The sequence below is a fragment of the Gossypium raimondii genome, chromosome 4 (genome assembly GCF_025698545.1).
Source record: "Gossypium raimondii isolate GPD5lz chromosome 4, ASM2569854v1, whole genome shotgun sequence".
Taxonomy (NCBI): domain Eukaryota; kingdom Viridiplantae; phylum Streptophyta; class Magnoliopsida; order Malvales; family Malvaceae; genus Gossypium; species Gossypium raimondii.
In genome coordinates, this window is record NC_068568.1 from 42809825 (window position 1) to 42881913 (window position 72089).

At 32.8% G+C, this 72089-nt stretch overlaps 4 protein-coding genes and 1 pseudogene across 7 annotated transcripts; 3 read left to right on the top strand and 2 right to left on the bottom strand.

The window, feature by feature from the left end:
* The first annotated feature begins 13153 nt into the window (after window positions 1–13153).
* Window positions 13154–16044, top strand: LOC105778729 (uncharacterized). 3 transcript variants are annotated; one of them, XM_052629657.1, is made up of 4 exons: window positions 13154–13307; window positions 13558–14015; window positions 14617–15217; window positions 15456–16044. In XM_052629657.1, the coding sequence occupies exons 1-4, from the start codon at window positions 13245–13247 to the stop codon at window positions 15912–15914; spliced, it is 1581 nt and encodes a 526-aa protein (XP_052485617.1). In that variant the 5' UTR covers window positions 13154–13244; the 3' UTR covers window positions 15915–16044. The 3 variants fall into 3 exon arrangements, with proteins under 3 accessions (XP_052485617.1, XP_052485619.1, XP_052485618.1); XM_052629659.1 differs by having other exon boundaries at window positions 13174–13307; window positions 13593–14015; XM_052629658.1 differs by lacking the exon at window positions 13154–13307 and adding an exon at window positions 13331–13355.
* Window positions 16045–18786: 2742 nt separating this feature from the next.
* Window positions 18787–21633, top strand: LOC105778831 (uncharacterized). Its single transcript, XM_012602589.2, has 4 exons — window positions 18787–18952; window positions 19101–19558; window positions 20186–20786; window positions 21057–21633. The coding sequence occupies exons 1-4, from the start codon at window positions 18890–18892 to the stop codon at window positions 21513–21515; spliced, it is 1581 nt and encodes a 526-aa protein (XP_012458043.1). The 5' UTR covers window positions 18787–18889; the 3' UTR covers window positions 21516–21633.
* A 5000-nt stretch (window positions 21634–26633) lies between these two features.
* LOC105778929 (protein MAINTENANCE OF MERISTEMS-like) lies at window positions 26634–28847 on the bottom strand. The gene is made up of 3 exons (XM_012602691.2): window positions 28775–28847; window positions 27389–27453; window positions 26634–27275 (listed from the first exon to the last, which is right to left on the bottom strand). The coding sequence occupies exons 1-3, from the start codon at window positions 28845–28847 to the stop codon at window positions 26634–26636; spliced, it is 780 nt and encodes a 259-aa protein (XP_012458145.2).
* Window positions 28848–37322: 8475 nt separating this feature from the next.
* On the top strand, window positions 37323–40088 carry LOC105779269 (uncharacterized; annotated as a pseudogene).
* Window positions 40089–55021: 14933 nt separating this feature from the next.
* On the bottom strand, window positions 55022–57792 carry LOC105781064 (probable WRKY transcription factor 72). 2 transcript variants are annotated; one of them, XM_012605636.2, is made up of 5 exons: window positions 57349–57791; window positions 57085–57168; window positions 56338–56856; window positions 56139–56252; window positions 55022–56053 (listed from the first exon to the last, which is right to left on the bottom strand). In XM_012605636.2, the coding sequence occupies exons 1-5, from the start codon at window positions 57442–57444 to the stop codon at window positions 55202–55204; spliced, it is 1665 nt and encodes a 554-aa protein (XP_012461090.1). In that variant the 5' UTR covers window positions 57445–57791; the 3' UTR covers window positions 55022–55201. The 2 variants fall into 2 exon arrangements, with proteins under 2 accessions (XP_012461090.1, XP_012461091.1); XM_012605637.2 differs by lacking the exon at window positions 57085–57168 and having other exon boundaries at window positions 57349–57792.
* Window positions 57793–72089: the final 14297 nt, after the last annotated feature.

The window sequence follows — 72089 nt, forward strand, 5'->3', positions numbered from 1 at the left end:
GTCAATTTAGTAAAAATATAAAAATTTAGAATTTTAAAAACTTGAAAATATATATTATTTATAAAAAGACATAAAATATAAAATATAAAAATTCTTATTATTTTTAGGAAAAGAAAAATTCTTATGTTTTCAGATAACAAACAAAAGTTCTTTTATTCTCTTCTTTTGTTTAAATCCAAAACCTTCAATTACCCTAAACCCATTTCTTAAGTTGAAAACCTTTTCAATTTCTTCAAAAGCTTCTCTTCGATTAGCAAAGAAGCAGTAAGTCAAATATTTTTTTTAATTCCTTTTTATAGTTTGAAACTTTTAATTTCTTCAAAAAAACACTTTTCGATTAACACGTTTTATAGCTTCAAAATGATTCCAGCGAAGACATGAGTTTCAAATAAAATAGTTCTTAGGTTTTCTACTCTGTTCAACTATGGGCTTTAAAAAAAAAAAAGTTTAGGGGTTTCAAGATGGGTGAAATTTTAAGATAAAAATTGACAAAGGAGAGATCAAGAAAAAAAAAATCTATAGACTATTCAACTAATCGAGAGAGAAGGGTTTCAAAACCCTTTTTTTCTAGGTTTTCAAACTCTTTTTTCTGTTATTTTAATAAAAATATTAAAAGGTTTTAAAATTAATATATATTTACATAATTTTAACGCATGTCACAATCTTATAAACCTAAAATTTTAATGGCCAAAGTTATAATGTAATTATATTTTTTAATATTTTATACTTTTATGTCTTTTCATAATAAATAATTCATATTTTCAAGTTTTTAAATTATAATTTTTTATTTTTAGAATTTAGATCAAATTGAAAAATATGTAAATATCGATAGTTAAATTTGTTGAATTTTTAGAATTAGGACCAAATTGACAAAATTTGTTATTATACCAATCAAAAGAGTGTTACGTCAACATTTCGTCTGGTGACCAAAGACATTTAACAGTAGAGTGACTAAAATTGACAACTTATCTAATGGAAGTGACTAAAATAACAATTTTTCTAAATGGGTGACTAAAATAGGAACGAGTGTAAACTTGAGTGACTAAATAGGTAGTTTACCCTATTTTTTATGTTGCCACCATTAGTATAAATTAGGGTAAACTACAAAATCGGTCACCCAACTATTAAATTTTTTTATTTAATCACTTATCTTTTGGAATTAAATATTTTAGTCTCTCTAATTTGACATGGACTTTTTTATTGATCTAATAACAAATTTAGCTTTTAATGTTTACACATTCTATCAATTTGATCTTAAATATAAAAAGAAATCAACAAATTTAACTCTTAATATTTACAAAATTTATTATTTTAATTTAAATTATAAAAAAATTAATAAATTTAACCCTCGATATTTATAAAATTTATTAATTTAGTTCTCATTCAAGTTTTTTAAAAAATATTAAATAATTTTTGTAAACAACATACAGGAATTTCCCCCACAAACAAATATTCTGAAATCACTTTTCCAATGCATGGTATCTTGGTGACGGAAGCAACATAAACAGTTTGGAAATAGCATTTCATGATGTATTCCATGTTTTCCCTTTTCCGTTTCCCACTATGCATTTCCTTTAATGTGTGGCCATTGACTCATTTACCGAAAGCAACATCTAAATATTTTTTTTCTTAAATGTTGCTTTCTTTCATCTAGAATAAAAACAATATGCTATTATGCCCTTTAATATTTGTAGGAAGCTTTTACTTCACACCATAATACCAACTCCGATTTTTAAATCCCTACTTTGATGCATTATTTTGCACAGTCAACCAAGGTTGTTCAAACTATGAATATGGATGGTGTGCACAATGTTAACAAGTACATGATAGTCCTAATTAGTCATGGTATTTAAAATCATGAGGCTTGTGCAATTATAATTAAAATTTTAGAATTATGTTTAAAATGATAAATTTTGTAAATGTTGAGGGCTAAATTTATGAATTTTTTTAGAATTCGAACTAAATGACAAATTTTGTAAACATTGAGACCTAAATTTGCTTCTTTTTTTATATTTAGGATCAAATTGATAGAATGTGTAAACATTAAAGGGCTAATTTTGTTATCGGACAATAAAAAACATGTCAGTTTAGAGTGACCAAAACATTTAATTTGAAAAGTTTAATGACTAAAATGAAAAGAATTAATAGTTGGGTGACCAAAATATAACAAAGACATAATTGGATCAACATTTTTATACTTTACCCTATAAATGCCCTGTTACCTGGAAATTAACATGTAATTATTTATGCCAGCCTCTAACTATATGTTATTTAAATTATATGTATAATAGGTATAATGATTTATTTGGGCTTTTAAATTTATAAAAAAGTCATTTTAATCATTTATTTAACTTTTGCCACTTTTATCATTTAAACTTACATTATTTGTTAAATCACCTCAAAGTAGATGGAAAAATTAACGTTTGTTAACTTTGCTAACATAGCTTACACGTGAAGCCACATTAGCAATTAATTAATTTTAAAAAAAAATTATATATTTTTAAATAATTTTAAATTTTAAATTTTTAAAATTAATAAAATAACTAATTGATGATGTGGCATCCACGTGTATGCTACGCCAGCAAAGTTAACAAACATTAACTTTTTCATCCATTTTGGGTGATTTGACAAACAACATAAATTTAAAAGCTAAAAGAAACGAAAAATTAAATAAAGGGAAAAAATATTTTTTTTAATTTGGAGGGCCAAATAAATTATTATACCTATATAATATAACAAGGTACGATGTATTGACACATAATTAATAGCAATGAATAATATAATTATAATTATAATTATAATTTTAAATATATCTAACTAAAAACTAATATTTAAGTAAATATTTTATCCTAAAATTTAGTTATTCTATTATTTATATAACTGTTAAAAACATTAGAGTAAATCTTTTAAAAAAAATTAAAGATAAGTTTCCTATCTTAAATTTAAGGAAACCACTGATAAGTCTCATAGATTTGAAGAAATGAAGCATTGACTGCCATCAACCAAGCTAATGTCTCCTCACTGAAATCTAAACGCCTGCCATAACATCCTTGAATCCGAGGTTTAGATATGGTATCTCATGGAGCTTGGGATGCCACTTTTGAGTCCTTTTGGCAGCAACCAATTTGTATCTTTCAATCTCATGGAGCTCGGGATGGCAATAGTGGTAAGGTCCAAGTTCAACCAATTGATTTTATATATTATTTTGTTTAACACATTATAAAGTATCTAATTATCAAAAAATATTATCAAAGTTGGTTCAGATTAAGAAGACATTTAATTATCTCAATTGAAAATGAAATTAAAACAAAAGAAAACAATATTGAATGTGTAGTTACTCGGCTGAGGTAAAAATTTTCTATTTCAATTTATGTATCTTAAGTTTTGTTTTATTTTTCAATATATATGATGTTGAGAGTTTTCACCGAAGATTGCATTACTCTACATAAATCCGATATCACCAACCTGAAAAATAAAATTATTAAAATTTAAGAATGTAGGAATCAATCCACGATGAAATTACATTTCATACCAAAAATGGAAGGACCTAAGCGAATAACAAAAGATTGTGAAGACGTTAACGATGTACTTTTTCTTCTTTTATATATGGTTAATCATGTCATATTTTTATCATTTACAAATTAAAGTGTTAAGGATTTTATTTAAATGTCATTTCAATGCTTTTCAACTTTTATCTTCGTTACTTATTAATGGTTTATTATCTCAATCAAGTACATCGTTATATGCTTTCGCTTTGGTTAAGAATTTTGCATTTTCAATTTTCTTTTACCTTTCTTTTTGTATCAATCTAGTTTTAAGAGCAAGATGATAGTGTTGGGAAATAATTCGTGTTATGCAATAAACATGTAAATACAGTAAAACTGAAAAGATCAAACACGCAAATTTTAAGTGAAAAAACTGCTCAAAAGAGGATAAAAAACCATGAGTAAAAGGAGATTTCACTATAATAAAGAAGAGTACAAAAGATGGAGAGAATCAAAGCAAAACCCGAAGCCCCAAAAGAAAAACCTTTCAAAACAAAAAACAAAATTATCTCGATCTCAATATTTTTATTATGTAAAACCTAGAGTAACTAAGACCCATTTATAGGTTGAAATTCATAGCATATATGACTAAAATATCCCTAGGTTAATCACTATACAAGTGGGAAACTAAAAATAGAGTTTAACTGGGAGAAGAAAGTCGAAAAACATGGTGCATTCGCGTGGAAGATCGTGGCATTCGCATCATCAGGACGATGGGGCATCGCGTCAACGGGACAAAGTAGCTCTTCTCTTCGTGATGTCGGTTGTTCATCAAGATGAATAACACTTCCTCGTTGCGACGTCACACACTGTTTAGTCCAAAAATGTAAGACATAACTCCACAAATCTCCACATTGACTCGTATTTGACTTAATTCCCTTTCCAAACCCTATTATGGGCATAATTTGATCTTCGTCAAATACTCATCAAGTCCAACCAATGCTCGAACTTTGAAACTGGGAGGCTCTTTGTCAACATGTTGGCTGAATTGTGTTCTGTGCCAATTTTAAGAATCTGAACATCCCCTTAAATGATCACTTCTCGAAAAAAATGATAATGAATGTCTATGTGCTTCATCCTTTCGTGATGCATTTGATCTTTTGTGAGATGTATAGGATTTTTACTACACAATATACGATAATTGCCCCTTTTTCACTTCCTAGCTCACTAAATAAGCTTTTTAACCAAATTCTTTCTTTTATAGCTTCGGTAATTGCCATGCATTCTGCTTCAGTAGTAGACATTGTAGCTTGAAGTGTAGCTTTTCAACTGATGGCATAATCTCCAAAAGTGAATAGATAACCTGTGAGAGAGCTTCTTCGATTTAAGTCTCTTGCATAATCCAAATCAACATATCCAAAGCCTTTTTGGCTTCTTGAAAAATGGGATAAAAACCTTGCATGTTAAAATATTGAGTGGGAGAAGGTCTTTGAACAAGACCTACAATCTTCATTAATGGTTCCTAAGTGATAGCATGATAAAGTTTCAAGTCGGTTCCTACCTTGACTGCACCCAAAGGTAAACCTTATCATGTGGGTTCACTGGATGATAATTCCTTGTAAGGACAACTAGTCATGCATGACACTCAGTCAAATTGTCCCAAGATGACTCACAAATAAAAGTGTGTTCATGATGGGTGTTGAGTCAATGGTTACACACTCAACATCTTATCTTATTAAATAGTTTCCCAAAAAATGATATTTAAGCTAGAGATGATGACCAAATATTAAATGGTAGTTGGTTCGTGTGGAGTCTTGAGAATTAAGATTCACGAACTGATTGGATGTAATCCATGTTGTTGCTAGTTAATAATGGGACCCCAAGGAAACATGATTGATGGGTGTGAGATTATCATAGCAATGGAAAAATATTTTTTCAAGGTTTTAATACAAGATGCATGCATCATATTGCATTCTTGATATGTTGCTGAAATGAAAATATTTGCATTCTTAGTGAGAATAAATTGAATAGGGATAACTTTTGAGAATGGAAACGAAACTTGCTAATATTTCTCAACTGTGAGAAACAAAAATTTGTTCTTAACGAAACATGTCCTCTTGAAGTTCAGCCCAAAGTGAGAAATCGTTGGAGAGATTTTGACTTAATTGCTCAATGTTATATGTTAGCGAGCATGAGTAGTGTGTTGCAAAAGCAACATGAGAATTTCTGTACTGGCAAAGAGATCATGAAAAATTTGGAGGATTTACTTGGAGGCCAAGTTGCATTGGCTCGACAATCCGCTATTACAAATTTGATGAACTCTCAGTAGAAACCCAGCATTTCGGTCAAAGAATATATGCTTAATCTTATGGGATTCTTTACGAGACCAAAGGACAATGGGGGTTGAAATAGACATTCAAATTCTTAACCAATGAGTTTGCTGGTTTTAAGGCAGTTCACAACTTTGGGAAGAAAGCGCTTACCTTGACTCGACTCATGAAGGAATTACAATATTATGAGTTGGTGTTGAATGGTGGTAAGTCGGTTCAAGAGAAACCTGAAACAAACTTAGTTGCGGGCCCCTTGTCCTCTAAGGGGAAGCATAAAGCTAAGGGAAAGAAGAAACCGACTAAGTCTTCGGTTCCACCTCATGTGGATAGAAAGAAGGCTAATAATTCAAAAGATCCTAAAAAGATCAAATGTTTCTTCTGTAATAGGAAATGACATTTCAAATCAAACTATAAGGAGTATTTGGATTACCTAGCCGAAAGGGCAAATGTATGAAACTCTTTATGGTTGAAGCTTGCTTAATGGAAGAATCAATTGAAAATTAAGTTATTTATTCTAGATCCACAAACCATGTGTGTGTTCCTTTATGGGAGCTATTTTCAGCCGAAGCAATGTGAGAAGTTATTTTACATTTTAATAATTTCAGAAAGATTGTTTTAAAGAACATATTTTATGTACCTCATTTTAAGAGGAATTTAATTTCTGTAGCATGTTTATTTTATGACGGTTATACCGTGACATTCAATAAAGGGATTGCTATTCATAGAAATTATTCTTTAATATGTAATGGATGGATAGAAAACAATCTCTATTTTATCAAACCAAATAACTACTTGATGTTTCAAACTGAAATAGTGAATAAAAAGCTTAAAACTTCTCACTCTAATGAGGGGTGCCTATGGCATTTAAAACTTGGTCATATTAACCAAGAAAGAATCAGTAGACTCGTGAAAAATGGTCCATTAAGTATGCTTAAAGAAGTTAGTCTTCCACAATGTGGATCTTAGTTGGAAGGTAAAATGATTAAAAGTTCTTTTTATGTGAAAGGTATAAGGGCCAACCAACCTTTAAAACTTGTGCACACTCATGAATATGGTCCCATGAGCATCATTGCCCGAGGAAGTTATGATTATTACGCGACTTTCATTGACGATTATTCTCAATATGGATATATGTATCTAATACAACACAAAAGCGAAACATTTGATAAATTTTGAGAGTTTCGTGCCGAAGTAGAAAAGCAATTAGGTTTGTCCATAAAGAATATTCAGTCTGGTTGAGGTGGGGAATACTTGTCTGACAAGTTCTTAGGATACCTCATAGAGAATGAGATTTTATCCCAGTTGACAGCATCAAGCACTCCACAGTAAAATGGCGTAGATGAGAGAAGGAATAGAACCTTACTTGACATGGTTCATTCAATGTTAAGCTATTCACAACTCTCTACTTACTTCTGGGGATATGCGATACAAACGGCTTGCTATATTCTAAATGAAGTGTCAACCAAGTCTGCTTGCAAGACACCTTATGAACCGTGGCATAGAAAGAAACCTACTCTAATTCACTTTAGAAAATGGGGTTGTCCAACACACGTTCTAGGTAAGGATGCAAAGAAGTTGGATGCACGGATATAATTTTGTATGTTTGTAAGATATCCAAAAGGAACAAAGAATGGATTATTCTACAATTTGAAAGATAATACAATCAAAGTTCCTACTCATTCTACTTTTCTTGAGGAAAACTACATGGTTATTTTTAAGCCTCAAAATAAAGTGGTACTCGATGAACTTTCGGGAGTTGTAAAAAAATCACCAAGTTCAATTCTCGAGAAAGTTGTAGAAAGACCTACAAACAATCAACAACATAGGGAAATTTTTCATAATGGGAGAGTTTCTAAGAAACCGGACTTCTTCAAGAAGAGCAAAATATGGATTCTAATCAAGAAAGAATTTGGTCAATTCTTAGGTTTTGTAAACCCTAGGAGCATCACTTGAGATTTACCCAAAACTGCCCGAATTTTAAAAGAAAATGGAAGGGAAGGGGGTGATTCGAACCTAGGAACACAAGGGAGGAAGGTTAGCTTTTAATTATTGGGCTTGTTGCCCATTTCCTGACTAGTTTTTAATCCCAACAATATACATATTGTGTTTGCTGAAATCCCTCAACAATATTTATTTTAGTGTAGATTTTATCCTAGGTTGCTGAAAATAAAAGAAAGAGAAATAGGAGAAATGAAGTTTGAACCTAAGACTTAGGAAAGATCCTAGACATCTAACCATCCAGCCCTATATATTTTCTTGGTTAATTATTTTAGCTAGCCCCTTATTTTTCAAGGTGTGACAATTCTCCTTTCCTTAAAGAAATTTAGTCCTTGAAATTTTCCTACTGACATATTAATTGCTTAATCGCAAAACAACTGCCACGCTTTCACTACGCAACTTTAATTCCTATGCAGTTCCATACAATACTTCTCCTTAAACTTCCTATGGCCTTACCATGATAATATCGGTAGTGATTCTCTCTATTCTGCCATCTAATTTATCATACATATTACGAGCAACTTATGGATGGGTGGGTCATATGTCTATTAGGGTAAAATACCTGCGATGGCATTTGATGAATCTCTATCCTCACGACCTCTAACGACATAAACATGGGTGGGCTGTCTAGCCTCAATTTGGTTCGCACCAATTGTTACGGTATTTGCGACCCTGTTTTGATCTCATCCTATTGGAGGTAACTGACTCGATTTCTGGTTTTGGGTCTGATTTTGTGTTGGAGTTTGTGCCTGTTTAACTCGACGAGGGGAATCCTTAAACCTATGCTCCATCGACCCACATTTCAGACAAGCACCCAATTTCTTCTAACACTTGCCCCAATGGTGTTTTTCGCAGTACGAACAACGGGGAATCCAACCCTAATAGTTAGTTACAGCAAACCTCTTGTTGTGGTCTACCTTCTTTGGTTCATTTCGGGTGACGAGAATTTGACCCATTGGAACTAGAGTCTCTTTTAGCCAAGACCTTACTTTTCTCCAATTTTTCTCGTTCCACCTATTTGATCTCTTCAATGATTTTGGTTTTCTCCACTAGGGTCTCAAACACTCATTCCTGGTGTGGAGCAACCTGTATTTTGATATCGTAACGCAACCTATTTTCGAACCTCACACACTTATCCTGCACTATGGCAATCATTCCTTAGGCATAGGGGCTAAGCCTAAAAAAATCAACCTCGTATTCTGACACAGTCTTATCTCCCTACTTTAATTCGATAAACTAGAGCCTGCGGGCTTTCACATACCTAGTGCCCACATAGTTCTTTTGAAAGGCTTCTTGGAAATATTCCCAGGTTATATGTTTAACCTGGATACCCCTTACAACAGATTGCCCCTAACGATAGGCCTCTTCTCTTAACAAGGATACAATGCCCTTTAATTTGTAACTTCTTTTTGAAATTGATAAATAAAATTTGATTCCAAATTTTTAAGTTGATTTTCGACTAAAAGTTTATTTGTACGAATATATGGTAATTTTGTAATCACATTAATATTAAACCTTCAAACTCTTACTACAAATTTTAAGCAACTCGTATAATAATCTTTAATTCATATATAAATAAATCCATGTACAAAGGAATGTTAACTATTTAACAAATTATTAATAAATTATGTGTATTTTTAAATGACTATATCATATTTTGTATTATTATTGAAATAAATTATATAATAAATTATTTGTTATTATTGAAACATTACAAATCATTTAATAAATATTTAAGAAATAAATATTACACGGGTAAGAAAATTAGTGTATATATATAAAGAGAAAATAATAAATTTTTGTCTTTCTTGCCACACAACAATTTTTAATTAGTTATCCTTTTTTAGTAGCCTTAACAGTTTAACTAATAGAAGTACTAACTTAAAGAAAAAATAGTTTAGATACCGCTTATGATAAAAATTATTTAAGTACCAAAATAAGAAAAACAAAGACAATTTATGTATCAATTTCTAGGTTAACCTTTTTAAAAATATATTTAATGGTTTGACAGAAGGATTGGACTACTCAAGTTACTAACTTGGAAGAAAAAATAATTTAGATATCACTTTTGACAAAAAAATAGATACCAAAATAAAGAAACAATTATGTAAATTCAAGTGCCAATTTGTTAGTTATGCCTCTATTTTTGTTTTGTGTGTGTTTTAATTTCTTTACCATTTCAAAGGAAAGAAAAGGTTAATTATCCATTTAATTTTAATTGCTTGTATTTATAACCATTTATACCAAACAAACCTCACTTAAAAGCCTCAAAATCATAGGGGTAAATTATAAAAATAGTACTCAATTATTAGCGTGTTACTATTTTGGTTATCAATGTTTAAAATTTTTATTTTAGTCACTAATGTTAATGAAATTTGATATTTTGATCACTCTCTTATAAAATTGCTAACAGTAGCTTTTTAGTGACATAATAAAAATTTAACCATCTAATGTTTATAAATTCTATTAATTTAATCTTAACTATAAAAATTCAAAAATTTAGCCATCAACTTTATACATTCATCAATTTAGTTTTACTTCTTAAAATTAAAAATAAAAAATTTAAAAACTAAAATATTTAAAAGTTCATTTTTCAATAAAACACATAAGATTTTATGAAAATATATACAAAATTATAAATAAATTAATACTCACTTTTCTCTTTTCTCTTACATGGATTTTATTTATTAAAGTAATACTTTTATAAATAAAATATATTTTTAAACCCCCACCCTGCAAACAAGACTTAAATCAGATTCAATGTGAGTTTAGATGGGCGATGCATTTAGCTATTGTTAGTGTAAAAACAACAGTAGCGGTGAGATAAAATATTGTAGCGTGAGAAAAAAAGTAAGCTAAACGTATCACACTGCATCTCACCGCTCATCCAAACTCGCGCTCAAACTTTTCATTTTTTTTTTTGTTTATTTTATATATCTAGCCTTGCTCCTTAGTCCTCATTAATTTACCGATCATTGGGCCCACCAAGACCTCATCCCCACCTATATATTCTCAATCATGTCTGCCCTCAAGCAAACCTCAATCAAGACAAACTCGTTCTAAGCAACAATCTAAAGTTATCGATTCTGATCTTTTTTGGCATTAGGTTATAGTTTTTTACCCAACCTGAACATGGTGGTTGTTAATGTTAAAAAAAATGAAAAAATTGAATCTACATAAATCTTCTTCATGATTTTCCCCACTTAAATTGTTTATTTACAAAAATATTATTTTAATAATTAAATTTCATGTTAACAAATGATAATAATATACATTTATTTATTTATAAATAATTTTATGATTTTGTATGTGTTTTTTTATAAATTCTTATGTATTTTTATTGAAAAATGAACTCTTAAATCATTTTCGTATCTTTTTATTTTTTTTTTAATTTTTAATAATCAAGACTAAATTGATAGAATCTGTAAAGTTAAGCACTAAGTTTATTGAATTTTTAAGATTTAGGACTAAGCTGATGAAATATGCATTGCAGGACTAAATTTGTTATATTGCTAATAAAAAAAAAGGCCATTGCTAGTAATTTAACGGAGGAGTGATCAAAATATTAAATTTTGATAACGTTAGTGACTAAAATAGAAAATTTTAAATTTAAGTAGGGGTGTGCGTTCAATCAAATCAAATGAAAAAATTCGAGTTAATCGAGTTGATAAATCATATTTTATCATCGTAACTCGATTTGAAATTTTCTCGAACCGATTCGAGTGAGATGAAATTCGAATTCGAATCCGAATCGAATCAAATATATTTGTTCGAGTTAAATTTAAAAAATGACTTTGGATCCTTGTAACCATTGTCATCCACCATAATCAAATTTTCTATTAACTTTCATCTCCTCATAATTTATTTATTAATATTTTATATACAAGTTAGCTTCTTTGCTTGATTAGTTGCTTCAATTATCTTTTGATTTTTGCTACTATTTATTTTGAAATTAAAAATATTAAATATAAAAATGTAATTTTAACAAAAGTTATCTTAAAGATAAAATGTGAAATTGATACCAACATAAAATTTTAGCACGAATATTTTATGGCATCATCAATAATTCAATTTTAACAGAATTTATAAATATTTAATACGATTAAACAATTCAATAATATAAATAGTAAAAATGTGAAATTTAATTTAATAATATAAATAGTAGATATAAATAAAATTATTACTATTTAGGTTTAGAGATTTTTTGGATGATTTTTTTTGGGTAAAGGGTGAAAAGTAAAAATTTAGGGGGATATAAAAGTTTTGAGGGTTAGGGAGTAAAATTTGGGGGAGTAAATGGGAGAAAATATTCAAAAATAATTGGGGAAAAATGGGTTTGGGATAGATAGGGTGGGATGGGAGGGGAGTAAATGTTTTGGAGGGAAAGTGGGATGGAGTAAAAGTATTGGGGCGAAAGTAAAAAGATTTGGGGGTTTGGGGTAAAAATGTAAAATATTATAATTTGGTATTTAGGTTATTCAAGTTATTTGAGTTTTTCCAATTCAAAAATTAAACTTGATTCAAATTTGAAATTTAAAAAAAAAAAAATTGAGTTGACTAAAATAACTCGATTCGTTTAACTCATAATTCAAAATATTTTTCGATTTTTTGAGTCAAATCGAATTTTACCCATATTAAATCTAAGTGACCAAAACAAAAATACACTAAGAAACTATTTTTATAATTATCCCAAATCACAGCCCACCATTTTGAATTAAAATATTAAAGAAAAACTTTCGTTGACTTGTGGAATTAGGCGCAGGGCCAAATAATTAAATCTCCAAAAAGATGGTCCAAGTTCAATTAAATTATTTAATTAATGTTCCTATTTAAATATCTAAAGTCAAAATTTAACATTTCCTTATGAATTACGTCGAGTAATGATTGTTTTGTGAGAAGTCTTTGAAGTATTGTCTATCCGGTAGTTAGTCAGATTTTCAAGTAATGGTCAGTGTTGTTCTAGGATTGTGTCGAGGTTTTGTATTCCGCCTTTATCGAGAGCTAACATGTTATGAGCAATTTGATTCACAGAGAGAGAACACCTTGAAGAATTGGGCCATACCTGGACGCCAATGGGCGAGACACTCATGTCCCCTTGATGAGTTGACTTGTGTCCACTTATGGCTCGATTCCTCAAGGTGCTCTCCTTATATTAGCCAAACTGCTCATGGCACATTGACTCTCGGTAAAGACAAAAGACAAAATCTCAATACAACCAGAAAGTAATATCGATAATTATTGAGGTCTAATTGACTACTCAAGAAATAACACTTTGAAAACTTCTTTAAAAGGAGTACCACCATCAATCAAATAAAGTAATAAATAATACATATAATTGTTTGCAAGGCTGGAGAAATAAAGTTATATAAAGGTCCATGACAAAAATAACAGTTACATGATTTAGAGAAATTAACACAATAGTTCAACGTGAATGGAACTAGTTCTCTCCTTGTGCATTCTATCTCTATCGGCCTCTACTACTGGTGCTTCAAATGTAGGTCTCTTCCTCATTTTTGCATAAAACAAACAAGCACATGTACATGTAAAGTATTTTTTACATTCTATGATGCATCCACTATTCGTTTTTATAAGAAAATCCGCATCTGATACATTTTCATAAACAAGTATAGATATACATGAAATATTTATGTCGGATACAATATTCCTATCTTACGTTAACACTTGAGTTCGAAAAATATAAATAGTGAAATACTTATGTTAGGGGTAACAATGATGATGTTCAGGATTGGCTAAACCATGGTGGCAATATGCTAAACAGGAGATTTGCAGACAAGGAAACCATGATAAGCCCTGAAACAGCTTCAAGACTACGATTGAAGTGGAAATTTAATGCAGGTCAAGATATTTCTGCAACACCTGCAATATTTGATGGAACCGTTTATTTCCCAAGCTGGGATGGATACATTTATGCTGTCAAAGCATCTAACGGAGGTCTTGTTTGGAAGAAAAAATTGCAACAGCTCACTGGCCTTAATTCAACAAGGGCTGTATCCAATATAGACCCGAATATAACAGTGTCAAGAACAACTCCGGTGATTGCACATGATTTGCTCATCTTTGGAATGAGTGGACCAGCTTATGTTGTTGCAGTTAAACAATCCAATGGGGAACTTGTCTGGTTAACCCAGCTCGATAAACACCCCAAAGCTATTATCACCATGTCAGGAACTTATTACAATGGGTCAGTCTTTTCCTGCTATATATCATCTTCTTATGCTCCTCAACTAGCTAAAGGTTTCAACTTGATACATTTTTAGTTTCTTTTTTTTGGGAAATTATTTTTTATTAAAATATCAGGGTTAAGTCAGGATTATACTCATTAAAATACTCAACTTTTTATTTTATAACTATTTTATATATTTTTATTAAAATATCTTAATTTTTGTTAGATTTTATAATATGATTTTGCTTTAATCTTGTAAAATTTCTAAGCGTCGAAAAATCATTTTTCTCGAGGTCAGATTGCGCTTTAAAAGTATTTAATAAAATCAAGTTGGAAGCGTATTCAAGCATACATACATAAAAATCAAGTTGAAGTTGAGACAAACCAAAAACCCCTTATGCTGCCCTATGACTACAATCACTAGTTGAAAGCTATGGTAGATGTCAGATAGATAGGTTTGGTTTTTGAAAGAAAATAGTTAGGCAACTAAAATAATAAAATTTATAGCAATTTAATAGAAACAAAATTAACCATTTGTCGTTTGAGCACTGTATAACTAGATTCTGTCATGTAATAGGCAATATGGTAGACTGATTGGTTTCAATTCAAATTGATTCAGGCATTTCTATGTTGGCACATCTTCAAGCGAGGTGACTGTCAGCATTGAACAATGTTGTATCTTCCGAGGAAGCTTTGTCAAACTAAATGCCCAAACTGGAAATATCTTGTGGCGAACTTATATGTTGCCTGACAATTTCGGCCAGCATGGGGAGTACGCTGGAGCAGCTATTTGGGGAAGTAGCCCGTCAATCGATATCCGCCGAAACCATGTATATATTGGCACAGGGAACCTCTACTCTGCACCTAAAAATGTAAGAGACTGTCAGGAAAGACAAAACAATCGAACAGATATGCCTTCTACTGATGAATGTGTGGAGGCTGAAAACCACTCAGTTTCGATTCTAGCTCTTGATTTGGACACTGGAAAGGTCAAGTGGTTCAATCAGTTAGGGGGCTATGACGTTTGGTTTTTTGCATGCAACAATGTGCCCAACCCAAAGTGTCCTCCTGGTCCCAACCTCGATGCTGATTTTGGAGCAGCCCCAATGATGCTAACAACATATGTCAATGGAGTTAAGAGAGATCTTGTTGTTGCTGTTCAGAAAAGTGGAATTGCTTGGGCTTTGGACCGTGACAATGGCAACCTTATATGGTCTACTGTAAGATGTCTTCAATTTTCATATTATGAAAACAATTAATTCATTATCTTTACATTGTAACAATGGACTTTCGAGACGTCTCTCTCAAGATACAAGGATCGGAAGTATTGTTCCTCGAAGTATCAATTGGTTTAGTTAGATGACAAAACCTTGAGGGGGTATAGTATAGGTAGGGGGAGACGTCTTGAAACTCATTTCTTACACTACATCCATGCTTAACTGGTAATTTGGAATGTAGGAAGCTGGACCTGGTGGCCTGGCAGGAGGAGGAACATGGGGAGCTGCCACTGATGAAAATAGGGTCTACACCAACATTGCAAACTCTGGGCGCAAGAATTTCACCTTGCAGCCATCCACAAAGGTCACCACTGCTGGCGGATGGGTGGCTATGGATTCTAAAAATGGCCGCATCCTTTGGTCAACAGCCGACCCTAGTAATGGTACAGCCAGTGGCCCTGTGACTGTGGCTAACGGAGTCTTAATTGGTGGCTCGACATTTAGACAAGGACCAATATATGCCATGAATGCCAAAAGTGGAGAAATCTTGTGGTCTTATGAAACAGGGGCCACCATATATGGTGGCGCATCAGTTAGCAATGGATGCATCTACATAGGCCATGGATACAAGGTTACTCTTGGACTCTCCAATCCAGAATACACTGCTGGGAACTCACTCTTTGCCTTTTGTGTTGCTTGATCCACCTAGGCAAGATAAATTGCAATAATATAAGGCATTTAATCTTCAATGAAGCTACTATTTCCTTATATGTTTTTTAAATTTGCTGGTGAAATAATGGACATCTCTCTACTCCGTTCTCTTGATAAAATACTTAGAATGAGGATTCAATTTCATGGTAATTACCTTGTTAATTAATTCAAGTTCTTAGTCTACTCACAACTAGTATCCAACAAACTCATATAAGTATTGCAATGACTCAAATATTTGTAAATTTTATAATATTCGAATATGAATTTGTAAAAATAATTTTCAAATTCACTGTCATTTGCATATGAATATTCAAATTGATTAACATTATTTGCTAGATATTCAAAAGGTTAAAATATGTTAGTGTTGGAATCTAATGCCTTAAGTGTATTTATTTGTCATTTTACTTTTATTTTTGATTAGATTAGTTTAATAAAATTTTATTATTTACATTAATATCTTTCAGTATTATGTCCTCAATGGGCATGCAATGTAGAATATAAGCAAATATTGACTCACTGATTACTTAATTTAATATTTAACTAATATTAAGTTATATTATGTGGTTGGATCATAATGCAAGAAGACAACTTATATTAGCAAGTAATCTTAAAAGTTCATAGCTTGATGAATCAAAATTGAACAAATCAATTAAAGGACTATTATGTCATTTATCAAGTCCAATAGGGGAGACACCTTCTCTTGAGTGGTGGGGTGGTTGATCCCAGAAGATAGAGACATAGATGCGATTATCTAAATTGACAATACATCAGATAAGATCCAAGTTGAATTAATATTGAATTCGTTTATGAATTTATTTACTTGTGATGTTCATAATGTGACTTACCTTAATCTTGAATAAATGACTGACTAAACATCATGACTCATGTACTTTAATATACTGAATGTCTAAGTTCAAAACAATAATAGAGTTGATATACTTTGTGTTTTATCATGTCAGCACAACTCATATTAGAAATTACTATGTGCTAACAAGTTCAACAAACCAAACCAATTGCAATCAACTTTACTATTTTTAAAACTACTAATCGATATAATATTTTTTTGGATTTGGTTCTACTTCATTAGGATAGAATTAGAGGTGCTCGGATTGGGCCCAATTAAAATTTTAGGTCCCTTTGTTAGGTTTGATCCGACTTGAAAAATGGGCCTAAAATTTATTCAAGTCCAATCCATATAAAAATATTAAAATTTGGGACCAAACAGGCCAAGCCCGTATTAATTTTTTTTAAATTATTATTTTTATATAAAATTTCTTTTAAAAATATAATACATTAAAAATACTAAAAACATTAAAATAAATGTTTCCCAACAAATTGTAAATAAATTTTTAAAAAAAATATGTATACTTAAATAGTATTAAGATCGGTGCAACTTAACAAGCAAATGCTTCTAAAATAGTAACAAAATTAACAATAAAACAAGAGTTATACAATAACAACAAAATAGTAGCAACATTATAGTGAAATGGTAGCAAAATAGGGAAAGAACAACAAAAAAATAGCAAAAAAAAAAAACAGCACAAAGAAAACTGAATTTTTTTTTACATATTCGTGCCAGGTCCGGACCGAAAAAGCCTTACCCGAGACCTGATTTATTTTTTTAAACTGATCTCTTTTTTTTTGCACAAATCTATTTTTTGGACCTATATTTTTACCCAAATCTTCTCACTTTTTGAACGACCATCTCGACCCATGAGCAGGTCTAGATAGAATCTACTCTATTATGTTTTCATTCATTACTATTTAATATAATGATCATCACTATTAAAATGTCAAAAAAAATTATAAATGATAATTAAATATTTATTAAATACTGATAGAGAAAAAATAATGGATTGAAGTGAAGCCCAAAATCACATAGGGTTTTGGAATACCACCAGTTGCAGGGAGAGGATAGAGCCAGTAGATAGCCCATCATTTTGCATGCAAGTTTTAAAGGTAAATTTTCGTTGACTTGTAGATTTAGGAATTATACCAAACAATTAAATCTCGTATGAGAAATGCAATTAATTTTAATTAAATTAATGTTCCTAACAAAGTTCCAAAGTCATTATTTAACATTTTCTTTATGAAATAAAAGAGGGTTAATTTATATTTTACCTTTTAATTTTAGTTAGTTGATTTTAACTTTTTTTTTTGGATTTCACTTGTAATTGAATTTGAAAATTGTTAATTAAATTGGTAGCTTTTAGGTATCTTGCTAAAGCTGTTACTTTTTATGCTGATGACATGTGTCCCAAATAAAACATAATTTTAAAAACTCTAAAAATGTTAAAAATTCAAAAATTAAAGTTTTTTTAATATTTTTTATTTCACATGCATCAGCAATCTGGACAACTTTTGTATAAGTTTATTCTAAAAGTGTATTTTAATAATTATATATATAATTTTAAAATATATATATAAAAACAATTTTTAGAAAATTACAATTCGTGGCAAGTGTTGCTAAAAAAATTAAAATATTTAATAAATAAATTAATAAAAATATGAAAATATAAAAATTCTAAAATACCTAGAATTTTAAAATTTTCATATTATTAAATTAAATTGGACAACTATTTGTCTAAGTATATTTTGAATTTTTATTTTAATGATTTTATATTTTATAATTTTAAAATAATAAATATAAAAACATTTTTAAAAATTTAGGATAAATTATTTAAAATAAAACTTCAACAAAATCTTTAAAAATATAAATATTATTTTTGGGACATGTCGACATATTGTCAACATAACAACTAATGAAGTCTAAAAAAAAAAAAGATACCAAACAACTGCAAGTTGCGAACCTCATGGGCTAAAATATACGTTAACCCAATATGTAATAGTAAATAACCGATACAATTTTTTGTAGGACCATAGAAATGAGATTGTATATATGGTCCCATGACAAAAATAATAGTTCCATAATTTAGAGGAATTAACACAATAATTCTAGTTGCAATGGAGCTCGTTCGGTCCTTTTGCCTTCTTTCTCTACTGGCCTCCACAGCTGCTGCTTCAAATGTAAGTCTCTTCCTCGTTTTTGTATAAAACAAACAAGCACATGTACATATAAAGCATTTGTTACATTATTATCTTGCACTCACACTTGAGTTGGAGAAATATAAATAGTGAAATACTTACGTTAGAGGTAACAATGGATGATGTTCAGGACTGGCTAAACCATGGTGGAAATCTGCTAAACAGGAGATTTGCAGACAAGGAAACCAAGATAAGCCCTGGAACAGCTTCAAGGCTACGATTGAAGTGGAAGTTTAATGCAGGTCGAGATATTTCTGCAACACCTGCAATATTTGATGGAACCCTTTATTTCCCGAGCTGGGATGGATACATTTATGCTGTCAAAGCATCCAATGGAGGTCTTCTTTGGAAGAAAAATTTGCAACACCTCACTGGCCTTAATTCAACAGGGGCTATATTCGATTTCGACCCTAATATAACAGTTTCGAGATCAACTCCTGTGATTGCGCATGATATGCTTGTCTTTGGATTGGGTGGACCAGCTTATGTTGTTGCAGTTAAACGATCCAATGGGCGACTTGTCTGGTTAACCCAGCTCGATAAACACTCCAAAGCTCTTATCACCATGTCAGGAACTTATTACAAGGGGTCAGTCTTTTTCTGTTATATATCATCTTCTGCTCCGTCTACTGACTAAAAGCTTCCTCTACGTTGCAAGTTGGGTTGTATGATAACCCCAAATTGTGGGGTTTCAACCTGATCTTTTTTTCATTTTTTTAATTTTGAAAATTGGGGTTCGGTATTTCATTGAAATTTCTGGATTATATATTCATTAAAATACTTCCTTTTTTATTTTATAACTATTTCTATATATTTTAATTAAAATATCCTAATTTTATTAGATTTTATAATATGGTTTTCGTTTAATCTTGTAAAATTTCGACACCTTACGAGTAGGAAAATATTTTTTTCCCGAGGTTGGGCTGCACGTTAAAAATATTAATAAAATCATGTTGAAGTCACGACACCAAAACCAAAAAAGCCTCCTGCCCTACCCATATGATTGCAATCACTAGTTGAGAGCTATGGTTGATGTTAGGTAGGTTCGGTTTCTGAAAGAAAAAAGGTTAGTTAGGCAACTGAAATCACAGAATTTATAGCAATTAAAATAGAAACATGATTAACCATTTGTTGTTTGAGCACTGTATAATTAGATTCAGTCATGTAAATAGGCAAATATGGCAGACTGATCGGTTTCAATTCGAATTGACTTAGGCATTTCTATGTTGGCACATCTTCAAACGAGGAGACCGTCAGCATTGAACAATGTTGTATCTTCCGAGGAAGCTTTGTCAAACTAAATGCCCGGACTGGAAAAATCTTGTGGCGGACCTATATGTTGCCTGACAATTTTGGCCAGCGTGGGGAGTACGCCGGAGCAGCTATTTGGGGAAGTAGCCCATCAATTGATATCCGCCGGAACCATGTATATATTGGCACAGGGAACCTCTACTCTGCACCTAAAAACGTAAGAGACTGTCAGGAGAGACAAAACAATCGAACAGATATGCCTTCTACTGATGAATGTGTGGAGCCTGAAAATCACTCAGATTCGATTATAGCTCTTGACTTGGATACTGGAAAGATCAAGTGGTTCAATCAATTAGGGGGTTATGATGTTTGGTTTTTTGCATGCAACAATGTGTCCAACCCCAAGTGTCCTCCTGGTCCCAACCTCGGTGCTGATTTTGCGGCAGCACCTATGATGCTAACCACATATATCGATGGAATTAAGCGAGATCTTGCTGTCGCTGTTCAGAAAAGTGGATATGCTTGGGCTTTGGACCGTGACAATGGCAAACTTATATGGTCCACTGTAAGATATCTTTAATGCTTAACTTATGAAAATAGTCAATTCATTACCTTTACATTGTAACAACCAACTTTCAAGTTGTCTGTCTCAAAATAATAAGATTGAAAGTACGCTCTCCTATCCATAGGTCTTGTGGTATGCTTCTTTTGGCTCAAACCAAAGACCAACGCCCTAGGGGAAACCTCTTGTAGCATAAGTAGTACCGCTTTAGTTGGATGATAAAACCTTGAGGGATATACACTATCATACCTTAACTGGTAATTTGGAACGTAGGAAGCTGGACCTGGTGGCCTCACTGGTGGAGGAACATGGGGAGCCGCCACAGATGAAAAGAGGGTCTACACCAACATCGCTAACTCCGATCGCAAGAACTTCACCTTACAGCCATCTACAAAGGTCACGACAGCCGGTGGGTGGGTGGCGATGGATTCTAAAAGTGGTCGCGTCCTTTGGTCAACAGCTGATCCTAGCAATGGTACAGCCAATGGCCCTGTGACCGTGGCTAACGGAGTCGTAATTGGTGGTTCAACATTTAGACAAGGACCAATTTATGCCATGAACGCTATGACTGGAGAAATCTTGTGGTCTTATAAAACAGGGGCCACCATATATGGTGGCGCGTCAGTTAGCAATGGATGCATTTATTTAGGCCATGGATACAAAGTTAGCGTTGGACTTTCCGATCCAGGCTTCACTGCTGGGAACTCACTCTTCGCCTTTTGTGTCGCTTGATCTACCTCGACAAGATAAATTGTAATACACTAAAGCATTTAATCTTCAACTTAATTTTGTTGAAGAAATAATGGACATCTCTCTACTCTTTTCTCTCAATAAAATATTGTTGAGCGTAGACCACATGGGCCCACTACGTGGGAGGCCCAACGCCCAGGTATGTGTGTGCCGGGTTTTTTACCAAAATATTATAACAAAAATAAAAAATTACCAAAATGTTATAATTTTTTTTATTTACCAAAAAATATATAATTTTTTTATTTACCAAAATATATCAAAAAAAATAAAAAAAACTAAAAAAAAATCTGACTGATGTGACGGACCCCACTGGTCATGCCAATGGGATTAGCGGCACCAAAGGTGCCAAAACCATTGGCGGCACCAATGGTGCCAATGCCATTGGCGGCACCAATGGTGCCAATGCCATTGGCAGCACTACTCGTATTATAAATACGACCTCTGTCCAGCTGAAGAAAGAAAAATCAAAAGAAAAAGAAGAGTTACTGCGGAAAAGAAGAGAAAAAGAGAGAAAAAGAGGAGAAAAAGAAGGTATTTTTTTTTAAAATAATTGATTATATTGTTGTTATTATTTTGTATATTTTGTAATATTTTTGTTTTAGTTTAGTTATTAAGATTAATAAAACTCAAAATAATAGTATTAGTTAGTATTATTATTATTATTATTATTATTATTATTATTATTATTATTATTATTATTATTATTACTATTATTGTTGTTGTTGTTGTTGTTGTTGTTGTTGTTGTTGTTGTTGTTGTTGTTGTTGTTAGTATTAAGATGTTATTAATGTATTAAGATGTAACTTAGTAATATTATAGTTAGCAAACAAACTAGTATTATTATTATAGTTAGTTAGTTAGTTATTATTTTAGTAAAATTTAAAATTTTAGTGTGTATTATTTTGTGTATTATTTTGAGTATAAAATTTTTTTAAGTAATTTAGTTACCGTTCGAGAATTTTTATGATATTTTGTTTTATTTTTGACAGATTAAATATTTAAGATGGATGCTAAGTTTCTTGTATGCGTTTATTTCGATGGAGTCATCTTGACAACAAGTGTTGGATGTGTATTTGAATGTCGGCAACAAATAGCAATGAGATTTAATAGAAATGTATCGTTCGATGAAATGAAGGCAATGATTAATGCAAAAATTCATAGACGTTGTGGGAGAAGGATATCAAAAATTTTCTACAAGTTTCCAGTTTCGACAAATCAGATCAAATTCGTCGAAATGGAACTTGTAGACGACGAAGACGTGGAGACAATGGTCGATCTCTACTGTGGGAATGGGAGTGAGAAGAATGCACCGATTCACTTATTTGTTGAGTTAGTCGGTATTGAGCAAAATGAAGATGTTAATGCATCTGATGAAGAAGACGGGGCTGAAGAACCGTGGATGGTGGCTCCAATATCATACGTTGATAGTGAATCAACTATGGGTGGGATCGGTATCGACCTGAATATTACACCCAATGTTGACATGGTTGGTGGTGAAGAAGAATGTGCTGGCGAAGAAGAAGGTGGTGGCGATCATTGGGATGAAGAGGTCGATAGTGACGGTGATCCCGATGTTGACGATGTACCTGATGATATTGGCGATGAAGATGTCAAGAACGATGAAGGCATTAATGCTTTTTCGATCGGGGAGCAGATGCGGCGTATTGTGATACACAATAATCTTGGGCCACACATGTCGCTCATAGACCCCGACGCAACGTATGTAGCTAAGTTTTCGGAGTACTCTGAAATAGTTCATTCTCACGAGCTGCCCATAACATCTGATGATGATGAGATATTCATATGCCAGAGATTCAGTTGTAAAGAAGAGTGCGTATATGCCATTAAACGGTACAGTATAAAGATATTGGTGAATTATAAAGTCTCCATGTCTACTCTGACAATATATATTGGGGAGTGTTGGAAGGCAGCGGAAGGCTGCAATTAGCGGGTACGAGCTGCATTCATTAGAAGTTCTCAGCTGTGGGAGATACGAAAATTTGTTGGTCCTCATACATGCACATCAACACGTATGACAGAAGATCATGAAAAACTTGATTCGAAAACTATTTGTACGTGTATCATGCCAATGGTGAAGGACATGCCAGCCATTAAAGTTTCGGTACTCATTGTGGAAATGTAAGCACGATTCCAGTATCGAGTCTCATATCGGAAGGCATGGATAGCTAAACAGATGGCGATGGAGCAACTGTATGGGGATTACGATTCGTCCTATAACGAGCTTCAAGGTTGGATAGCTGCTATGTGGGAGTACGTACCGGGGACTGTGATTGAGTTGCAGGCAAGTCCATATTACAGCCCAGATGACCAGTTACAGCCGGTAAAAAGGATTTTCCATCGGATGTTCTGGACGTTCGATCCATGTGTGCGGGCATTTCCCCACTGCAAGCCACTTGTGCAGGTGGATGGGACATGGCTGTATGGAAAATATACACAGATCTTACTTCTTGCAGTTGCTCAAGACGGTAACAGAAACGTGCTCCCGATAGCATTTGCTATCGTAGATAAAGAGAACATGGAGTCCTGGGAATTCTTCCTCACAAATCTGAGGAGGTATGTTATTAGGAACGATAACATTTGCATCATCTCCGATAGAGGGAAGGGTTTAATTGCAGCTATTAGGCGTTCCGGTGTGCCGTGGAGATCTGTTTACTGCATTCGTCACATTGCGTCTAACTTCCATAAATATTATAATAATGCAGACTGGAAGAGACAAGTCGTGGCAATGGGTAAATGATAACCTTATCTTTTCACTATAAGTTGTAATGTTTGATGTTATCGACTTACGAGAACTTATTTTTCGTTAATACGTATGCAGCGTACGAGTTAGAGCCACATATTTTCCGGCAAAGAATGATCCGACTTGAGAGTGACATGGAGGGGCAGACAAACACATCCTTCTGAGAATGGTTGCGCACAATGGAGCCGTGGGAGTGGGCTCAAAGTTTTGACGAGGGCTTTCATTACGGCCACATAACCACAAACTTAGTCGAGGGGATCAACGATGTCTTGTTGAAAACACGTCATCTTCCGATTGCATCGGTATTTTCTGCTACTTTCTATAGGCTGGCTACTTTGATGCCAAGAATGGGTCAGCAGCAAGTCGACCAGATTCAGGCGGGACATGTGTTTGTCGAACATGTAAGGGATGCAATGGTCGTAAACCGTCGGTTGGCGAGGTCAATGAACGTGGAAATATATTCACGATGACTGGAAACGTTTCGAGTTACTGAGAACATCGGTTGTCGACCTAGGTCCTACAGAGTTGATCTCTGGAACAGACGGTACGAGTGCAGAAAGTTTGAAACACTTCATTATCTCTGTGCGCATGTCGTGGCAACGTGTGCTAAAGTCAACCTTGATGTTGAACAATATGTCGATGATGTGTACACGCTGGAGCGCACATTGCGTGTTTGGGAGAATGAGTTCCCCATCCTGCCGGACCTATCTACGTGGGAGGTGCCGCCAATGACTTTCGAGCTTATCCCAGACAAAGGGCTAAGGAGGAGTCCAAGGGGTCGTCCGCAGTCAAGCAGAATCCGCAATGAGATGGACATTAGGAAAAAATCTGATGGAAAACGTTGTGGAATATGCCGGTTAAGTGGTCATAGCCGGAATAAATGCCCTAACCGAAACTTTCATGTTGGTCAGTCGTCCGGATCGGGACGAAATTGATTTGCTTTGTATTTTGTTATAAGTAGTAATTTAATTAATAATAAATTATTTTATTCGGCTTATGCTTACGCTTAAATTGTATCCAAATTGTTTCCAGATTAAGTTATAAAATACCATGTGCGTATTTGGAATTATTAAGATTATATCGAAAATAGAGGCATTCATAATTCGATTGAACTTTAATATAATGAAAAAATATAATAATGGATATTTATACAGAAAATTCAGAAGTAAGGTCAATTAAAATACAAATATGGCTTTTTATATAGAAAGTGCATCAAACCTCTAAAATCGATGGTTCGATGGTGTTGTCCGGGGGGTATACCTCTGCGGAGGTCAACGTTTACGGTCTGGGCGACGACCAACATCATCATCGTCCGCATGTGGGGGCGTGGAAAACATAGAGGAAAGGTCATGTGCCTTGTTCGCTGCCGACGAACTTGAACCATAATGCTGCGGATACGTGTCGGACGGGCCTGGCATGCCGTACTGCGGCCGAGGGGATCCAAACAGTTCAAACTCGTAGGCGTATTCGCCCTCTGCGAAGCTCGGATAATATTCACTGCCCACCAAATCTGGCTCTGTCAGTTGCGGAGAATAATATGTTGTCAGATTTGGATCCATTAGGCTCGGGTCGTCCGATGCCCCAACTTGCTGCACGTACGGGGGGATTATAGTCGATTGCCTTCCAAGTAAATATGGCTTCCCGCAACTATGGTACCATTGTGTATACTCCAATGATGGTTGCAGGTTCGTAGCCATAACCATTTGAGGAATTCGGCGCAATCGATTGTTCCACAGTGCGAGGTATTTCCGGTGCTAGATTCCCCAGTCCAATTGAACTCTTCCTCTCTTTGTCAAGCCGTGATTATCCCCCAACTGGGCCAGCGGATCCGAGATAGGTTGGATGCACCAAAATTGCCGAAGCACCTGATCACCGTGATACCACTCGACGACATTGAAATTATTAATTGGTCTGTTAGTGCACCATATGTGGGAATCATCGAGTGCGGACGAGGGTACGACATTTGTAATTTTCGGCCTCCGGTATGGCATTCATATAAACTGCATGAGTAATAACATTGTAACGAGTTAGACCAATAACATGTGATTAAGATATAGAAATAGAATAGATGTCATGAATATTAGAATAGCAGCTTACCCTTTCCCGGGCATGCTGTTCAACCCTCAGGCAGTATATCGGGACATTAGAAGACTTCCCGATGCCAGGACGGGTGGTCCACCTACAAAAAATAGTATAGGGTTTAGGGTTGGTAACATTACTCAATATATTATGACTACAAATAATGACAAATTAGCGTCTTATCACCTGAGTGGCAGTGGATACAGATAGGGTTGGTGACTAACGCGTGCCAAAAACGGCATCCGATAAAGCGCCTACGACTATAGCAGTATGAGGCATCCGTCGATGTCTTTAACCTGCGGCTCTATCGCCCGACAAAGCTCTCGGTAGTGCGTTGCTAGAACGGCGGAACCACAGCTATACGACCTAGTAGTGGAGAAATCAGCTAGCAGGGGCAGGTACGACAAATGCACACAGTCATCGTTTACATCAGGCATGAGTACTGCCCCTATCATATGCATGATGTACGCTCGAGCAACGTACATCAACTCACCTTCAGTGGCGGTCGCTGATAATTGTCTAATTTTGGCTTTTAGCCATGTAAATTTGATGCCGGAAAAATATTTGTCGCCGTCCTCTGGCGACTCTCCTAAGAATTGATAGCAAACTGCAGTCGGATCGGTGAATGACGATACTCTCGTTACGGGACTCCCGTCAATTGGGAGCCCCAGCTGCACTGCAACATCCTCCAAGGTCACCGTGCACTCCCCGCACGGAAAATGGAAAGTATGGGTCTCCGGACGCCACTGCTCCACTAGCGCAGATAATAAATCAAAGTGCAAGTCGGACGACCGGATCAATGCTACTGACCCAAATCTAGCTAGCTCCAGGTACGACAGCAATCGATCATCTAGAGCTATCTTTAAAACACTCACGCGGCCCCTTAATACTCGGAACGAGTCCTGATAGTGTTAAATTACAGAAAAAATATTACGATAACATAATTTCTTTCTATATACTGCGTATATCCTTTTTAAATAAATAGAACTCCTGATTAACAAATAATAAATCATACCGCGTTATTAGCCGCATCAGATATGTGTCTAATATCGCTTCGAATCAATCCAGCCATTGCGATGCCTGCAAGTTGAAAAAAGAGTTACTAAAAAAATCTTACTTCGACCATTTATTCGTATTTTTTTTCTCCGCATTTTACTCCGTATTTTTTTTCTAAATTTATAATTTTACATTATTTCAATTGCATAATGTTTGAAATTTATTAATCTAGTGTGTTATTTAAATTAATTTTCGTAAAAATAACCCTTACGGGTTTTTACAATAATATTATAAAAATAAAAATTACCAAAATGTTATAACTTTTTTATTTACCAAAAGTATATATATTTTATTTACCAAAATATATCCAAACAAAAACAAAAAACAAAATATATATATTTTGGTAAATAAAAAAACTTATAACATTTTGGTTATTTTAAATTTTTTAATATATTTGTAAAACCCATTATTCGTAAATAAAAAAGTTTATAATATTTTCGTATTTTTTATTTTTTTGTAATATTTTGGTAAAAACCCAAAATAAACCATTTCCCCGCCTTTGGTCATATTATTATTTTCCGATTTTATTACTTTCAAGAAAAATATATTATTTTCAGTATTTTATTATTTTATATTATTTCAAGACATTTTGTTTCAATTATTTGTATAACTTATTTCTGAATTTTTAAAAAATTTACTAATACACTCTTACTTGACCATTTGTTCGTATTTTTATCTCGCATTTTATTAAATTTAAAAATATCGTAATTTTTATTTTATAATTTTACATTGTTTCAATTTATTATGTTTGAAATTTATTACATGTACATTTTTCGCATTTTTATTAGCATTTTATTATTTTCGATAAATATACAATTCCCATTTTTCTTTTCGTATTTTATGTTTTCTTAAACATACTTCTTTGTCATTTTACTTTTAATGCTATTTTCCTAAAATTTAAATTTCAAATTCTAAGTAAATTTCATAAAAAATCCTATTCAACATAAAATGTACATACCATTATTTTTCATTCTAAATATATTTCATAAAATATATATGCTAAACAAAATAATAAAATAACTATAATGTACGTAACATAAATTTTAAACACACAAATATTAGAAAAAATTTAAATTTATAAAAAAATTACCTTTTCTTTTCTTTTCTTTTCCTTCCTTCCTCTTCTTCTTCTTTTTTCTCTTCTCCTTTCCTTTTCTTTCCTTCTTTCTTTCTTTTTTCTTCTCATTTCCTTTTCTTCTTCTTTCTTTCTTTTTTTCTCTTCTCCTTTCCTTTTCTTTCCTTCCTTTTCTTTCTTTCCTCTCATTTCTTTCTTTCTTTCTTTCTTTCTTTCTTTCTTTCTTTCCCTCTCCTTCTGGTCCCCCTACCACCGACCCCCTTAATATACTTGGTGCCGCCAATGGTATTGGCACCATTGGTGCCGCCAATGGCTTTGGCACCTTTGGTACCGCCAATCCCATTGGCGTGACCAATGTACCCCCGTCACATCGGTCAGATTTTTTTTGCAGGTTTTTTTGATATATTTTGGTAAATAATAAAAATATATATTTTTTGGTAAATAAAAAAAAAGTTATAACATTTTGGTAATTTTTTATTTTTCTTATAATATTTTTGTAAAAAACCCGTGTGTGCCCTATACTTGTATATGTTTTGGGGCAACAGAAAGTTAGTTTCAGTTTTTTTTAATGTTACTGCCGCAAGTCAAAAAGAAAAAACACAGCTCTGTTCACCAAGTGAAATTTTGATCAACTCTTCAATCGGGACTTATTTAATATTCGTTTAAGTTGATTTTTGAAAAATGTTTAGTAGACTCATGGATTTTAATTGTGGGATTTTTCATGAATGTACCGTAGGTTCAAGTTTTTGTTTTTCAAGTCAGCCCATTTTTGGTGATATTCTCAAGTTTATTTAAAATTACTTGTTGATAGCCTTTGTTGGAATTATATGCTCTTGTTGCAGCTTTGTTTTGTAATATTGTAACAAAACTTTTTAATATAATGGAACTTTTAGTGAACTTCCAAATCTTGTAACTTTTTCCCTTTACTTTAAAAGGGTTTTCCATGTAAAAATTGTGTGTCTTACTTTATTATTTTTTGCTTATAGTATTATGGTTGGCTTGCCTTGATTGTTGACCAAACAAAATGAAAGATCTTCTATTTGTGAATGTTTTGTATCTTCTTGTTTTTTGCTATGCAAAAACCCAAGTTGAAAACTGGTGAGGAGTGAGAATTTGAGCATCAACAGGTGTGTTGTTTTATTCAACAATTTGTTGAAGAAAATGCCTACAACCACATTGATCAAGAGACACATGTAGGTACATTGTAGATCAAGCTTGAAAACCTGTATGCTTCGAAGTCCACAATAACAAGCTGTCTGTGCTTAGAAGAATAATGATGATGAGTTTCAAAGAAGGGATTTCTATAGCCAACCACTAGAATGAGTTTCCAGATTTGTTGATTCAACTACTTGGTATGGGAATTAAATCTAATGATGAGATTGTGCGGCTTTGAATGCTTCCTACTCTATTGAACTCTTGGGTAACGTTTCAAGTTTTTCTCATTAATTCTACTTCTAAAGGTATTATGAACTTGGAAGTTTCTAAGAATGGTGTGTTGAATGAATAGGTGAGAAGAATGTCTCACAGTTCATAATCACATTCCGAGGTTTTAATTATTGAAAATAGGGGGAGAAATAAAGACAAATGTTAAAAAAGGTAGAGATAAAAGTCAAAGCAAGCCAATATCAAGATACAAGAATCTTGAGTGTCATCAAGAAGGGTCATATCAAGAAGTATTGCTACAAGTGGAAAGAGAGGATAGAGGTGGTGATGATAAACGAGAGAGAATGGGTAATGAGAAATCCAAATGTGCTACTACTGCTGTTACTGATGATCTATTAGTCTTTTTTTTTATGAAAATTTGATCAACTTAGCATGCAGTGAGACTAGTTGGGTGATAGATAGTGGTGTTTCACTTCATGTTGTTGGATAAATTCAATTTAGAAATCAACTTTGTTGCACAATGAAAAATAAAAAAAAAAGTTTATAAAACTGAGCGAACATGTTATTTATAACAATAAATCCTAATCAAATTAGTACATGTGCTTTGAGTTAGGCAGTCTAATTCGTTTCTTGGCTTTCGACAAACACAATATTCTTTACTATTCTCGAACTTCAGTTTGCTTAGAATGTGGGCTCTAACTCCTAGAACTGGTTGTACAAAATGAAAAACTTTATTAATATTCAGTGGGAACATTAATATATTTCAACGGTTTGAAACCAAAAAGATGAACCTTCTAAAAATGTAGAATTTATTTGGGGAAATAAATCTCACTAGATTTTAATAGAGTATCAATGCTTTAGTGGTGCATGTTTGACCTAGCCAATAGTCCCTTTATAGAGAGAAAAAATACAAGAGTTCTAGTTGAATAAAGGTTAAAAAACTAATAATGTTTGTCGAAACCTTTTTTTTGAAATAAAAAGGGGTCGACTTTTTGTTTAAAAATGAAAATGGAGTTGCCACCAATCCTTTTTATTTCTGTGTGATAGGATCACCTCATAATTTAATCATTTTAATAAAAGTTTAAATTTACTAAAACGATAATTTTTGGTCTACAAAATCTAAAAAACGGGTTAGGGAGTCAGTTACGCACGAGGAAGGGTTACCACCCTCGATACGCCCAAAATTGGTACCTAGTTGATTACTTAATGTCTTAATGTCGAAAGTTGAAATTTTGAAAAAGATTTTAAAATATGATCCCTTTTTTATTGATGTTAATTTTAAAAACGCTTGAATTAAATTGAAATGAGCAGCAAAGGCCCACTCGTCCTGCGATAACAATATGTCGCATCCCGTAAGTTAGGATGCGACATTTGAACCCTCAAGAATAAGGTTGCCTTTGATTTTTATTTAAAGCTTAGGTATTTTAAATTTAGAATGATGTTCGGTTGTTTTGATTTAACGAGAAAATCGAAACCCTGTAAGTTGTGGTACGACTTCTCGAATTTCCAAAAAACCAAACATTGTCTTATTATTCTTTAAGGAATTTCTAAAGTGATTTTAATGAAACGTGATGGAATGATAATATATAGCATGGAGAAATAATTTACGAACAAAATGTTACATGAATGAATCACTATAGCATGAAAATACGAAACGAACTATAATACACATAATGACAATAATTACACAACACATCATTTTTAATACAAATATTAATAATTAAAGAAAACGAAACAAAATAATATATAAAACAATTTAAAGAAAATAATAGTTTAAAATAAATGATTTATAAGGACAATTCAAAATAAATAATAAAAAGTTTTAAATAACATATAAAAAGCTTTTAAATATATATATATATATAAATTTGAAAGATATATATACATAAGTTTACAATAAATAATATATAAAAGAAATTTAAATAAACTATATGTAAAACAGTTTCAAATAAATAATAAATATAAAAATTATAATAAATTATAATAAAAGAGCACTTTTTTTTAAATAAATAAATTAAATGGACGGAGGACGAGTATGAAATCGAATTAAAATTTGGGGTATAAATTAAAAATTACAGAAACCAATAAAACAAAAATAAGGGTTTAAATAAACGCGCGAAGAAAGAACAGGGACCAAGTATGAAATTATCCCAATTCTTGGGATGCGCGTCCCCTCAGAATACGTGGGACTAAATTGAAAATAGTAAAAAAATCCAGGGCAAAATTTATAAAATATAGAAAGTGCCAATATGACTTAATTAAAACAAAACAAAAAGGCAGAAGGACCAAAAGAGTAAATAACCCAATTATCAAAAACACGTTGATCCCCTTTGCGGGTCGGGTCAGTGCGCGGGTAGAGGGTGAAACGACGCCATTTTGTAAGGCTTATATAAACCAAAATTTAAAAAAAAAAATCATTTTAGCTTGAGTTCTAAACAAATTGAAACCCCCTTTTTTTTTCTCTCACCCTCTTCCCCTCCCGCCATGGCTCCGGTGCCAGACCACCGTGGCGGCCGCCAATCGCCGGTGACGGCGCCGCCTTCCGCGGTGGTTGAAAAATCGAAAAAGATAGTTTTTTTGGGCCTTTCAACTCCCTTAGCCTAAAAATGCCGTTTTTCATCGGAAACGATGAACCTTACCCACGACGGTGCAAAACGCGAAACAAAAGGTAAGTTTTTTGTTTTTTATTTCCTTCATTTAAAAAAATGAAATAAAATAACAGAAATAAAAAAAATCAACAACTACCTCTTCAAATTTTCTTTTTTGATTGCTGTATTTTTTATTCATTCTCTGTAAAAAAATACATTGATGAATCATGGCTTTTATAGCCGAAAAATACAACGTTTTATGCTACTGTTTTTTTGCTGTGTCTGTTGTGCTTTTTTTGTCTTATCTGCAAGTACTAGGTGCGTGGAGGATGGCGTACGGCGGTGGTGGCGCGCGTGGTGGCAGCTAGGGACGGCGGCTGAAGAGGGTTAGGGACTAGGGTTTATTTTTTGCTGAAAATAGTTTAGGTTGTTGGGCTTGTAATTTTTGGTATAGGGTTTCTAATTTGGGCTTGTATTTGAGTCTACTAGATTTAATGTAATTTGGGCTTTTTTTATTTTTATGTTTTATTTATTATTTGGTTTTTTGGGGCCCGGGCTAAATTGGGCATACTACATTAATGTTTTAATAGAGAAACACAACTATTCTCTTTTGGGAATACCTAGGGGTGACGACACTTAGTCTCTAGGAGTAGGGTTGCTACCCACTTTAGTCACTAGGCTAGATCTTTTGTCTCACAGTCCATGCGGTCTTAGGCGATTTCTTCGTTTCAAATGCGCCTAAGTTAGCTAACTCTCGCAAAGTAAGAATTCTCACAAAATTCTTCTTAGGCACCAAAATATAGTAGAAGCAATCTCAAAGATAAAAGAAGCTTGAAAGAGCAAAATAGCCATAGAAAAACAATTCACATAAGGTGTTCGAGTAAATGCTCTCAATTTATTTTTTAACTTAAAGAATATGATACAATGGATGATTAGAAATGAGGGAAGGCTCTCTGTTTATAGTTGAGCTCCTTCAAAATCGACAGTATAGATTGAGTTACATCAACGGATGAGATCGAAGCCTATTTGTAACACCCCTACCCAACCCATTCGCCAAATCTGGGTATAGGCATCACAATTGAACCGACTATTGTACGTATTCATAATTCACTAAATTTAAGAGTCAAACTATATTTCCTATTTATTTACAAACTGTACAGTAGTGCCTATAAAATTTAAAATAAAGATTTACTATCTCAACTCTGGTCTTTGTAGAAGCTATTTCATTACAACATATTTGTTCCATTGGCGAAGTCTCTGAAGGTATCCCCATCCTATGTGCATAACTCTATTCTAATGATAAGTCCTTGATTTCACACGATCTGACTTGGTCTCTCTCCGAGTCCCTTATCTTGTGTATCCTCCAATCACAAATCAACCCTCGTAAGTTCAGATGAACTTAGTGAGTGTCTTTTTCATAAACATACCCTACATTGTCAGGGTTTAAATAGTAATAATAATAGTAATAATGCAACGATTCCCTGCTCATTTGGGCATTTCTCATGAATCGTCATAGTGGACTTTTTCCTAGTCCAAATCTTAGCCATTGGTAGATAGACCGTTGAGCAATTTCCTTCCAACCATGTTACCGCCATCATCCAACCTTGACAGTTCCACTGAGTGTCTCGCTCTCTCTGCAATCTCTACCCTTTACTTAATCCCTTTCTACCCCTTGTCCCCAATGTGGGTATATTCTTTCCACCACTATGCCCTATTAATGAGGCCTTTCGTATTATGTCCTCAATGGCCATGCAAAGGAGAATATAAGCAAATATTGACTCATTGATTACTTAATTTAATATTTATCTAATATTAAGTTACATTATGTGGTTGGATCATAATGCGAAAAGACAACTTATATTAGCAAGTAATCTTAAAAGTTCATAGTTTGATGAATTGAAATTGAACAAATCAATTAAAGGACTATTATGTCATTTATCAAGTCCAATAGGGGAGACACCTTCTCTTGGGTGGCGGAGTGGTTGATCCTAGAAGATAGAGACATAGATGTGATTATCTAAATTGACAATACATCAGATAAAATCCAAGTTGAATTAATATTGAATTCGTTTATGAATTTATTTACTTGAAATGTTCATAATGTGACTTACCTTAATCTTGAGTAAATGAATGACTAAACATCATGACTCATGTACTTTAATATACTGAATGTCTAAGATCAAAACAATAATAGAGTTGATGTACTTTGTGTTTTAAATCAGATATAATGTGAGTTTAGATGGGTGATGCGTTTAGCTGTTGTTAGTGTAAAAACAACAGTGGCGGTGAGATAACATACTGTAGCATGAGACAAAAAGTAAGCTAAACGTATCACACCGCATCCCACCGTCCATCCAAACTCGCCCTCAAACTTTTCATTTTTTTGTTTATTTTATATGTCTAGCCTTGCTCCTTAGTCCTCATTAATTTGTCGATCATTGGGCCCACCAAGACCTCATCCCCACCTATATATCCTCAATTATGTCTGGCCTCAAGCAAACCTCAAAAAAGACAAACTCGTTCGAAGCAACAATCTAAAGTCATCGATTCTTATCCTTTTTGGCATTAGGTTATATTTTTTTACCCAACCTGAACATGGTGGTTGTTAATGTTAAAAAAAATGAAAAAATTGAATCTACATAAATCTTCTTCATGTTTTCCCCCCTTAAATTGTTTTATTTATAAGATTATTGTTTTATTTATAAAAATATTATTTTAATAATTAAATTTCATGTTAACAAATGATAATAATATACATTCATTTATTTATAAATAATTTTATAATTTTGTCTGTATTTTTATAATGTCTTATGTATTTTTATTGAAAATGAACTTTTAAATAATATTTGTATCTTTTTCTTTGTTTTAATTTTTAATAATCAAGACTAAATTGATAGAATGTGTAAAGTTGAGCACTAAGTTTATTGAATTTTTAAGATTTAGGACTAAGCTGATGAAATATGCACTGCAGGACTAAATTTGTTATATTGCTAATAAAAAAAAAAGGCCATTGCTAGTAATTTAATGGAGGAGTGATCAAAATATTAAATTTCAATAACGTTAGTGACTAAAATAGAAAATTTTAAATTTAAGTAGGGGTGTACATTCGATCGAATCAAATGAAAAAATTCGAGTTAATTGAGTTGACGAATCATATTTTATCATTGTAACTCGATTTGAAATTTTCTCGAATCGATTCGAGTGAGATGGAATTCGAATCGAATCGAATCAAATATATTTGTTTGAGTTAAATTTAAAAAATGACTTTGGATCCTTGTAACCACTGTCATTCACCATAATCAAATTTTCTATTAACTTTCATCTCCTCATAATTTATTTATTAATCTTTTATATACAAGTTAGCTTCTTTGCTTGATTAGTTGCTTCAATTTTTTTGATTTTTGCTACTATTTATTTTGAAATTAAAAATATTAAATATAAAAATGTAATTTTTAACAAAAGTTATCTTAAAGATAAAATGTGAAATTGATACTAGCATATAATTTTAACACGAATATTTTATGGCATCATCAATACTTCAATTTTAACATAAATTTTAAATATTTAATATGATTAAACAATTTAATAATATAATTAGTACAAAATGTGAAATGTAATAAATAGTAGATATAAATAAAATTATTACTATTTAGGTTTATGGATTTTTTGGATGATTTTCTATTTGGGGGTAAAGGGTGAAAAATAAAAATTTAGGGGGGAAATAAAAAGTTTTGAGGGTTAGGGGAGTAAATTTTTTTAGGGGGGGAAGTAAATGGGGAGAATATATTCAAAAAAAATTGGGGGAAAATGGGTTTGGGATAGATGGTGGTGGGATGGGAGGGAGTAAAAGTATTGGGGTGAAAGTAAAAAGATTTGGGAGTTTGGGGTAAAAATGTAAAATATTATAATTTGGTATTCAGCTTATTCGAGTTATTTGAGTTTTTCCAATTCGAAAATTAAACTTGATTCAAATTTGAAATTTGAAAAAAAATTGAGTTGACTAAAATAACTCGATTCGTTTAACTCGAAATTCAAAATATTTTTCGATATTTTGAGTCGAATCGAATTTTGCTCCTCTTAAATCTAAGTGACCAAAACAAAAATACACTAAGTAACTATTTTTATAATTATCCCAAATCACAGCCCACCATTTTGAATTAAAATATTAAAGAAAAACTTTCGTTGACTTGTGGAATTAGGCACAAGGCCAAATAATTAAATCTCCAAAAAGATGGTCCAAGTTCAATTAAATTATTTAATTAATGTTCCTATTTAAATATCTAAAGTCAAAATTTAACATTTCCTTATGAATTATGTCGAGTAATGATTGTTTTGTGAGAAGTCTTTGAAGTATTGTCCATCCGGTAGTTAGTCAGATTTTCAAATAATGGTCAGTGTTGTTCTCGGATTATATTGAGGTTTTGTTTCCGCCTTTATTGAGAGCCAACATGCTGTGAGCAATTTGATTCACAGAGAGAGAACACCTTGAAGAATTGGGCTATACTTGGACGCCAATGGGCGAGACACTCATGTCCCCTTAGTAAGTGGCCTTGTGTCCACGTATGGCTCGATTCCTCAAGGTGCTCTCCTTATATTAGTGAAACTGCTCATGGCACATTGACTCTCGATAAAGACGAAAGACAAAATCTCAATACAACCCGAAAGTAATATCGATAATTATTGGGGTCTAATTGACTACTCGAGAAATAACACTTTGAAAACTTCTTTAAAAAAAGTACCACCTTCAATCAAATAAAGTAATAAATAATAGATATAATTGTTTGCAAGGTCGGAGAAATAAAGTTATATAAAGGTCCATGACAAAAATAATAGTTACATGATTTAGAGAAATTAACACAATAGTTCAACATAAATGGAACTAGTTCTCTCATTGTGCCTTCTATCTCTACCGGCCTCCACTACTGGTGCTTCAAATGTAGGTCTCTTCCTCATTTTTGTATAAAAAAAACAAGCACATGTACATGTAAAGTATTTGTTACATTCTATGATGCATCCACTATTCTTTTTTATAAGAAAATCCGCATCTGATACATTTTCATAAACAAGTATAGATATACATGAAATATTTATGTCGGATACAATATTCCTATCTTACGTTAACACTTGAGTTCGACAAATATAAATAGTGAAATACTTATGTTAGAGGTAAAAATAATGATGTTCAGGATTGGCTAAACCATGGTGGAAATATGCTAAATAGGAGATTTGCAGACAAGGAAACCATGATAAGCCCTGAAACAGCTTCAAGACTACGATTGAAGTGGAAATTTAATGCAGGTCAAGATATTTCTCCAACACATGCAATATTTGATGGAACCGTTTATTTCCCAAGCTGGGATGGATACATTTATGCTGTCAAAGCATCTAACGGAGGTCTTGTTTGGAAGAAAAAAATTGCAACAGCTCACTGGCCTTAATTCAACAAAGGCTGTATCCAATATAGACCCGAATATAACAGTGTCAAGAACAACTCCGGTGATTGCATATGATTTGCTCATCTTTGGAATGAGTGGACCAGCTTATGTTGTTGCAGTTAAACGATCCAATGGAGAACTTGTCTGGTTAACCCAGCTCGATAAACACCCCAAAGCTATTATTACCATGTCAGGAACTTATTACAATGGTTCAGTCTTTTTCTGCTATATATCATCTTCTTATGCTCCTCAACTAGCTAAAGGTTTCAACTTGATTCATTTTTAGTTTCATTTTTTTTGGGAAATTATTTTTCATTAAAATTTTAGGGTCTGGTCAGGATTATACTCATTAAAATACTCAACTTTTTATTTTATAACTATTTTATATATTTTTATTAAAATTTCTTAATTTTTATTAGATTTTATAATATGATTTTGCTTTAATCTTGTAAAATTTCTAAGCGTAGAAAAACCATTTTTCTCGAGGTCAGATTGCGCTTTAAAAGTATTTAATTAAATCAAGTTGGAAGTGTATTCAAGCATACATACATAAAAATCAAGTTGAAGTCGAGACAAATCAAAAACCCCTTGAGCTGTCCTATGACTGCAATCACTAGTTGAAAGCTATGGGAGATGTCAGATAGAGAGGTTTGGTTTTTGAAAGAAAATAATTAGGCAACTAAAATAATAAAATTTATAGCAATTTGATAGAAACAAAATTAACCATTTGTCGTTTGAGCATTGTATAACTAGATTCTGTCATGTAATAGGCAATATGGCAGACTGATTGGTTTCAATTCAAATTGACTCAGCCATTTCTATGTTGGCACATCTTCAAGCGGGGTGACTGTCAGCATTGAACAATGTTGTATCTTCTGAGGAAGCTTTGTCAAACTAAATGCCCGAACTGGAAAAATCTTGTGGCGAACCTATATGTTGCCTAACAATTTAGGCCAGCGCGGGGAGTACACAGGAGTAGCTATTTGGGGAAGTAGCCTGTCAATCGATATCCGCCGGAACCATGTATATATTGGCACAGGGAACCTCTACTCTGCACCTAAAAATGTAAGAAACTGTCAGGAAAGAAAAAATAATCGAACAGATATGCCTTCTACTGATGAATGTGTGGAGCCTGAAAACCACTCAGTTTCGATTCTAGCTCTTGATTTGGACACTGGAAAGGTCAAGTGGTTCAATCAGTTAGGGGGCTATGACGTTTGGTTTTTTGCATGCAACAATGTGCCCAACCCAAAGTGTCCTCCTAGTCCCAAACTCGATGCTGATTTTTGAGCAGCCCCAATGATGCTAACAACATATGTCAATGGAGTTAAGAGAGATCTTGTTGTTGCTGCTCAAAAAAGTGGAATTGCTTGGGCTTTGGACCGTGACAATGGCAACCTTATATGGTCCACTATAAGATGTCTTCAATTTTCATATTATGAAAACAATTAATTCATTATCTTTACACTGTAACAACCGACTTTCGAGACGTCTCTCTCAAGATACCAAGATCGGAAGTATTGTTCCTTGAACTATCAATCGGTTTAGTTAGATGACAAAGCCTTGAGGGGGTATAGTATAGGTAGGGGGAGACGTCTTGGAACTCATTTCTTACATTACATCCATGCTTAACTGGTAATTTGGAAGGTGGGAAGTTGGACCTGGTGGCCTGGCAAGAGGAGGAACATGGGGAGTTGCCACTGATGAAAAGAGGATCTACACCAACATTGCAAACTCTGGTCGCAAGAATTTCACCTTGCAGCCATCCACAAAGGTCGCCACTGCTGGCGGATAGGTGGCTATGGATTCTAAAAATGGCCGCATCCTTTGGTCAACAGCCGACCCTAGTAATGGTACAGCCAGTGGGCCTGTGACCGTGGCTAACAGCGTCCTAATTGGTGGCTCCACATTTAGACAAGGACCAATATATGCCATGAATGCCAAAAGTGGAGAAATCTTGTGGTCTTATGAAACAGGGGCCACCATATATGGTGCCGCGTCAGTTAGCAATGGATGCATCTACATAGGCCATGGATACAAGGTTACACTTGGACTCTCCAATCCAGAATACACTGCTGGGAACTCACTCTTTGCCTTTTGCGTTGCTTGATCCACCTCGGCAAGATAAATTGCAATAATATAAGGCATTTAATCTTCAATAAAGCTACTATTTCCTTATATGTTTTTTAAATTTGCTGGTGAAATAATGGACATCTCTCTACTCCGTTCTCTTGATAAAATACTTAGAATGAGGATTCAATTTCATGGTAATTACCTTGTTAATTAATTCAAGTTCTTAATCTACTCACAACTAGTATCCAACAAACTCATATAAGTATTGCAATGACTCAAATATTTGTAATTTTTATAATATCCGAATATGAATTTGTAAAAATAATTTTCAAATTCACTGTCATTTGCATATGAATATTCAAATCGATTAACATTATTTTCTAGATATTCAAAAGGTTAAAATATGTTAGTGTTGGAATTTAATGCCTTAAGTGTAATTTATTTGTCATTTTACTTTTATTTTTGATTAGATTAGTTTAATAAAATTTAATCATTTACATTAATACCTTTTGTATTATGTCCCCAATGGGCATGCAAAGTAGAATATATGCAAATATTGACTCACTGATTACTTAATTTAATATTTAACTAATATTAAGTTACATTATGTGGTTGGATCATAATGCGAGAAGACAACTTATATTAGCAAGTAATCTTAAATGCTCATAGTTTGATGAATCGAAATTGAACAAATCAATTAAAGGACTATTATGTCATTTATCAAGTCCAATAGGGGAGACACCTTCTCTTGGGTGACGAAGTGGTTGATCCCAGAAGATAGAGACATAGATATGATTATGTAAATTGACAATACATCAGATAAGACCCAAGTTGAATTAATATTGGATTCGTTTATGAATTAATTTACTTGTGATGTTCATAGTATGACTTACCTTAATCCTGAGTAAATGACTGACTAAGCATTATGACTCATGTACTTTGATGTACTGAAAGTCTAAGTTCAAAACAATAATAGAGTTGATGTACTTTGTGCTTTATCATGTCAACACAACTCATATTAGAAATTACCATGTGCTAACAAGTTCAACAAACCAAACCAATTGAAATCAACTTTACTATTTTTAAAACTACTAATCAATATAACATTTTTTTGGATTTGGTTCTACTTCATTAGGATAGAATTAGAGGTGCTTGGATCAGGCCCAATTAAAATTTTAGGTCCCTTTGTTAGGTTTGATCCGACTTGAACAAATGGGCCTAAAATTTATCCAAGTCCAATCCGTATAAAAATATTAAAATTTGGGCCCAAATCGGCCTAGCCCGTATTATTTTTTTTACATTATTATTTTTATATAAAATTTCTTTTAAAAATATAATACATCAAAAATACTAAAAACATTAAAATAAATGTTTCCCAACAAATTGAAAATAAATTTTAAAAAAATATGTATACTTAAATAGTATTAAGATAGGTGCAACTTAACAAGCAAATGCTTCTAAATAGTAACAAAATTAACAATAAAAAAAGAGTTATACAATAACAACAAAATAGTAGCAACATTATAGTGAAATGGTAGCAAAATAGGGAAAGAACAACAAAAAAAATAGCGAAAAAAAATAGCACAAAGAAAACTCATTTTTTTTTTACATATTCGAGCTAGGTCCGGACCGAAAAAGCCTTACCCGAGGCCCGATTCGTTTTTTAAACTGATCTTTTTTTTGCCCAAATCTATTGTTTGGACTTATAATTTTACCCAAACCTTTCCACTTTTTGAACGGCCCATCTCGACCCATGAGCAGGTCTAGATAGAATCTACTCTATTATGTTTTCATTCATTAATATTTAATATAATGATCATCACTATTAAAATGTAAAAAAAAAATTATAAATGATAACTAAATATTTATTAAATACTAATAGAGAAAAAATAATTGATTGAAGTGAAGCCCCAAAATCACATAGGGTTTTGGAATACCACCAGTTGCAGGGAGAGGATAGAGGCAGTACATAGCCCATCATTTTGAATGCAAGTTTTAAAGGTAAATTTTTGTTGACTTGTAGATTTAGGAATTATACCAAATAATTATCTCATGCACTCTTCTTCGTTAATGAGTTCTATCTAACCCCTCATTTCCTTATGAACTAACATATGCTCTCATGGCAACCCCATTAACATATAGGGTTTCTTTGAGCGTACTCGAATGGCACTTATTGGCAAATCTTTATCTACGATCCTTGGTTCTACCAACCTTTATTTGCCTTTACGCCAGGCACCACTGGTGTGTCCACTTCCATGAATATCCCAACTGTGTTACCTCTCTGTGTACTTTATTGGCTTTTACAACTAATACATCTAGTGGTCCTTTCCTCTTTTATACTTCCCCTTTTATTGACTAATTTCCTCGACCCGATAACTATCTGGTTCTTGTCCACACAATCAATCATGATTATCCACATGAGGTTACCGTCCTAATGGAATACTCCATGCTTAACATCCCTACAGACTCTACAAGCTATCATAGCCATGTTGTGGCTTTACTCTCCTGGTCCCATATTTGATGTCCTGATGGACTCCATTGGTTGCAATAGTCTAACTATGGTCATTCACTTTAGGATTCCTGTGTTCAACGTCCCGTCGGACTCTCTACGATGCTATAGTGTCTTTCAACTATGGTCTTACTCGTTCTACTACCAAGTTATCTCTTGATGCCATAACATCTTTCAGTTATAGTCTTGCACATTATAACCCCGTGTTTATTGTCTCGGCAGACTACTCCGGGTTTAACATCCCGTCAAACTCGTAATGATGCAATAACGTCTTTCAGCTATGGTCTCAATCATTTTATCATCAATTCAGTATCTTGATGACATAGTATCTTTTAGCTATGGTCTTACACAATATAACCCCATATTTATTGTTTCGACGGACTACACTAGTGGTCATAGTCCAACTATGGTCTTACATCTTACCTTCCCCGTGTTTATTGTCTCGGCAGGTTACTAGGATGTCATAACGTCTTTCAACTATGGTCTTAGTCCTGTATACCCTAATGCTATAACGTCTCTCAGCCATGGTCTTACTCATTTATTTCATGACGCCATAGCATCTTTTAGCTATGGTTTTACTAAGTTCTAGGCATATAGCCTCCGACCAATCTCATGGCCTAGCCATGAACCTTTACTCGCTCTCTCTATCACATTTCATCCATTCCTCTACTTGCCTTGCAATACTTTGATGCTCGAACACTCTAGTGTCCCCTTCACAAGGCCCAAAGCTTCCCTTATCACGGTTTGCACTCAACAATATCATGTGGTGTAACAACCCAATTTTGACCCTAATAGGACAGAGTGGTTTCGGGACCACAAATCTGAGTCAAAAAAATATTTTAATAGTATTTAGAGAGTTTATTATGTGTGAATTTGATTGTGTGAAATTTCCATGTTTAAATTTTATCGTTTGAATGATGATTAAAGAAAATGACTTAATCGTGTAAAATTAAAAATTTAAGGGTCAATTTTAAAAGCACCTAATTGTTGTTGTCTTTTAAAATGGGGATTTAAATGACAATTGGGCCATTTAGATGATAGTGGTGGCAATGGTCAACATTGCCCTTGTATTATATGTTTTATAATTAAATTAAATAAGGTTAAAATAGTAAACCAAAAATATATGTTATTATATGTTAAATAAAAAAAGAAAATAAATTCTTCATCATCTTCCTACTGCCGAATTTGAAACAAGAGAAAAAAAAATCTAGCTAGGTTCGGCCATTAATGAGCTCAAATTAAGGTTAGTTCTTTATTCGGTTTTTGATAATTTTTACGTTTTTGAGATCGTTGCTTTGAATACTACCCACCCATGCTTGAATTTCGATTTTGATGAATATTTTAAGTTATGCCATTGATGAATATTTGTGTTTTGTGATGTTTGATGATGAATAATGAAGGATATGTTTTAGATTAACACGTTTTGTCTTAGAATTTTGATGAATTTGAGTATTTAAGGCTAAATTGTGAAAATAAATTTTGAGGAACTAAATACTGAAATAAATGAAATGCATGGACTTGTATGAGTATAATAAAGATTAGGCCTAAGCATGGTATAGTCAAATTTTGAATGTTTTGTGTAATTTGTGTTTTATCCAATAGGGATTAAATTGTAAAAAGTGTAAATGTTAGGGGCAAAATGGTAATTTACCCATTTATGTGTTTTTGGATTAAATTGAATATAATTATATTTAAACTACCTTATTTTGAATATAATTAGATCAAGAACCGAAGAAATCAGAGTTGGATTGGGGAAAAACTAAAGTTGTCGAGTAATCGTTTGGTTTCGACTTTTCACCGTACGAGGTAAGTCTAATAGCAATTTAAATGTTATTAAATTGGAATTTATATAAATATATCAATCATACATTTAGTAAGCTGGAACTAAAAGTATATAAATTGAATAAAACTTGGTGATTTTTCTATGTGATAGCCGAACATAGAAATTGATTTTGGGAGGTTGATATTAATGGTATAAATTACATGTATATTAGCTAAAGTATGCTTTAAGTTCAATGATATGAAACCAATAGTAGAATTTACATGGATATGTAGTTCGAATGTAAGATTTAATTTCTTGAGTTGAATTTAAAGTTATGAATTATATATATAAAGTTTGAATGTATGATACAAGTTCTTTGATTCTTTGAGTTGAACTTAATATTATGAATTATATATATATATATGCACATATGGTTCGAATATATATATTTAAAGTTCTTGAGCTGTATTTAATGTATGAATTTTATATACATATGTGGTTCAAATATAGGTTACAAAGTTCTTGAGCTGTATTTAATGTATGAATTTTATATACATATGTGGTTCAAATATAGGTTACAAAGTTCTTGAGCTGAATTTAATGTATGAATTTTACTTACATATGTGGTTCGAATATAGGTTACAAATTCTTTGAGCTGAATTTTAATGTTGTAAATTATACATATGTGGTTCGAATGTTTGTTTGCTATGAAGAATTGAATATAATTCAATTTTTACGGAGATACGGTTATTGAGTAAGACTTATGTAAACATAAAGAATTATACGAAAGATCATCTTTGTATATGAGATTTTCAGGCTTAATGCCTAGCAGGCTTGATGCCGATGAATTATTTTAGACTTTATGTCTAGCAGGCTTGATGCCGGTGAATTAATTCAGACTTTATGTCTAGCAGGCTTTGTGCCGGTGAAATGAATCGGGCTTTGTGCCTAGCGTGCTTTATGCTTGGTGTTTTATACAAGGCTCTATGTTTTATAAATTTTATATGAGCAATAGTAAAAGCAAATAAATGTGTTAAGAAAGCTAAATTATTCGGTATGTGTTAGCCATTTGCTTAATTGCGATAAGGTAAGTTGATTATTTTAATTTGATAATAGTTTCAAATGAAATATAGAGTATGAGTTAACCATTTGAGTATAAGCATGTTTTAGCATAATGATTTATTGAATATTCGGCTTTGCTAAATATTTATGTGTATTTGGCCATATGGTTTGTTTATATGAAAATACAGTGTGATTTTTATTAAAGTGTTATATGGTACAAAATATTATGATATTTGGTTTATTTTAACTTAATGATGGAATAAGTTTTAATATATATATATATATGTATATATATGAATTTTTGCTTATGACTTACTAAGCTTTAAATAGCTTACTGTGTGTATGTTGTTCTTCGTTTTATAGATTTTGGAAGTTGGTTACGAGCTCGGGGATCGTCAGAGAAGATTATCACACTATCGACTCCTCTCGGTATTTTGTAAATTTTGAATTCGATCTTATGGCATGTATAGCGAAATGAAATACTTGAATTTAGATTATGTAATATTAAGCCATGCTAAAATGGCTTAATTTTCTTGTTTGTGTTCGGTTTTAATGAATTATGGTTTAAGCATACTTTAATCATGGATTAGTATTTTATGGTTAGTATTTATATGGTAATATATATATATGTGCATGGTGATTTCATTCAAGTGTTTGGTAATTATGTGGTTGAAGTAAGTAAGTTTGTTATATTCATTAAGATAAATAATGTTAAGTTAAGTGTCTAGGTTATGTATTATATATGAAATATATATGATTTGGTTGGATTTAGTAGTTAAGTGAATATAGGAGATGATTTATAAATTGAAGTATGCTTGTAAATGTTGGTGATTAATTACGTTTGGCTTATTGATAGAGTAAACGAATGTATATATATTCAAATGTGTATTGATTAGGATTTATGGCTTAGTATATATATAATGGATTAATTTATTTATAAAAAAAAATTGAGTCGGGTTTTGATCGGTAATGCCTCGTAACACTAATCCGGCGACGGACACGAGTCGGGGTGTTACATTTGATTGGTATCAGAGCTACGGTTTAGTCGGTTCTAGGACTAATGTAGTGTGTGTGTGAGTCTAGCTATACATGCCATATTTAACCTGCGATAGTGTGATATCTCCCGACTCTGACGAAAATTGTTTTGATGAGACAGATATGTTTTCCACCCGAGCTAATTTTGATAGTACAGAAGTAAATACTCAAATGTTTGAGTGAAAATGTGTTGATGATGAGTTGAGACTCATGAAGGTATGAATAAGGATATAAGATATTTTGTTGTTGATAAATGTTGTAATGATATGAGTATATGAGTTGTGATATGTGGCCTACGATTGCTATATGAATGCTTTGATTGTGAATTTGTGATTTGAGTTGGCATATGGACTATGTGTTGAGGACAAATGTGATTATAAGAAAATGTTTATTAAATGTTTCGAGAATGTGAAATTATTAATAAATTGGCTATTTGTAATAGTATGTGTTATGTGCATTTATGTCCGAGTTAAATTTGAGGTTTTACTACCCTCACCCCTTATCAGTAAAATGTTACAATGAAATCTGTAAGATTTGGATCGAATAAGCTCACAAGTGTGGAGTTACAGAGGTTTGTGTTTGAAAGATTACTAATGTGGTCAAATAAAAGAATGGGTCAGCAAATTGAGATAGTGCTATAAGAGATATTGAATCGTTTTAATGGCCATTCGTATTATGCAAAGTCACTGTTAACTAAGAAGTTGAATTTGATGAAATAAAAGTATTCAGATATGATATATATAGAAAGGTATTAATTGAAAGTTCTTTTGAATTGATTTTTGTTATTGATGGGATAATATGGACTTAATGATGATAGAATTAAACAGTTGAATAATGTTTGAATTGTATTGATGGCTGAGCGCAGTGGTTATAGTCGGACAGTTACTATGATTTCTTCTTAGCATTCTATGTGTACATTTATCCCCAGAAGTATATGTTACTGTTTAATTTAAGAAGGAATTCTTATCGTATAAGAACATTAGTTAAACATACTAATAGACGAAAGTATCGTAGGTCTGTTTGGGTTATGTTCGACATTGCTCTGTCTTTCTCTGGTATTTATTCCATTGTGTGGATATGAAAGTCGACGATAAAATCTGTATGAGGCTAATATTCCGTTTCTACTGGATAATGTTCTGTTGAATATACGTGAGGATTATATTGCTTCTGATACTGTGGATCTCAGTACTTATGAGTGACGTTGTTCTTTCTGGAAATTTTCTAGGATATCATCGGAATTGTTATCATTTTATATGGGTTGTAATTTTCAGATATCATGTGTAGCTTCATATGTTGAAATTCCGCTATCCCAGTTTTTTTTTTTATGAATCTATGTGATTATCTGTAAGAGATATCCATTTGATGAAAATGGTTATATCTATTATAATTATAATTTCTGTTTTGAAATATGGGAGTACTGCAGTACCATTATCAGAGTGATAGAAGTTGGGTTTCTGCATTGGTTACTGTTTAAACCATATTTGATTTTCTACTGTGTTCAAATGCTTTATTAACAGCCAGGATAATATCTACTTATAGGGTTGAGACATCGTTTTCATTAAGGCCCATTGATTTCTATTTGATAAAGGTGACTTTTGTATAATTCAGAACTTCGATGATTAATATATGAGACAACTTAAACTCTTTTCAAGTTCTCGTGAAAGGTTTGACATCGGCAAAAGTGAAAATGATAGAAGATCAAGATCAAATATGTAAAATGATATGTTTGGGGCTATCCTTTTAACGAGAAGAAAATATTTCTTTGAAAAATTTGATTCAGCGGTTTAGTCTGATTTGAATTATTTGATTGAAAAGATAATTGGGTTATATGTGTTTGAATCTATCCACCGGACTAGAAATAAAGTTTGAACGTATATATGTGAATTTAGGGATAGTCTGGAAGAAGAATTTGTATTCTTGAAGATTTGATACAAAATTATATCTATCGGAATGATTCTATCTGGGAAAATATTGTGGTAAATTAAAGTTAGTTCGATTGTTGAAGTTTTCCTTTTTGCACAAAGATATTGTCAACCGAAACATCAATATTGGTTTAGCCTAGGTTGAATAAAAAGTTTACAATTCTCAGTCATATGTCAATGAATGGTTTGAAGTGTGTTCTAATAAAAGATTGTACAGAGATATCTTATGATTCCATATAGTTAAAGCTTCATGAAAAGAGTTATGTGACATATTTGATGACTTAGAAAGATCTGAATTTGAGACAACGTCGATGGTTAGAGTTGTTAAAAGACTACGACCTTGTAATTGACTATTATCCAGGAAAGGCTAATGTTGTTGCTGATGCTTTAAGTCAAAAATCGTTGTTTGCTTTGCGAGAAATGAATGTACCTATGACTATGTCCAATGATGGTTTAATAATAGCTGAATTAAAAGCTAGACCGTTATTTGTTCAACAAATTTGTGATGCTCAGAAAGTTGATAATGATTTGTTAGCAAAACGAGCTCAATATGAATTGAATGGTGTAACAGAGTTTCGAGTTGATACCAATGATTGTTTGAGGTTTAAAAACCGAATATGTGTTCCGAAGAATTCAGAGTTGATTCAGATGATTTTGAACGAAGCTCATAACAGTCGATTATCTGTTCACCCGGGTAGTACAAAAAAAAATGTATAATGATCTGAAACAGCTTTATTTGTGGCATGGTATGAAACAAGACATTTCTGACTTTATTTTGAAATGTTTAGTCTGTCAGCAAGTAAAAGCCGAGCATCAGGTACCTTCTGGATTACTTCAGCCGATCATGATACCGGAATGGAAATGAGACGGAGTCACGATGGATTTTGTATTAGGTTTACCATTGACACCGAGCAAGAAAGATGCAATCTGGGTTATTGTGGATAGATTGACCAAATCGGCACACTTTATTCCAGTCCGTACTGATTATTCACTTGATAAACTTGCTAAATTGTATATTTCTCAGATTGTGAGATTGAACGGGGTACCTATTTCTATTGTTTCTGATAGAGATCCAAGGTTTACATCGCGATTTTGGAAGAAACTGCAAGATGCGCTAGGTATTAAATTGTATTTTAGCATAGCTTTCCATCCGCAAACATATGGTTAATCTGAACGAATCATTCAGATACTTGAGGACATGTTGATATGTTGCATTCTCGAGTTTGAAGGTACGTGGGAATGATACTTACCTTTGATTGAATTTGTATATAATAATAGCTTCCAATCTAGGATCAAAACGGCACCTTACGAGGCTTTGTACGGTCGTAAATGTTGTACACCATTTTATTGGATTGAACTCAGTAAAAATAAAATACACGGGGTCGATTTGATTAAAGAAACTGAACAGAAAGTGAAAGTGATTCGGAATAGTCTGAAATCAGCATCAGACCGTCAGAAATCTTATGCGGACTTGAAAAGAAAGGATATAGAATTTCAGATCGGGGACAAAGTGTTTCTGAAAGTTTCACCGTGGAAGAAAATACTCAGATTCGGTCGTAAAGGCAAATTGAGTCCGAGATTCATTAGACCGTATGAGATTATAGAGCGTGCTGGACCGGTTGCTTATAGATTGATGTTATCACCTGAGCTAGAAAAGATTTACAATGTTTCATGTTTCGATGCTTCGTAGATACTGATCTAATCCTACACATGTAATTAGTCCGTCAGAGATTGAGATTAGATCTGATATGTCATATAAAGAAGAACCGATTTACATTCTAGCTCGTGAGGTTAAAGAGTTACGAAATAAGAAAATTCCATTAGTCAAAGTACTGTGGCATAAACACGGAATTGAGGAAGCAACCTGGGAGCCAGAGGATACAATGAAAGAATGTTACCCATACCTATTCACCGGTAAGATTTTTGGGGACGAAAATCCCTAAAGGGGGGAGAGTTGTAACAACCCAATTTTGACCCTAATAGGACAGAGTGGTTTCAGGACCACAAATCTGAGTCAAAAAAATATTTTAATAGTATTTAGAGAGTTTATTATGTGTGAATTTGATTGTGTGAAATTTCCATGTTTAAATTTTATCGTTTGAATGACCGATTAAAGAAAATGACTTAATCGTGTAAAATTAAAAATTTAAGGGGTCAATTTTAAAAGCACCTAATTGTTGTTGTCTTTTAAAAATGGGGGATTTAAATGACAATTGGGCCATTTAGATGATAGTGGGTGGCAATGGTCAACATTGCCCTTGTATTATATGTTTTATAATTAAATTAAATAAGGTTAAAATAGTAAACCAAAAATATATGTTATTATATGTTAAATAAAAAAAGAAAATAAATTCTTCATCATCTTCCTCTTGCCGAATTTGAAACAAGAGAAAAAAATCTAGCTAGGTTCGGCCATTAATGAGCTCAAATTAAGGTTAGTTCTTTATTCGGTTTTTGATAATTTTTACGTTTTTGAGATCGTTGCTTTGAATACTACCCACCCATGCTTGAATTTCGATTTTGATGAATATTTTAAGTTATGCCATTGATGAATATTTGTGTTTTGTGATGTTTGATGATGAATAATGAAGGATATGTTTTAGATTAACACGTTTTGTCTTGGAATTTTGATGAATTTGAGTATTTAAGGCTAAATTGTGAAAATAAATTTTGAGGACTAAAATACGAAATAAATGAAATGCATGGACTTGTATGAGTATAATAAAGATTAGGCCTAAGCATGGTATAGTCAAATTTTGAATGTTTTGTGTAATTTGTGTTTTATCCAATAGGGATTAAATTGTAAAAGTGTAAATGTTAGGGGCAAAATGGTAATTTACCCATTTATGTGTTTTTGGATTAAATTGAATATAATTATATTTAAACTACCTTATTTTGAATATAATTAGATCAAGAACCAAGAAATCGAGTTGGATTGGGGAAAACTAAAGTTGTCGAGTAATCGTTTGGTTTCGACTTTTCACCGCATTTGAGGTAAGTCTAATAGCAATTTAAATGTTATTAAATTGGAATTTATATAAATATATCAATCATACATTTAGTAAGCTGGAACTAAAAGTATATAAATTGAATAAAACTTGGTGATTTTTCTATGTGATAGCCGAACATAGAAATTGATTTTGGGAGGTTGATATTAATGGTATAAATTACATGTATATTAGCTAAAGTATGCTTTAAGTTCAATGATATGAAACCAATATTAGAATTTACATGGATATGTAGTTCGAATGTAAGATTTAATTTCTTGAGTTGAATTTAAAGTTATGAATTATATATATAAAGTTTGAATGTATGATACAAGTTCTTTGATTCTTTGAGTTGAACTTAATATTATGAATTATATATATATATATGCACATATGGTTCGAATATATATATTTAAAGTTCTTGAGCTGTATTTAATGTATGAATTTTATATACATATGTGGTTCAAATATAGGTTACAAAGTTCTTGAGCTGTATTTAATGTATGAATTTTATATACATATGTGGTTCAAATATAGGTTACAAAGTTCTTGAGCTGAATTTAATGTATGAATTTTACTTACATATGTGGTTCGAATATAGGTTACAAATTCTTTGAGCTGAATTTTAATGTTGTAAATTATACATATGTGGTTGAATGTTTGTTTGCTATGAAGAATTGAATATAATTCAATTTTTACGGAGATACTGATTATTGAGTAAGACTTATGTAAACATAAAGAATTATACGAAAGATCATCTTTGTATATGAGATTTTCGGGCTTAATGCCTAGGTGCTTGATGCGGTGAATTATTTTAGACTTTATGTCTAGCAAGCTTGATGCTTGGTGAATTAATTCGGACTTTATGTCTAGCGTGCTTTGTTGGGTGAAATGAATCGGGCTTTGTGCCTAGCAGGCTTTATGCCGGTGTTTTATACAAGGCTCTATGTTTTATAAATTTTATATGAGCAATAGTAAAAGCAAATAAATGTGTTAAGAAAGCTAAATTATTCAGGTATGTGTTAGCCATTTGCTTAATTGCTGATAAGGTAAGTTGATTATTTTAATTTGATAATAGTTTCAAATGAAATATAGAGTATGAGTTAACCATTTGAGTATAAGCATGTTTTAGCATAATGATTTATTGAATATTCGGCTTTGCTAAATATTTATGTGTATTTGGCCATATGGTTTGTTTATATGAAAATACAATGTGATTTTTATTAAAGTGTTATATGGTACAAAATATTATGATATTTGGTTTATTTTAACTTAATGATGGAATAAGTTTTAATATATATATATATATGTATATATATGAATTTTTGCTTATGACTTACTAAGCTTTAAATAGCTTACTGTGTGTATGTTGTTCTTCGTTTTATAGATTTTGGAAGTTGGTTACGAGCTCGGGGATCGTCAGAGAAGATTATCACACTATCGACTCCTCTCGGTATTTTGTAAATTCTGAATTCGATCTTATGGCATGTATAGCATAGCTGAAATACTTGAATTTAGATTATGTAATATTAAGCCATGCGAAAATGGCTTAATTTTCTTGTTTGTGTTCGGTTTTGGGCTGAATTATGGTTTAAGCATACTTTAATCATGGATTAGTATTTTATGGTTAGTATTTATATGGTAATATATATATATATATATATGTGCATGGTGATTTCATTCAAGTGTTTCGGTAATTATGTGGTTGAAGTAAGTAAGTTTGTTATATTCATTAAGATAAATAATGTTAAGTTAAGTGTCTAGGTTATGTATTATATATGAAATATATATGATTTGGTTGGATTTAGTAGTTAAGTGAATATAGGAGATGATTTATAAATTGAAGTATGCTTGTAAATGTTGGTGATTAATTACGTTTGGCTTATTGATAGAGTAAACGAATGTATATATATTCAAATGTGTATTGATTAGGATTTATGGCTTAGTATATATATAATGGATTAATTTATTTATAAAAAAAATTGAGTCGGGTTTTGATCGGTAATGCCTCGTAACACTAATCCGGCGACGGACACGAGTCGGGGTGTTACATGTGGTGATATCTAACAGAATTATCCCATTTCTCTTTCCTAACTTCATCTAACCCATCATTTATCATGCATTCTAAACCAAAATGGCGGATACTCATAAACTTATGAAAGCATGCATCATGCCTTTACAGTTTTGGGTTTGAGTACAGAAACTTACCTGGTACACCTTAGCCTTTCCAAATAGTTTTTCCAAATGCTAGAGCTCATATTTTCCTGACAGCTAAGCATGACAACCAAATCATGGGTTAAACCTAGCAATCCCAGTTCAAAAATTGTTTTCGAGAAACATACAAAACCCTTAGATATGGTTTCTGGAAACTCTTAACTTTGTTTCTAAATCTTACATACCACGAAAGACTTAGAACCTTACCGACTTACTGGTTTTTCTATTTTTTTGACTTAACCCTCACGACCATCGCTCCATGCAGAGCTTTCCAATACCATTGCTTCCTCGAAACAACCATAGAAGATGAAGAAGAGGATAGAATGAAATAGACAGAGAGGAATCCGTCTGATGATTCAGTTCAGCTATTTAAAACCCTTTATGCATGGTCACCAACCTTATATCAACCGTTCATCCATAATCATTTTGTCTCCCACTAAGAGACCGACTGGTTTTAATTCAACCTAACTAGACTTGGTTTTCAACCATATTCCATTTCATTCCTAATTTTTCTTGGTTTTTGAATAGAGACCGCCAGTTTGCAGTCTCTTTCAATTTAACCGCTAAATGTTCTAAATTTCTGGGTTTAAAGGATTTCGGGTGTGACAACTCTCCCAAAAAAAAGAGATTAAATTTCATGTGAAAGAAATCTATTAATAAAATTTTATTAAATGGAAATAATCTTCAATGAGTGGAATTAAAGATATCGGTTCAATAAACTATTACGTTCGCTAATTAAAAATTCTACTATGAATTTGGAATATCATAAACTTAATTGATTACTTGAATTTAATAACTCATGATAAATTAATTAATTAATTAATTAAATTTGATAACTCATATTGAACTTTATAGTTAACCATATGAAAGAATGTAAAATAAAAGATGCATAAAAGTAATAATGTATGCACTTGTTATACATAATTTTGTCGATTAATTGATTCTCACTTTTTAATTTTTGAATATGAGTCTTACTTTTTTATTTGATAGAAATTCACGAAATAAATTTTATGATAAGTTTACAATGATTATCTCTCTATAACAACATATTATCATAAATGAATAACAATTACCTCAAGTAAAATCGATTCGGAAAGATTGTTTGCGAAAAGCACTGATTTTGTCATGGTAATAAGTAAGTATTATTATTTTAAGTATAAAAGAGCCCCAACTTGGACAGAGTTGAATATGCTTGAAATCAAACTACAAATTTATTGCATTAAAGTTTTCAATCTTGACCTTTTAGCTGATTATGAAATTTGGATTTCTTTTGTTAACAATTTTGTCTCGTTAATTTTTGCTTGTAGGTAAATAATTAAAAATATATACATAAGTTTTTTCGTAATTTTATTGTTCATTTTTGCTATAAAGAAAATGAAAGCGTTTTCTCGTAAATATATATTATATATTACCTGAGTAAAATATATACTCAATTTATATGTTATATTTAACCTTTTGCTAAGTATACAAGCCTTTCTAAGTGTTCTCCTATGAAGTTAATTAAACTAAAATTCAATTAACCATGCAGGTAACAACATGGAAATTAGTTGAGAGAAAGTCCATACTAATTGATATCGAAAAATTTGAACATTAAGGACTAAAATGAAATTATAATAAAGAGTTAGGAGAAATGGATGAAAATACCCAATTTAAAATACATGACAACATTTGCAAAAATCAGAATGTATAACAATCTCAAAGGCCCGATTTTCTTTTCCCCCAAAAAATTAATTCTTGAGTCCTTTATCATCAGAAGCTGGTTTAAAGGCACTATTTAAAATGGAGAAAGGCAAAGAAGACTGAAGTAATGAACTTCCTGTTTGAGAACTTGAAGATGCCAATCCATTGAAGTAGCTTGATGAACATGATGATTGACCTTTCTCATTTTGAGAAACTATGGCCTGCATCAATTTCTGACCAAAATGCTGAGCTTTTTGATCAGTTTGGTCTTCAGATTTTGCACTGTTACAAACCACAGATGAAATTGCAGCAGCTATTACTGATCTGAAGCTTGGGTCTGATGTGATTACCTTCGTTAAGGTTTCTGTCAAAGACTGTTGAGAAGCTCCCCCTTGCTGATTATTACCCGGTAAAGACTGGTAAATCTGGTTTTGGGACTCGTTTCCAAGGATTGAGTTACCAGGCTGAGTTTGATAATATGGCACTGCACCATAACCAGGATAGCCATTGCCCCAAACTGCAGGCAAAATGTTGGATTCTGATGAAGAAAAATTGAGACTTGGAGGAAATCTGGGAAAGCTTGTAGGGAAGCTGTTGAAATAATTAGATGAAGATAAAGGGGAATGGGAGGGGGAAGAGGTAACGTCTAGAGTAATTGTTGGGGACAATGATGATGAGGTTGAGTTGGATAAATAGAACTGTCTTGTTGTGGAATTATCATGGTGGCTGAAGTTTAATCCATTGAGCCCTGGTTGAGATGTTGAAGAGCCAGATAACATCATGGAAGCGGCTGCTGAGGTGGTGGAAGCCATTGCAGTCGCTGAAACTGGAAGTGGGTGATTGTGATTCCCTTCATAAGTTGTAATTAAGATTGACATATCCTCGGCGCATCTTTGCACCTACATATATATCACCAAGTTTTATCCCTTAAACCTAAATTTCATCCGAAAAAAGTCTAGTTTCGGTCGAAGAAGAAATCTTTACCTGCTTTCTAACTGGACAACCTGATGCCACTGTGCAACGATAGTAAGCTCTGGGGCATGGATTTCCTTTTGAAATTTTCTGCCCATATTTCCTCCATTGGCATCCATCGTTCATCTGTAATGGAACTAATGAATTATACTGAATCATAAAAAAGAAACAAAAATGATGGAAAGCTTTTTACAAGTATTGCAATACTAACAGTTGGTGCATCACATCTAGCTCTCACAGAAACCCTAGCTCTCTTTACATGGTTTTGTTGATCTTCATCTCCATTTCTGCTTGTTGTCTTTTGAATCTTGTTTGGAGGCCATGTTTCTGCAGCACCATCATCTTCCTTCACTTGATCTTCTGAACTCTTTTGAGGGCTTGATAATTGAAATTTAGAGTCTAATCCAAGAGTTAAACCGGCTTTGATCTCTGGGTCATCTTTACTTTTGATTGAGCTTGTTGTTTTCTCATCTTTTACAGACTCCATTGGAGTAGTTCTTCCGAGGGAAAGTGAAACAAGTTCAGGTTCTAGAACAACTGGTTCATCATTATGATCCGAAGAAATTGATGAACATTTCGATTTCTTGACAGCTCCTTGTTGAAGGATTTCAAAGAAACTTAATTGAAGAGACTTGTAATTCTCCTGGATCTTCTCCAACATCTTCTTTAATCTTTCATTTTCTTCCATCACCTCACCCATCTCAGCTTTTGCAGATTCAAGTTCATCCTCCTAATCCATATAAGTATATATAATCGTTAATTAAACTAGAATGTATGATGGATTTAATGTACAAATCCATATTAATTGCTCACTGCAACTACCCAAAACTTTTATTGTTAAGTTTTATAGATCTAAACACCAAATTTTGCAAAATTTTATAAGATAAATAAATAAATAATAAAAAGTGTCAGCTACATGTATGAGAGAGGTCAACGGGCATTTAATGCAAACATCTACCTCCTTGCTATCCACCAAGTCTTCATGGCTAGGTGATGATGAATTCAAATCAGCATTTTCATGTAGTTTTCTTCTATTTTCAGTCTAATACACAAAGAATTGAAGAAAGAATCCATTAGCAACTTTTATCATAATTCATAAACCTTTCAGGAACCACAAACTAGACCCTGATTGTGAGAAATTGACACCCAATTCTCATATATATAAGAACAAATCAAACCAGTTAACTAAGGATCACTGAATATATATATACATAGTCTATACCTTCTTAGCTTCTGGACTGCAATCTTCTTGATGGCAGGCAATGGCTTGAGCAATATCAGCATCTGTTGTAGGCATTTTCATCAACAAAACCTCCATTGTTAATTTGGGAGGATAAAGAAAAGCTTGCCTTCAACTCTTCTTTTATCTCAATTTATATATATATATATATATATTTCTCATATGAAAAACCTTCCCCTCCTTGTAATACAATCAAAACACAGTTGGCTTTCAAACAAAATTCAACTATGCTTAGTGGTCATCTATCCATTCTTACATAGGCAAACACAAATGTCAACACCCCAACCACACTTCCAAAGAGTATTTATTCCTTTTTCCGCTATATATTAAAAAAAAGTGAAGAAATCAACTTCAACGTTCAAGAATTCAGAATTTAGACGAAGAGAAAATGATTTTGAAATGAAAGAGAGAGCTAAAATTGCGGCCAATACCCCCATTATTTTTATATATATATTTGAAGTTTGAGTTTAGGCCTTAGGGTAAAGAAAGAGAGAGAGAGAGAGAGAGAGAGAGAGGACATCACATGGGGTTAACAGTCAAAGTTGAGTGGATAGGTAGCCATGGTTTCTTGGGCGGTGAGGTTTCAAGGAAGGATCAAAGTTTCAACGGTTGCTGGTGGTGATCTAGTTGTGGCCTTTGTTTTCGTTGTCAAGTTCCCGGTCAATACGCTTGCTTAACACGGATTCAGACTCTGTCCCATATGCCATTTTGACCTTTTTGCCTCTTTATATTATATATATATATATATATATATATATATATATATATAAGCTACTTCTTAAATGTCGATAGCAAAGCTTCAACTTGATCAAGATTTAGGTGTATATATAGAAATTTTTCAATGCATTAAAACAACTTTTAATAATTAAATTTATACAATGTATTCTGCAACTCCTAATAGATGTAGCAGAAAAAATTCAACTACAAACTATAGTTTTTGAACAAATCAACAACAACATATTAAATAAGTATGTAAAAGATACTTTTATGTTAAGTCATGTACGAAAAATTATCTCTTTTCCTTTTCTTTTCTTAGTACAATAGATGAAAAGTTTTCAATCAACTTGCCGGTTAAGAGTTTATATTATGTTAACATAAGAAGATATGAACATATACAAGTTGGCCAACCGCTGAAAAACTTCATTGAAATCTTATTTATAGTGTAAAAAACTAATAAAAATTCGCCTAACATTATATTTGAACATGTGTTATTTAAATCAATAAAACATTAATATTACTAATGAATCAAAGCTTTATTTTAATATAAATTTTAAATTTTAATTGTATTATGCATACTTTATTACCTCCATCAATTATATATGTTGTATATTGATAATGTTGTTGATTGAGATGATGTCAAAAGTCATTTCGACACTAACTTAAGATTGATGACAACACTATGATAAATAATTGTAGTGCATTTAGTATTTTATTATGATGTATTTACGTGTTTAAATTTCATTAATTTTGCTCGCAATTTAATCTATTTTCATTTTAATATCGTATATATTCCCTGTGTTATTATTAATTAGTTTCAAACCGTACATTTCATTGTTTATTATATGTTATATTTAAACACACATCGTGTTGTAATTATGTAGTTTCGACGCGTATACGGTGTGATAGTATTTCTAGTATTAATAATGTTCTTGACTGAGTTGATATCACAAGTTAATTCGACACCAACTAATGATTGAAGATAACAACATAATAAACAATTGTACTCATTTAGTATTCTTAATCTGATGAATTTATGTGTTTAAATTTCGTTTTACTCACAATTCAATCTAATTTTTTTCCATTTTAATATCGTATATATTACATGTGTTATTATTAATTAGTTTTAAATCATACATTTTATTATTTATTTTATGTCATTTTTCAACACTCCAATATTTTAAATACGTAATTATGCATGTGATAGAATCCTTATAACTTAGCATAGTTTTTACTAAACAGAAAATGTTTCCACTTTTTCTTATACACAATAAGTTCTTAAAACATACAGACAAATTTCTTTGGCATTTTTTTCTATCAATGACTCAAATTTTAGTTTCTTCCTATTTTTCACTATCCTTTAGTAGTACATTTTGCCATTAAAAAAAATTCTAGAACATAATTGATTTGCATATTTAATAATAATTTAGAAAGAAAAAAAAATGTTTGCTCTAAAATTTTTGAATTTTTTTAAAGGAGAATTTAGTAATTCATTTTTATGGATGGAATCGTACAATACGGAAAAAAAACAACAAACACTTGTAGGAAGTGAAAGATAAGTTTCATTAACACGACAAAAACTTTAGCCTCAACATCAAATCAATATTATGGCACGTTAACGATTGGCTCTGTCACAAGTACGGCATATTTGAAATGAATGCAAGCACTTAAAATGATAAGGAAATTAGTCTCGGATGGTCCAAAGCAACGAGCAAAAATCAGCAAAAGAACCGAGCATCCGCTAATCTAAAGAGGAAGACAACAAAACCATCCCTAAAACCACTTGCAAAAATAAGACTACATGCATAAGCAAGACTAAAAAACGTGCTACAAGAGAAAATAAAAACTTCTAAAAGTGAAGACTTATTAAACAATGGAAAATAAATAAAAAAACATATACAATTTAAGATAACATGAGTCCAAACCGACTCGTAAAATCATTTATTATTCCGAAATACTCTCAAACTATAAATAGATTAAAAAGCCAACGAAGAGTCATCTACTTTCTAAGAGAAAATGCTGGCGGTAGATGGAATTTTAGCCACCACAAACATCGTAGAAGATTGATGAGAGAGGAAAAAAAAAGGTGAATTGTAACCAGCATAAAAACTGATATCATCCATGAACAAAACAAAAGAAAAATAGTAAACAACTTAAAAGTTAAGATCAAAGAAAGTATTCGCTCAAAACCACTTGTAATTAAATGCAATGCTTTAAGCAAGGATATAATATCTATTACATGGCAATCCTCATTTAACATAAGATTATGAACCAACACCACTTTGGGACTATTTTATTCTTCAACAATTGAGTCAATGAAAGACTTGAGAACTTTAATGTTTTAGGTTCTAGCCATTATATTTAATTTCTACTTAAAATTTATTCTAAATTTAAAATTCTTAGGTCATGCATTTATTTCTATTGAACATGGAGTTATAAAAGATATCGCGAGACAACCCGACGCATAGAGAAAAATATAAGGCACTTTATTGCTCAGTTTGGCTTTTAAGGAAACTTTAATAATTTATGGGCTAGTTGTAACATTGACACTCTTATTTTGTAATCTTTTTCCTATTTTATGGCCTCGCTTTTTTGAATAGATTAATTATAATTATATTTTATATTAATTTGATTTTAATAATAATTATCTAAACATATATTATTTATTTTGTGAAGTCCTTAAAAATTGTCTTCAGATTTAGATAATCTAAATATATATTAATGCACTAATATGGAAGTTAGAATTGAGTTGTTCACCTTTTAAATAAATGTATCTCATTATTAAATGCTCATCTAAAAAGAGAAGAAATTAAAACAATAGGAATCATTGGCTTGACAATACCAAATATCTTTTCACACATAATAACAAAAAGAAAATTGTTAAGACATTTTTCATGGATTAATAAATTCACAAATCGTGAGTCATCATGGGTAGTTAGCCTCTTATTTAGAACAATGTCAAGCTGAAGTTGCCCAGCCATTTTCATGATAATTTCAAAGTAAATTATAAAGTCAAATCCATTATTATTATTACTATTACTATTATTATTACTTTGTATTCTTTAGGTTTGTTTTACTATCTATATTCAAGATTCGTAATTCTTTTCATTGATAATGTCGCTTTTTAATACTTAAACTTACGTCTTTTCTTGAGAATGCAATGTATCTTATCACTTCACCCAGCACTTGATTGTTATTAAAAACCCGAAAATATAAGAAAAGATATTACACTTTAAACTCGAGTGACTTTTACCTTAACTAGAACATGCCCTCGTTATACTTGAAAAATTGAATTACAATTTTAAACATATATTAAATAAAATTTGTAAGTAATTATATTTAGAGCTAACAATGAAATTTTATAACAAATTATATGAAATGTTTTATGGACTGAGATATCAACACAAACGCATGAAAAAATAATTAAACATGACAAAAAATACCATGAACATAACATAGATATATCAACATGTTAAAGTCTATTAAAATAAATTATTAACATGTAATGCTTTTATATAAATTTATAATATTTTGAACAATTAAAATATAACACAAATTATAACATAATTATAAATGTTATTTCTAATGTACAGAAAGTCAATGCGCCAAAATAGCTTATATCATAACATAGTTTAACTTAACACTGAATAAAGTTATTCATATTTCATTAATCGAACAATAATTTTGGATGCAATCAATGTTAGTCAATTACACATGAACTTAGATTTAATATGTAAAATGATACGTGAACTTTAATTTTTCAATTATATGCATAAAATGTTGATTTCGATTCAATTGTAAACATTTAAAAAATAAACAGATCCAATTATTTTCATGTTGGATAAATAAAATTATTTTTATATGCAAAAAGTAAACCTAAATTGATGCTACATGTGTTAATGATTTGCAAAATTGAATTGAAATTAATATTCACGCATCAAATTATAAAAATCAAAGTTAATATATTAATTTAAATATTAAATAACAATTCATGTATAATTTTGATATATGACCTTGAATATTTTGTTTTCAAACATACAAATAATCTTCCTAATTTACCCAACCTTTTAGTTTAATTATAATATCCAAAGCTTTTACAAGTTAAATTCTAGAATTACATTAAATTTGAGGACAACTTTATAGATGTACATTTTTGGTTCCACACTCTAATCATCCTTTTCTGGAAATTAACGGATGCAAGTACCGTTAATCAATTCAGACCTATCATCTTGTACACCACTACTTACGATTTCATCGCCAAGATAATTTGTAACGTCTTGAAATTTTTGGTGTCGTCAATTACACCATCTCAAAAAAAACTAATGGAATTAATTTTCGAGAACGATCACCGTAATAATTTTATCTGTATTAAATATATTTGACATCGAAAAATGTTGAAATCGATTTGAGTTGAGAATGGTTAAAGTAGGGATATGGACTAAATTGTAAGAGGACAAATTAGAAAGTCAAATATGAAGAAAAGAATTGAATTATTTTAGAAATGAATGGAACCAAATGAGTAAATCGACTAAGGTTGTTATGGCAATTAAGCCTTTAACTTAATTGTTGGTGGATGAATACAACTATAACCATTGATTAACTTTAGTTCCCACTTACTTTGATTATCAACCTTGGATCAAGGTCTAAAGATCTCATGAAATTAAAGGGTTTACCCTTTTCTTTTTGCTTCTAACCGAGTTTTAAGAAAGAGGAAAGAAAAATTGCTATGTTTTCTCTTAAGATCGATGGGAAAGAAGAGTCAAAAAGAAAAAAGAGACAGAAGCCTTATACCGTAAGTTTCACCCCCTAAATTAATGAATTCAAGCTTGAATTTTGTTGGAAAAGAGTCTTAAATTATTAACTCCCTTGGCCCATGCTTAGGAGAGCTTCAGTTGTAGAGGAAGTAAGTTTGGTAGAGGTAATGAAGACAATCTGTTAAGGTGACAAAGGTACGTAAGAGCTAGTTTATTCATAGGTGGGTACGTTTTTATTTAAGTTATGTCCATAGAGTAACTTGTATTTTGGTGGTTCACCCTTAAGTTCGGCTATGCACTGGAGTGGAGGAAACTAGGCTTCAATATTGCATGCATGAGTGTCGAATTGCATTATTTATATGTTTGTTGGGTTAAATTATAGTATAGTAATCATTGTTTTTGAAATTGTTGTATGTGAATTGAAGCGTGGGTAATGTGGATGGTGACCGGATCCTGGGTTACTCTCTCAGTATTGGTATTTGCTTTGGGCCTCTGACGGCCTTTTCCTGGCATGCGCGAATGGTTACCGAAATGTGCGTTTCAAATCTGATAACATGACAATGGTTGAGCTGTTACAGCAAGGAAGATCGACAACAAGTGGTTTGGTGTTAAGCAAATTAATAAGTGTTAACACCTACGGTGAGTTTAATGTAATATGTATTGAATGAACGAAAACTGTACTAGGTATTGAAAGAATGAAACTGCACCAAGTATTGAAAGAATGAAAATGTATTGAGTAATAAAAGAATTCTTTTGTATTTAGTCTAGTGTAGATACTTTGTACATTATAGCAATAGTATTTATAGAATATATGAGTAACTGCTATTGCTAACAACTTAACTGCTTGGATAACAAACTAACAGCTACTAGGCTAGCTCAATAACAGAGTTAGCTAGCACAGTCCTTATCTATACCCTTAACATTCACCGATCTTCCCGACAGGTAAAACCTGAAGAAGATTCTGAAATCTTACAAACGACGATACAGAGAGTGGCTTGGTAAGAATGTCAGCATCCTATTCACATGCAAGAACCTCACCAACAATAACAGAGCCATCTGCTACCTTTTCGCAAACAAAAAATAGATCAAGCTCGACATGTTTGAATTTGGAATGTAAGACAGGATTAGCAGCTACGACAACTGCACTAGAGTTGTCACACTAAATGGTAGGTGGATCGACAATTTAAAGGTGTAACTCCTTTAGTAACGAGACTAACCAAGTAATATCATTGGTAGCTACAACAAGACTCCAATATTCAGCCTCAGCCGTAGACCGTGAAACAACCTGTTGTTTCTTGGAACAGCAAGAGAAAGGTGTGTGACCAAAATACACACAGTAGTCCGTCGTAGAGTGTCGATCATCAAAATCCAGCCTTCAGTTAGCATCTGCATAACCAACTATAGAAAGCCGGGCAGACGAAACAATCCCATAATCAAGTGTACCACATAAATATTGCATAATTCATTTTAAAGCAACCAGATGAACAGTAGTAGGCGCATGCATGAACTGGCAGATACAATTTACCGCATAGGCAATAACAGGATGAGTTAGAACCACATACTGTAAAGCACCTACAAGGTTTCTGTACTCAGTAAGATCACGAAGACGATCCCCGTCATTCTTGGATAGAGTGGACGGGCTAACCATAGGAGTATGAACACTCTTTGCATAAGACATGGAGCTCATGTCAAGTAGATCGCGAATGTACTTTCTCTGACAAAAATGAAGACACCTTGTAGAGGAACGAGTAACCTCAATCCCTAGAAAATAGTGGAGGTCACCCATATCTTTAAATGAGAACTCGTCATTCAACTGCTGAACAAAACTATTTATATAGTTAGGCACACTTCCGGTAATGATAATATCATCCACATACACAAGCACATAGAGAGTGGAGTTAGTCGTAATTCTAACAAACAGAGATACATCAGATTTGGAAACATCAAAGCCAACGGAAAGGAGAAAACACTTCAATTTATCAAACCAAGAACGCGGAGCCTGATGGAGCCCATATAAAGACTAGGAATACCATCACCATTGGGTAAGGAGGAAGGATTGTGTGGCTCATAATCAGAGCTCACCTCAACCTGAGGATCGCCAGAGAAAGAGGGTGAGGGACAGAAACTAGGAGGTGAAGATGATACAGGTGGTAGAGCAGGTGAAAACTCCACGGGCTGAGAATGGAAAATCTTAACAAGAACAAAAGTTGACATAGGACCAGACGAAGACATGAAACCCCTTGTAGTAAACGAAAGAGACAAACACCTTTGTTCATCAAACACAACATGACAAGAAATGATGATCTTACCATTCGGCATAAGACATTGATAACCTTTATGTTGAGGACTATATTCCAAGAACGTACAAGGTTGAGAACGAAAATCTAACTTATGACGCAGAAACAGAAGTAAATATGGAAAACAACACCCAAATACTCGTAGATGATCATATATGGGATCTTGTCCATACAGAGCCTTATATGGAGTCTGTTCGTTCAGAAGTGAGGTAGGAAGACGATTGATGAGATGAACAGCACAGCAAAATGCATAGCCCCAATATTCTATAGAAAGATTCGCTTGAGCCAAAAGTGTGATACCCATGTCGACAATATGCCAATGTTTGCGTTCTACCACACCATTCTGTTCAGAGGTATGTGGACAAGACAATCGATGAATTATCCCCTTGAGTTGCTAAATCAGATGTGAAAGCTCAAAATTATCTGCCTCAATCACTCTGAAACTGTTTGATATTTCTCGAATTGAGTTTTGACTAACTGCTGAAATTGAACAAAGCAATCTACTGCCTGATATTTTTGACTAATAAGATAAATCCACATAAATCGAGTGCATATATCAATAAATGATACATAATACCAATTACGACCACATGCAACTAATGCAGGCCCCCATAGATCAGAGACAATCAAGGCAAACGGATCATTATATTTAGTAGTAGAGTTGAAAAAGGGAAATTTATGAGACTTCCCTTTTTGACAGGTAGTACAAACATTATCAAGGTAAAATTTAGCGGAAGCAATATCACATTTATCTAAAACAAATTTAACAACAGAAGCAGAGGGATAACCAATATGTTTGTGGCATAGAGAAAAAATAGCACCATTGTCATATTTATTCTGGAGTCCAACGTAAGTAGTAGAAGGAGCTTCAACAGACTAAGTAGACGTAACTGGCGGAGAAAAGTGATAGAGCTCATCACGAATGTGACCCATAAGTAAAATTTCCCGAGTCAAGATGTCTTTAACAACACAATACGCCAGATAAAATTCAAAAAATACATTATTGTTAGTGGCAAACTGAGATACAGACAAGAGATTCTTCCGTATATTCGGTACGCACAAAATATTAGATAAACGAAGCAATTTAGACTGTGTAGGTAAAACTGAATTACCAATATACGAGATCTTGGAGGGAGTCCTGTCACCCATTAAAAGAGAAGATGTACCTGAGTAGGGTGTAGAGTCATGCAAAGCAGAGGCATTGCGACATACATGATGTGTAGCCCCTGAATCTGGATACCAAGATGCAATTCCAACGGGCATAAGAATATAGGAATCAATGTCGTCACAGTTTGAACCTAATTGAGTGGCATTAATATGAGACCCAGTGGAGTCAGAAACATCGAATGCACACAAGTCAGGTAGACGAGGGAGTCCAATGTATAGGTCGTACCCAGTGTACACACGAGCCCTTGGTTTGGTCCACCAGGGAATGGACTGCCCAGACACATTATAGACACCAATACCTGAAGCCCCAAGGTCTCTTCCATGGCCAAGAGAAGCAACAAACTCTACACAATTCGAAGTTGGCCCATTGGGATGAGGAGGGTCTTGCGGCCCAAAAGAAGAGGAGGCTCTCCCAAATTTTAGAATTGGGCTAGACGGTAATTACCCATTAAAGTGACCAAGCCCAATCGGCTTAGCATTAGCAGACCTATTAAAGTGACCAGGCCCAATCGGCCTAGAAACCCCATCATTAGCAGACCTGGACGAATGGTACGGTGCATGCCCAATTTTAAATTAGAATTTTAACCCAGCATAGGGCCCACAGTAAAGACCATCAGTACTTTGTAAGAATGGGTTAGAAACCTTATTATGTCGAGACACAGGGGGCGCAACATACGGCCAAAAATTTCTTCCCGAAAATTTACCTTGTGGCTCCACCGAGGCAAAACCATTAAGTGGATCAAAGACCAACGACGAAAACGACATACCAGGATAATGACGATCTGCTAGATTCGGCACTTGAACAACCGACAACAGGCCATCATACTCACGGTTATAACGAAAAAAGCACTTCTGGGCTAAATGTCCAAACCGTCCACAGATCTGACATTGTATGTGGAATCGAAACTGACTCTTACGGCCTTCAGACGAGAAATGACCACCACAGACAGAGCCCACCAGAGCCAGTGACGGAACGGTTTCCAAAAGATTGGCATGAAGAGGCGCGTCCTATATCGCACGCACCTGGCAGCTCTCATACTCGAGTAACACGTCGATGAGATGTTGAAGTGGCAGAGGCTCCTACGAGAATGACACTAAGGTAAGGATGGCGTCAAACTCTGGAGGTAAGCCCGCAAGTACTATTTCTACCTTTTTTGCCTCCAAGATCCAAGATTCAGAAGCTTCTATCAAGGCACTTGTATTTTGAATCTTCGCTACATATTCTTTGACCGAGAGACTGCCTTTTTTAAGTGAGTGAAGATCGTGACGAAGGGGAGAGAGCTTCATACCTGTAACTGTAATGAAGAGACGAGTGGCGGTATTCCACACATAACACGTCGTTCAAGCCTCCATAAAAGAAGATAGGAGTGAGGGATTAATTGTGGAGAGTAACCAGGAAGTGAGTAACCTATCCTATTGAACGAATGCCGAGGCATCCAGATTTGAAATGAGTGGGCCCTTAGGAGATTGCACAAAGCACGGTGGAGCAGGTAACATTCCATCCAAAAAATTAATTAACTCGTATCCTTCAATAATCAACCAAACATGCTGCTGCCATTGGACGAAAGTGCCTTCATCCAACTTGACAATCTCATGACGAGGAAAAGATTGGATGAGCCTACCACCAGTAAATGCCGAACATCCATACTCGATGGAGGTAGAATCAGTAGAAGCTGTGGTGGTCATGGACGCAGACTAAGAACAGGTATCCAGTACCTTAGGTGACTGATACCATGTTAACACCTACGGTGAATTTAATGTAATATGTATTGAATGAACGAAAACTGTACTAGGTATTGAAAGAATGAAACTGCACTAAAGGTGGGTTTGGATGAGTGATTGGATGCGGTGCGGTACGTTTAGCTTACTTTTTGTCTCACGCTACAGTATCGCTACAGTATCTACTCTCACCGCCATTGCTGTTTTTACACTAACCGCAGGTAAACACACTGCTCATCCAAACCCATCCTAAGTATTGAAAGAATGAAAATGTATTGAGTAATAAAATAATTCTTTTGTATTTAGTCTAGTGTAGATACTTTGTACATTATAGAAATAGTATATATATAATATATGAGTAACTGCTATTGCTAACAACTTAACTGCTTGAATAACAAACTAACAGCTAATAGGCTAGCTCAATAATAGAGTTAGCTAGCACAATCCTTATCTATACCCTTAACAATAAACTTCTGCAGAAGGATTGTGAAGTAACTATACAACATGTTTTGAAGAATTGTAATACTGTAGCAGACCACATGCTCACCTACAGTATGTTGTTCGTTTTGAACGTCATCAATTTTTTACTCCCCCATTGAGTATTAAATAACCATGAGCTTTGTCCAAAGCATACCATTTCTCCTTTCATTAATAAAAATTCTTATAGATTGAGAAAAAAAGGTACGATTCAATACTGAACTTGTCTAGCATCTCAATTTTGCAGCGTGTAATGAGAGGCGTATGGAGTTTATGGCTACATTGCAATCTCCTACTTTCAAAAGGGGTGTCAGCCTCGTACCATACCGTTATCTCGGTGGCAGATCATTTTATGCAGGACTGGACAACAGCTCGTGAGGGTTTTGGACTAGTGTAGCAAACTGATGCCAGACTCTGAATGCTAACTGGATTCGACCGAGGAGAAATCTTGTGAAATATAATTTGGATGCCATAACTCATGTCGCCTAGGGTGTTTTCTTTTCTTGCCATTCTTCAAACCCATGGCGACAATTTTTTGCAGGGGTTTCTGGTTCCTTTCCAAGTATCTATGAACCTCTCATGGTGGAACTCATTGCTATCTGCGAGGCTCTCTCATGGCTTAAGGACCTAGAATTTGATAATGTAGTTCTTGAATCAGATTGTAATGATATGATTATGGCTCTTAATTCGTTTGAACCTTTCTAAGTTTCGTGTAGTTGTTAAATATTGCTTTTTGTCGTGTGCATCCTTTCAGCACTTGTCATTCCATTGGACTTGACGAATTGCTATCAAGGCGGCTCATGAGCTTGCTCAAGTACCCTTGTTTAATGCTTTGTCCTTTTTCTTAAATTGCATCATTTTGCTTTTTCTTCTAGTACGTTCAAGAGACATAGGTCTCAGTGTATAGGGTAAGCATGTTGGCTTGGGTTTATAAGAGTTTATCATTGTAACGACTCGAATTCTAATGGTGTCAAAAAATACGATTTTGGAATCCTATTTTTATAAATCGAGTCTGTAAATATAAAATAGGAATATTTAAGGAATTAATGTGAAAATATAATAAATTGGTTAAGTAATTTATCCAAAAGAAGGGATTAATTAAGGCTTAGGGATTAAATTGTAAAAATCTAATTGCTATTGAATTTTAATTTAAAAAATACTTAAAGACTTAGATAGCAATTATCCAAAGGATTAGAATGGTTAATAAACTATTATTCTATTAAGGTTAGTGGAAAAGATGATGGATGTCACTTAAGTTAATTAATAATAGATTAATGTATAAGAAATGCTTTAATTAAAGGTTAATAATAGTTAATTAAGTTAATTAAATCATTAAAGTTAGTATAAATAACAAAGAAATGGGGAAGAAAGATGAAAACACTTCATCTTGTTAGTTGTCCACCATTTTTGAAGAACCAAATAAACCTACAACATTTCTTTTACATTTGACCAGAAATTCAAGTCCTTAAGTAATTTTTCCTTAATTTTTTTATAGATTTGTGACACCCTAAACTCGGTCAGGACAATTCAACTCGAATTTCAAGCGACACATTAGTCACCGAGGTGACTTTCCGTTAATCACACCAACCATCCATACTCACCATACATATACAGAATATTTCATACAAGCATTTAGTCCTAAAAGCATGTTTTTCCAAATCAAATAATAACTCATATAATCAATGGAATAAGGCGTACCTGAATTTTGGCAGGCTCTACTAGCTGCAGAATATCTCATTAGTTCATATAAGTAGTATTATATAATTCAAGCAGCAGTTTCAACCAAACAAGCAAACACGGAGATTTAAAAGTCCCAAAAATTAAACAGTCCGAAAAAGTTCATTTACAACCCTTGAAAAAAATATGATTTATTAATTTTCTGAAATTATCTAAGTCCCATTCTAAGTCTCTAGCCCGAGAATGTCCTACATTGCCTTCTTGGGGTTTTATAAGCTGACGCACATACTATAGAAAGAAAGTTTGTGCAATGGATCACTGAACTGCCACCCTCCTCGCTATTTTACGCTCAACTTACCTAAAGGATAAAAGAAAAAGAAAAAGCTGAGCTTGGGAAAGCTCAGTGAATACACATGTATACAACACTCAAAAACACCTCAATTAACCACATACCAAACAACTCACATAAAAACAAATCACATATAATAGACCGTATATCATCAGTTCATATATATATATATATATATATATATATATATATATATCCAACCCAATTCAGTTCAGTGATATATTGGCAGTTTGTGAAAAGAAAACGTAGTTAAATCATATACTCATTGGATAAACGGGTCTCCCAAAACACACCCTAAAACTCACAGAGTCATTCAAATCGCCATATAAGTGTAACACGAATGCTCACACTCTCCGAATACACACACCCTTACTATCCCCGATGAATGGAGCATTGCTCAACTTTCCCTTATTTCTCCATCGAATCATCAGGCCACAATGCCCTATCATATTCCCTTATTTCACACAGCCGTCTGGTCCACACGGTCTACCTACACGGTCTGCACGATTTCACACAATCGTGTGGTCCACATAGCCTACACAATTTCACACAGCCATGTGGTCCACACGGTCTACCCACACAATCTACCGATTTCACATGGCCATGTGGCATTGGGAAATTTTGAAGAACAGCCCAGTTTCATGATTTTATCAAGTTTCTAATGAGTTTTTGGGTCGATTTCACACACCTGATTGTTGATTTAATTGACTACACAACTGGAACTCCCAAAAACCTACAATTGTTCACCAACTTGTACTTATTAACCAAGAGAAAACCCATCTAAAATCACATCCTTAAACCGAAATTTCTGTCCCAAAATCACAATTCAATTACTTACTTCTTTGAAACAACACCCAAAACCGAGCCTCCTCGACCGGAGAATCCTAATGCACAACCCTCTCGCCTAAAACAAAACCAATTGGACATTTAATAAAATATAGAATGAAACTAATATTTTAAAGCTCAATCTTGACAAAGAACGAGTTAAACAATAACAGAAAAATCAACGACGAAACTTACGCTATTATCTCTTTATGACTGAAACCGAGAAGCAACGCAACCCCCACAATGAAACCATCAGCAAACATTAATAATAATAATAATAATAATAATAATAAAAGCTTCCAAGAAAAAAACAAAGAAAAGAAAAGAGAGCAAAAAGGAAAGATTACACCAACTAACGAAAAAAACAAAATGGGGGGCTGTGGGTATGTTATATTGATTCTATTAGTATATTCTATAATATTAATATACTAATATAATATTATTAATATTACTGACTCCATTTTTATTTTCTAATCTATTTTATATTTTAGTATATTTTACATCTAAATTATATAGAAAGTTTTTATATAGATTAATAGATTTAATATAGATTAAATTTATTTCTATTTAGTTTAGAGTTCTAAATAGAGATAATTAGAGTCAAAATCTTTTTATGCATTTATATATTTTATGATTCTATAAATGAAATGATATGTTATAAGTCTAGATAATTAGAATGAAACTCTTTCTAGACTCAAAATTTGAATTATCTTGAATTGAAATAGAAATGAATGGAATAAT

Excerpts from the sequence above, each read along its gene's own strand:
- LOC105778729 (XM_052629657.1), top strand. The coding sequence starts at position 13,245 with ATGGAACTAGTTCTCTCCTTGTGCATTCTATCTCTATCGGCCTCTACT. Across the intron at positions 14,016-14,616 it reads TCAGGAACTTATTACAATGG|GCATTTCTATGTTGGCACAT; the intron begins GTCAGTCTTTTC and ends AAATTGATTCAG. Across the intron at positions 15,218-15,455 it reads GCAACCTTATATGGTCTACT|GAAGCTGGACCTGGTGGCCT; the intron begins GTAAGATGTCTT and ends TTTGGAATGTAG.
- LOC105781064 (XM_012605636.2), bottom strand. The coding sequence starts at position 57,444 with ATGGAGGTTTTGTTGATGAAAATGCCTACAACAGATGCTGATATTGCT. Across the intron at positions 57,169-57,348 it reads GCAGTCCAGAAGCTAAGAAG|ACTGAAAATAGAAGAAAACT; the intron begins GTATAGACTATG and ends TTTGTGTATTAG. Across the intron at positions 56,253-56,337 it reads CTAGATGTGATGCACCAACT|ATGAACGATGGATGCCAATG; the intron begins GTTAGTATTGCA and ends GTTCCATTACAG.
- LOC105778929 (XM_012602691.2), bottom strand. The coding sequence starts at position 28,847 with ATGGGATTGGCGGTACCAAAGGTGCCAAAGCCATTGGCGGCACCAATG. Across the intron at positions 27,454-28,774 it reads AATACCATTGGCGGCACCAA|GCATCGCAATGGCTGGATTG; the intron begins GTATATTAAGGG and ends TTCAACTTGCAG. Across the intron at positions 27,276-27,388 it reads CTGATGCGGCTAATAACGCG|GACTCGTTCCGAGTATTAAG; the intron begins GTATGATTTATT and ends TAACACTATCAG.
- LOC105778831 (XM_012602589.2), top strand. The coding sequence starts at position 18,890 with ATGGAGCTCGTTCGGTCCTTTTGCCTTCTTTCTCTACTGGCCTCCACA. Across the intron at positions 18,953-19,100 it reads CCACAGCTGCTGCTTCAAAT|GACTGGCTAAACCATGGTGG; the intron begins GTAAGTCTCTTC and ends GATGATGTTCAG. Across the intron at positions 20,787-21,056 it reads GCAAACTTATATGGTCCACT|GAAGCTGGACCTGGTGGCCT; the intron begins GTAAGATATCTT and ends TTTGGAACGTAG.